Here is a 72,089-nt window from a genome sequence, read left to right as displayed (position 1 = left end):
GTACCTAGGTACTTAATTGTTCACAATGTTCACATATTAGCATTAGTATGTACGTATACGAATTTACGATTGTGTATAAATACGAAATACCTGTAGAAACTGATTTGTTACACTGCTGGATACAAAATTAAATATAACCTTAACAAATCTAACTTTTGAACTCATATCATGCATTTGCTTGCATATAATACTGTCTAATAAGGCACGCCGACTATATATTTTATTGCTATTTCAATTTTTACCATAGTACAAAGTCCCCCATCCAGTGATGTGAGCAGATAATCCTTCAAAATTTGAATCGTCCTCTGGAATGCAAACAGGTAAAATGTTCGGTTGGAATTTGACAGGTTCGTCAAATCGCAACAGTGCCAAGTCGTGTTCCATAGCATGAGTATTGTACTTTGGATGTATAATGACTGTTTGCAATTTCCTAATTTGGAAACCATAGGGTTCATCTTTTACTGAAAAATCGTTTTTACCGAGGAGGAGATGTATGTCATTCATTGAAATGCTAAAAAAAATTCAATACAATCATTATAATAAGTTATAGGTTAAGTGCAGAACAAGTGCTAATTTTTCTTTGCCATCCGCCCTGTCGGGGAGTATAAAAGGGCACTTTGCCACGGAGAGTGGGCACATCAGGTTACCTAGTATAGTAGTATGATTATAGGTCGCCTGAATATTAATTAATATAATTATTATGGGTCCCGTGCAACGCCAGGTAAGTAATGCAGCTAGTTAAATATAAATTAATTGAATGTTCAATAAGGTATGAATTGGAAAAAATGTATTTTTTTATGATAATAAAATAATCTTGGATCCTTATAAATTATATTGATTAAGTAACAATTATATTTAAATTTATCAAAATTGATATAACAAACTAAAACAATTATAAACTCAAATAAAATATCCTTATAAAAAGTCCTACCCGGAAGAAGTATCGCTCCCTAACGAATAAACAGGAATAAGTAGGTAGGTACACCAATTTAGTAGTATGAAATATAACCGATGAGGCGATAAAACTATATAATATATTTACTTTTTAACACAATGAGCAGTAGTTATAGCCCAGTTTTCATTGAATAATACCGCCCCACATTTGTGTATGTACTTCTTTTTATGTCTTAATGAAATCTTGTATAAAAAAAAAATTGTATTAGCTAGGTATAAATCTATAATATCGAAATAATTAAATTTCAAACTTGTAAATTGGTAAACTTACCTGCCACGGCCACTCCCCGAAAGAAACTTTATCGCCTCCTACTATTCTAGGGATTGGGATAAGTTGCCTTCCGCACACTATTTTTTTTTATGAAAACAAAGAATTCATTAATTAATAATATTCTTAAATATTAATACTTGAATAATAATACGTCTTAGGGCCGGTTGTACCGTCTATGGTTACACTTCGATTACGCTTGATCAGCTGATAACAGATTTTATAACCGGCCAAATTCGGCCGATTAAACTTTAATCGGAGATGGTAAAACTGGCCCTTAATTTTGACTGACCATCTTTGTAGTTGGACATATTAAACGCAGCATATTCTGTATTGGTGAAATCGGTTGTGGTCGTCAAAATAATCTCCGAATTGTATATATGAGTTAGATTTTCTGTAAACGATCCTCCTGAAGTATTGTTTATGTTTATAGTAACACTGTACAGAGAAGAAATATTCAAGCCATTGATGACCGATATGTTGTGCGTCACTAAAACTGAAAAAATAATTTTATACCAATGAAACGTGATGCGATTCCTATTACCTACACGCATATGCCTGCAGTTTTATAAAACGAGCACAATGTAGTTTATTTTTTATTGTTTTACGTCTTGTCTAATAAAATTAAAAAATAAATATGTCCAATAAGTTAAAAATTTAAGCTAACGATAGAATAACAATAGGCTTTTATAAATGTATTGAAAAACGTAAAAAGTTTGTTTACAATAATCTCATAAACATAAATTAAATAGGTAGGTATTCAAAAAATATTTTCACAAAGATTTAGTAAAATAGGGACACCAAACTTGCACAGGCTACGAACACCGTAGCCTTAAATAAAATACTGTAAAGTCGGTCTACAACATTATATATAGTGTATCGTTGTAAATAATATACATTTTATGTCATATTACGGTATGAAGTTTTACCTTCTATGTCTCTGGGCGCAACAAAGGTAATATTTTCAACGGCTTTGACGGGATCTAATATCGATATTGTCGTTGAAGAAGAATCTACATCAGTGCTATTCTGTTCTGATAGTGGGCTAGAAGCATTGTTGGATACGTGTATTTCGACCGGAAGTATGAACCATGAAGGAATAAGTGTCGAACCATCGACACCAGGTGGCTTGAGCGTAACTAAAACAGGAATAACATAATATATTAATATTATATAATATATCAGTCAATTATATTATTAAAACGTGAAGCAATTCTAGATCAAGGTTTTGACTTGCCTCCTTCGTTGTTTGACATATTATGAGGGCCATTTTCGATATCAATGGAGTCGGTTGTGGTCAACATCATCGTCGAAGGGCTTACATAAGTACTTTTTTCGTCCGGTGGTGCACCAGTAGGGTTAGATACGTGTGTTTTGACCGGAAGTGTAATCAAAGAAGGAGTAAGTGTCAAACCATCGACGCCTGGTGGATTGTGCGTCACTAAAACTGGAATAACATAATCATCTATATATTGAGCGATGGTAAACGATAATAATTTGAACAAATCTAGTTTTATATGCAATGAGTTATGAATATTTTCGTATAAGTGACAAATTGACTATGTGATTTCCCTACAATTTTACATGGCACATTTTGATTTTTTGTTTCCGTTAAACGTCTTGTGCTTATATTCTGTGGAAGAAATGAAAACAGAGCCAGAATATATAAACATGCCTTATTTGGTTCATTATTATCGGCCCTAATTGTCATTAATCGTCACTATTAAATCATTTAGAAAAGTATACGTGGGTTGTGGTCTTGTGGATATTGGCCCAGAGTCAAAAATTCGACGTCTGACTGCCGACTGGTATAGAACATCGCATAAGGATTGTACCTATTTATTTCTAAAACTTGTTTATGAATATTTAGATCGTTTTTCAAGTTACCTTTATTAAAACCATTAATAATTATAAACAATGAGTCACCGAGATAAGAAACAAAAATGAAGTCGAAGCACACAAATACTACCTATATATATATCGTCATTTAATAGGTTCATTAATCGTATTTATTTAATCATTTGGAATAGGTACTATTATACGAGGAACCCCATTAGAAATTCGTGGCTATGCGCCTGATACCTACTGCAGAAGAGTCAAAATGTATGGAGGGTATATGAGCAATGAGCATCTACTGTTATGCTTTTATACCATTTTTTGATGTGTTCGTATATTACAATAACTAATTCAAATATTTGACAAAGACTGAAGATATTCCAATATACCAAACAATTCAGTCGAACGTCTGAACCATAAAATATCTAGTATCTACAACACTGAACACACTACGGTTTACAATTTATCAAAGCCAACAGTCTCATCAAATGTTCTACATTTTTTAAAGTTTCTTTTTAAGTTTAAAATATCATAAGTTACCAATTAACTCCCACAATTTCCTACCAATGACTTTTAAAGTCAAGGTTAATTGAAAAAAAAAATAACATAACAAGTGCTACGTACGTTGTATAGTTGTATATACACAAGTAATATAGGTATAATTACCCATCGTCGTAAATTAAAAATGTAAATCGGAGGTGCGCAACAGTCGATTAGTATACTTATTGGTATTATTAAATCTGACTTTTTTAATCATCTCCAAAACTATAAAAAATGGTTACTACGGCCATGGCGAGTTTAAAATCCATTATACGAAATAATCAGGTTTTAATTGTTGTTTTCTATTATACGTCTGCCTAAATTTATGGTTTATACATTTCAGACCACCCATCGCGGGGGCAGTAGTGTGGAGAAATAGTTCCAAAATCCGAGGTAGGCAAATGGGCCATAGCCCTCCTCGGAATTTTTAACTGAGTGTACTTTCATCACACCATCTACTATTTCATAATATTATACTACGCAATAATGTGAGTTATATGTTATATGTGTGTTTTATTTTTTATCTACCTACCCGAAAACACATTAACGTGTCATACATCTTAACATTAATTGACATAGGTAGTACACCCGCACGTCTGTATACTTTTTTAACGAGTAATAGGTACTTTTATAACAATGATTAAACTCATGCATTAGTCAATGTTACAGGACTACAGTGTTCAGTTTAAGACAAAGTCAATCAAAATCAATTAACTATGTACAAAAAACAACTCATAAATCGTAGTAATAGTAAAAAAAAATTTAAATATAAATATGACCTCATCTATACATAATTCACAGTGTTATAAGTAATAACTAATAATATTTTCATTATAATATAATTAATATATTATATTTTTTTATAGGTACACTCCACTCCGTAATTATTAATTAGTAATTACTAATTAGGAGTAGAGTATACATGTGTTCACATTTATATTTAATATTTTTGGGGAGCTTTTTTCCGTGGTGTGTTTATTTTTTTGTGTTTTTTTCCGTTGGATTTTTTTTTCCGATTCATTGGTTTTACCATTTACAATGATGAATATTCATATTAAAGTTTTCAAACACAAAAATATGAAAAAAACATAATATGCACAACTTTTTTTACGGACATTCCAACGAAATATGCATATACAAACGATAAAATTCAATTTTAGTTATTTGTTGACTCCTTCTTACACACGTATGACATCGCGAATTTTCGTTTACTAGTTTCAATACTGTGCCTTTAAGTTTGATATTAGAGTGAATTGACCTAAATCAAACTTTTAGGTAAGAACTTTATCTGTGCTTAAACGTCTGCGATTTTTTCGATATTTTAATTTCCAAACAAGATATAAGTATGTATGCGGAATATCACAAAATATTGATGTTCATATCTTAAACAAAGATAATGTGTTTATCTAAAAGTTTAATTTGAGGTCTATTCACTCTAATAGCAAAACTAACAGTACAATACTAAAACTAGTGAACAACAATTTGTTATGTCTTATGTTTGTCCTTTTAACTTTAAACGTGAAAAACCAATTATCAAAAAAACAAATATTATACAGTGGTGTACTACATATCCAGTGATTTAATATAATATATCTGATGATGATCAATATTGAATATTCTAATGGGTAACAACTAACAGCTAGTGTTTAAATATTAATATTATATCAGATCAAGATTTTAGTTACCATCTTCGTAGTTTGACATATTGAGATGAGAATCTTTTTCAGCTTCAATGGGATTCATAGTTGTCAAAGAGTAAACATCAGTTCTTCTTTCTTTTGGTGGTAGAATAGAAGTGTTGAGCTCTTGTATTTCAACTGGAATAGTTTTAACATCGACGATAACTAAAACAGATATAACAAAATATTTATATTACAACACATTTTTAAATACGACTTTGTTAAACCTACTACTTAGTATGAAAAGTATCATCATGAGATATCCCATAGTAGCAGCTAAGGTCATTATAACTATCAAATATTTTTTGAATCAGACTTATGACATAAAAATACTGTAAGGAATTAGTGAACAGCTAGGAGCTATATAAAAAAAAACTGTGTATAAATATAAATGAACGGCGCCGAGAGTCTCGATCCTTGAGTGTCTCGAACGAAACAGAACGACCTTCTGAGTTCTGGTACTGTCGTGCTTAGCCCATTAGCCGTCTCACGGGTTTGAGTGTTCTGTGTTTCACCAGTGACCACCAGTGTAGCCACCATGAAGAGACTAATTTGTTACCTATAACTTATAAGCTTAGGTATACTTAACATTATGATATTAACATTTTAAGTACTTACCTAGTTTTGTAATATTATAACGACCCTGGGCCTAATTAACCATTTATTATACCTACACATATGTAAGAACACGCAGTGGTGCTAACCAATGAACAAAATATTAATAGCCGAGTCAATTTTGTAAAGGGACGTACCCAAGGAGGGGTCCACGGGGTCTAGATCTCCCCAAATATTAACCAGTGGTTAATAAACCTATATAAGAACCAAATCACATAATAATCGCGTTCGCGTAGGTAAACGAGAAATTACCCGATTAAATAAAATAATAATTACACCCCCCCCCCCCCCCCCCAAAAAAAAAAAAAAAAATCCTGGGTACGTGGGTACGTCCCTATCATTGGCCGCATCCGTGTGGGAAGAGATGCTCGTAATTGGATAAGTCATGAGCGATGACTAAAATGTTGTATTTCTGACGATCAAAGAGATCCCAAATTATTAATGTAATGTGTACCATAATATACATTTGGTAAAAAGTCTATTCGTAAAGAGTGGAGAAATCCAGGGATACTAGCTAATCTCTGATGGATTGAACAGTCCAGGCACATCTCTCCACGGACGTGAGAACATGCAATATATTAGACATGCATGACGCATGCCAAGCCTGATTGACTGAAAAATAGGCAACACCTACTGAATACAGCAATTATTCATTGTAATGATATACTTATGTGATTGTTCGTTCATTTGTTGCTTAAACCGTGTTGGTAGTAACGAAGCCAAAAATACATCCATGTAAGGCTGGATTACCCTTAAGGCCTTAACTATAATATAAGCCCTCCTACTTCCTAGTGGTTACAAGTTCCTAAAGAGTACTTACGAGTCACGAGTTACCACCAAAGACTGAAGCTATAATACTCGTAATAATGAAATTATTTAAGTTTTTTTTTATCACAAACAATTTTTTTATAAGATTTTTTCAATACGTGAGTAGGTTCCATACACTTACAATCTAATTGGCATTGTTACCGCTGAACCCTTTTATGCAATGACTTATGGTTATGAGCTATGATGGACTGATGTCTGACTGGACTATCGGATTATATTATAATTTATAGGTATCTATTATCTTATGTAGGTAATGTTTCTTTAAATTCATAACTTATAGGTACCTATACAAATTATTTCTGCAAACAATATTTAGCGACGGTATAATATAACTACGATTAGTATGATTATTATAAATTTATAAATATATGGTCGAGATATTGTTTACTGTTTTTAATTTAAGTATAAACTTAAATCGATAAAATTGTATTACACTTGCTTCCAGAAGATAATAATAATATGCTAATATGATTTTTATTAAATTTATAACTTACCTTATTAAATACATTTCAAACGCATAACTAGATCTTCGTGGCCGAGGACTATACCAATATAGAGCAATATTCGGTCCTGAAGAGGACAATATGAGTTCAGAAACGTACTCGAAATGGACTAGAATGCACCGCAACGGCGTTCCGGTTCGTAGTATTAGCTTTTTTGTCCATTCTAGTTGGTTAAAATTAGAATTGAAGAGTCCCGGATCGTACAAATATTAAGTAAATATTGGGAAAAAATAAAGAAAATCGTCAATAGGTAAGATGTTTCCGACAGTATCACAGTTAAGGGGCTTAACATGTTAACATTTCCATTTGACAAATAATATAATAGAAGCAGGACAGTAGTAAAAACCAATAGCTGCCTTAGAAAAAACTGACTTTACGCCCATAACATAGAATTTTTTCTACTACCATAAAATGCTTATTAAAAAAAAAAACTTTTCGTTGTTTGTAGTATAAGTTTATCTTTATTTTATTATGAAGTATGAAAAGCGGGTAAGTGGATGTTGCTCTGCTGCACAGTTCTTTACAAGTAGGTCACTGTAATGGAAGATGTTAAATTTGAATTCAATGATTCAAAATCATTGTATATAAAAAACGATTCTGAGCAAAGAAGACCATCTTACCAACCTATAATATTACTTAGTATATTTGAATTTGATGATGATATTATTCTGATTAAAGTAAATTATTTAACAATTAGGCATTAATACCACAATAGGTTAAATTTATTTTTGCCAAAAAAATTTTAATTAAATTCATTGTGACGTGTATAAAATATAATAATAATATACTCTTAAACTTATAATTACATATACAAATAATATTTTAAATTACAACAAAATAACTTAAATCATTATTCTTGAATATTTAATATGTAATTTTGTCCAAATTTGAACATAAAGTAACTATAAAAAAACTGTGTTCACATATTATTTCGACTTTTTGATTACAGAATAACTTACTTACATAGAACCTAATTTTAAATTTTCAATCCTTAACGATAAAAATTGAACATTTTGTACATTTTGATTCAATTTGATATATTTTGTCAAAATTTGAACTTTAAATTTCTATAAAAACATCTTACATAATGATTATTAATATTTTTTAAATGCTGTAGTAACAATATAACAGGAACTCTATATTAAATTTGCAAGCTTTTTAGCTCAACAATAAAATGTTATTGACATTTAAGGAAAAAAAAACTGAAAAAAATTCAAAATTCAAAATGTTTTCAAGTATAGGAAGCAATAAAACAAATATTTTGTGTAAAGTTTAAGAATTTATGGTAATTCGTTTTTTAATAACAACACAAAGGTTGGGTAGGTTAGGTAATAGGTAAACGTATACGAATAGAATTAACTATGACATATTAATCCATGTACTTACATATAAGTTGTCTTATAATAATATTAAATTTTTCACTTCTTCAGACCTCAATGAGTTTTGATTAACAAAACGAGGGCAAATGATAAAACTTTCATTTCGTAATTCTTAGATTAGTATAAGTAAAACATTATTACAGATACCTATCGTTTTCATTTTATTTTTGTATTCTCCTATTGTCCATGTGTTATCAACATGACAATATAATAAGGAGCATGTTAGTTCGGTAGATAATGATGAAAAAAAATATTAATGTATATTTGATTTTAAATATAAATATAAATCAGTAGATATTTTTGCTTATTCCTAGCTACGGCCCTGAATTGAAGTGCAAATGTGTAATAAACTTTGCCAGCCAACACGCAAAAATCAGAAAATATCTATAAATAGCTCAAAACATTAAAGTTATTTTGAAACTTTTATCTTGTACAAAATATTCATATATGCGCAATATAAACATTAAATCTAACTTTTAGTAAAAATGGCAAGTATCTTAAACATGATTTGTTTTAGTTACCACACTAAAATAACAAAATCAATTTTTTCAAATACTTTTTTTACATAAAAATTCTAGTGTTCCCATAATTTTTATTTGTATGACTCCCTAACGTACCAACTAGATCTAATTTACTACCATAAATCACTTCCAAAGTTGTTGGATGACAGAATAAAAATACACAACAAAGCAAAATCTATACAATTGTCGCTTGGAGCTAAATCTTAAACTGCCATATAAAAAATGAAGTGTGAAGTATATACCTAATGAAAATATAAATCTTATATATAATTAATATTGAAGTTCAGGGGTATAAGAATTACTCAAATGTTTGAAGACTTATAATACTGCTCTATATCATAAGCTTCATCCTGTTCCTCTTTTTTGAAGATCTTGAAAAAATCAAGATTTTAAAAATATAAATGTTTCTATTATTGAAACAAAAAATTTTTGATTATTTAGATTTCATTTATTTAGTATGGTGCTTACGAATTACAGAAAACAGTTACTACATTATTATAATGCAGTTCAATTTTAATCACTGGTCCATAAAAGAGTGAAAATTCTGCTCTATTAGGATAAAATATAAATTTTTTACCTAATGTTAAATGGATGTATTGGAAAAATGGTTAATGATCAAATTGTAAAACAAAAATTTTTTCAATGATTTATTCTGGTTATCCCAAACATAAATTCCATTAATAAATTAATATAATAAAAATATATATGACAAATATAACTCTCATTCCTAAAAATATTGCAACAGTTGCATAATATATGTTTATAATATGTTAAAATATATCTAAAATAACAATACATATTAAAATACAGTGTCAGACAACCAGCAAAAAATAATATGATAACGTTTCAATAATTTCAATCTAATAAATAATAAATATTTTTAACAATAATGAAAAATAGTTAAATGGCCATTTCAAATTTCGGAATATTTTATCCTCATAAATAATAATAACCAAGTGTTATTTTTTTGTTTACCGATGTCAAACATGTTCTTAACTAACATAATATTAATTTAAAATACTTAACTAAATCTTAAAAAATTTGTTATTCATAATGTCATACTAACACCCTGATAAGATATACAAAGTTAGTAATATTTGAAACAGATAACATAATTGATAATCAAAAAAAAATGATAACATAATGTTACACACAGTATTATGAAAGATAAAAATATACACTGACAACAATATGTGCAAAATGGGCAATATTATAAAATTATAAAATTATTGTTAGTTAAAAGGGACGGTAATTCTTATATAAAAAATAGCACATATAAAAATCACAACATTAGGTCACACTTAAATAATAGTAAAAAAAAAATATTTCACACAAAAGGCATCAAACTCTGTTTCCATTTTTTTTTTTTTAAATATACAATCAAAACAAATTTACTTTACGAGATAACAAAGAAAACAATTAAAAACTTTGTTGTTCTATGTTATATTTATGTTTTTTATTAAAATGGCATAAAAATATTTTTGAATAAATTAATATAACTAAAAAGGTCTTAAAATTGTTCCACAAATAATAACTATCAAATAACAAGTAGAGTAAAAAAAAATATATCTGCTGTTATACACCTACAATAATATGTATACATAAATAGTAATTTGTCTAATAAAAAATAACAAGAAAATTAAATCAAATAGGTAATCAAGCTAGGATAGAACAATAACATAATAACTGTGACACAATTTAAATGGCTACATCATTTTGACTTTTGACGCTGCAAACCCCAGAAACAACAAAATAATAAATATATGTAATTTAAAAAATATTAAAACTTTGGTATTTAGTAAGAAAGTATATATGTTAATTTAACGAGAAGTATAGACAATACTACTACTTGTAATGGTTGAAAAAATATTATATAGGTTTGCAATTTTAAATAATGCGGTTGTGTGGTACCACCACCTAGTTGGTGAGCCGAACACATCTTGTTTGTAATGAAAAATAATTATTACAATATTTTTTTTTTTAAACAATAGAAAAAAATACATTTTCGGTCCAGTCACCACTGTTAGGTAGAATAATATTACTATACTCTACGCTTGTAACAAATGTAAGGTGTTTGCAAGATTTTCGGTGATGTTTCCATGACACGCAGCAGCAACTTGTCCAAGTACTCTTCCAACTCAGTTCTCTGTTTGCTTTCATCACGCAAACTGCTTTGCAGCTGAATGACCATTTCGATCAAGTCCTGAAAACATATAACTTTATTACTAGAGCAACTTGTACAGATTATCAGGATGTGAAGTTTTTGTTTGAAGATGTTCATGTACATGAGGGCTTAGCACTTCCTGGGTCACGTCAAACTCTCTTTAAGATGTCTGTGCATTATTAATTTTCTCTCTCAGGCTCAAGTGCTACCACAATTTGAGATAGTATGGAATATACAAATAATAATCCATTATATAAATCAAGTCAAAAGTCACACAATCCAATGATCATCTGACTCATTTTAAGAGCCGTTTAATTCATAAACTGGCTTTTTGTATATCCAGAGGGATCAAAGACAAATATTGCTTATGTTATGTGACTTACGACTGCATAATAATAATTATCAATATATATTGTGTACGATTAAAGATAGTAAATAGAAGTATTTTTTGTCGTGATATTATGTTAATAAATATTTTATATGTAGTTTTGTCTTGTATTTAATAGTATTTTTATTATATGGTGCTATATATTATGATTAAAATGCTAAATATATAAATTATTATTATACATTCACACATGATAATAATGGGCTATACTTTATTCCAAAATTGGATTTACAGCAGATTCCAAGATTTTATTACAAAAGTAGGTTGTAGGTAATTATTTATAATAAACTATTATGTTAACTGTTAATGGTATGAAAAAAAAGTCTGGTTAGGTAGTTGTTATGTATAAAAATAATTTGCCATATCACAGAATTTGTGATAAAAACATTTTGCAAAGGACTATTTCAATGAAGTTGGGTGTTAACTGAAGAACATTGTGCCATTTTTATCCTAGAATAAATCAAGTAATGAACCATATGATAGGCAATTTATTTTATAGTTTGTTTTTAAAATAGCTAAATTTTAAATGGTTTTTTTTTTTTTTTAGTCAAGTTGGGTATAAGATACAATTTTCATATGGGAATAATAGTATACCATTAGAAATTAATTTTCAAAATTATAAACTTATAAAAACCACTGACATAGATAAATCAAATCAAACATTGCCATTAAAAATTATACAAATATCAGAGCGGATAAACAACATTTTTCTTAGAAGAAAGAGTCGGTCCTGAAAAATAGTATGTATTTCTGAAGTATTTTTTAGTAAATCCACAACTGTAAATATTGACTAAATGTTAAAAATGGTCGGGGAGCCTTAAGTCACTCCCAAACTAATAATTATCTATTTACCCTACTGATGGGAAAGCCTGGGTGTACACCCTTCAAAAGAGTGTATGTCATTGACAAACTACTTAATGAACAGTGTAAAATATTTGAGGTGATTTTTTCAAAATTATTGTCATATTTAATATACGCACGTCTCTGGTTTTTCCTTCGAACTTCTGAAGCACCTCTGACGAATGTTTCGAATGCGAATTTTGATGGTGACTGGAATCTTTTTCCTTGCCAATGATGATACGCTCATATGCTTTATTCCATGAGGATAATGCTGATTTGCTTTCTAAAAGATGGTTGCAAAACAGAATTATTAATTCATATATTATACAATTTACAAGGTAGAAACCATTTTCCACAGTTTACAAAAAAAACATTTTGATGATATGTTTATTTGAAATAATTTGACAGAATTTTTAAAATATTGATAAAAACAAATCAAATGTATGAACACCTAACATTGGTTTAACACATTGTTGGTATTGCTGTGTAATGTCCCACCATTGGTGCTGAGTGAGAATCACACTCACCTTGTAGTTAATTCATAATTAATTATTATATCATAACATACAGCATTGAATCAACACAAGATTAGTCACTTAGTTTGTATATTTGGAGACATGTTGATTGAAGGTACAAATAACATCAGAGGAATCAAATAATATACCTACAAGTGGTTATCATAATAATAACATGGTGAACACATAGCTCATATAGTGGCTTACTGAGTTAACCTGCTGACAGGTAAAATGTTCCACTTTCACAGATGGTTATCAATAAACAATATAAACAATTTAGTGAAATTGTACAAATGTAAAACAATCAAAACTATATTAAAGATTATTTTAAGGGTTGGGGAAAATTGTTTAAGAAAATTCTAGTTCATTGGCTATAAGACGGTTAAAAGGTAGTATTCATACACATGATTTGCTAGCCAAAACTATAATTATGAAAAAGTCATCTATTAATGACTTATAACGGTTCAAATATTTTCAAATGCTTTGAGTTATTATTTATTTATATTTTTACTTAACATATACCTATTATTCAGTCGCATATAAGTTATTTTGTTGTACTTTAAATATATTATTATATTTTATACATACAATAACTTTTCAACTGCAATTTTTTTGGCAAACATAAATTTAAACTACTGTGGTATTAATGCCTAATAGTAAAATAATTTACTTTTAACACAATAATATCATAAAATATACTAAGTAATATTATAAGCTAACAGACCATCTTCGATCAGAATCGTTTTTCATATATTTGTATCATTGAATTCAAATGTAACAACATACATTGCAGCGGCCCACTTGTAAACTACTGTACAGCAGAGCAACATCTACTTACCAGCTTTTTATTAATTGTATATTTAAAATAGAAAATGTAGTTTTGACAAAAACACAAGTTAGCACATATTAAGGTAATTAAATAGGTCTGTTATTTCAGTTGAACCTTGTATACCTACACACATACAAATACTGTTAAATTTATTAGTATTATAACTACACGAAAATACAGTAATAAATATTAATAACGGCAACATCAATTGTGAGTAAAATTTTTCATTATTAAGTTTTATGAAAAAAATAATTTACTCGCCAAACTTAATATTTAAATGAATCATCACAATATTACAATTTGGATTGATATAATTGTTAACTAATATTTATATAGGTATACTATATATTACAATTATCTGTTCACTCATAAATATTGAAATGAAAAAAAAAAAATGAATTAACACAATTTGAACTATTATTTTAGATAACAAAATCTTCTTATTTGGAATACTTTTTGTGAAGTATTCCAAATACGTAGAGAACAACTATCATTATAAACTATAAAGTATTAGGATATGTATTTCAAATACATTTTTAAGTACTCAATATCCTTTAAAAGTATTTTACCCAAGTTTGACCAGTACATAATTAAATTTGTTGATATTAATATATTTTATTTATTATCCGGAGTTGCTAAACATAAATTGAACACAGAATTATGTTTTATTACTTAATTGCGTAAATTGTTTATTTGAGCTTTATATTAAAATACGTTTAGAAACTGGGAATTTTGAACATTCGCAGGGTGAGCTATCTTGTTTTACAATATATTTGCTTATTATAATACATGTTTATTTTTTTCAACCTCGTTTATTATAGTTGTTATGATGATTGAGTGGATATATGAAATATTAAAAATACCTCTCAGAGTGTACCCGGAAAATAGTGCTAAAATGCATGCACTAATAAATGATTCTGTACATATAAGTAACTCTAATCCTAAATATAATTTGTACATTGATTTTCTTACTCGGTAATGGGTCATTTTCATTATTGGATTCCTTATTGTTAAAAGAGCGGTCATCGAGTGGTGAAATAGGATGTTTCTTTTGAACTTTGGGACTATTTTTGAGCGATGGCGTAGGACTTTTATCTCTAGTTCTATCGTGATTGATTGGCATGTCTACAGTGTCTTTCAATTTTGACTTCAAAGTGTCAGAAAGTTTCAAAGTATTATTATCTGGAAAAAGAATTTTTCAACAGTAATTTCCAAATTTTATTTTTAAATTAAATTAATTCTAAACTTAATGTATACCCTTGTTTTTGTAAAGTTTTCTTTGCCATTCGTCTTGCGTCTGAGAAACTGGTGAACGATTCATAACTGGAGATTTATTCATTGTATCTGAGTTACTAACACTTTCAACTGATCCATGAATATGTAATGTTAACCCGCTAATAGGTGAGCTATTCACACCTTTGCGATCAGATTGACCAGATGTCTCTAAAGAGCAAGCTGACCCCTTGTGCGATAAATCTTCGAGCTGAAAGAATAAAAAATAATAGATGTATTAATAAACAACCTATAACTTACGGAAAGACTTGTTAACAATTATATTTACGGCAAAATCATCATCGTCACTGATAACACCTGGATCGGCATCATATCCTGCTTGTGAAGATTTTATTTTGTTAGGATTTTCCACACTTAAATTAATACTCGAGGATGATATTTCTTGAATTTTTTTTTCTCGTTTAATTTTGCCCGCTAAAATAAAAAATATACTTTTTATTTATCACATTTGATAAAAACACATCACGACCACAATAATTAAATTTAAATAAGTAATTACTTATTGTTTTAGCTAGCTTCTTGAAAGATTTCTTATCAACACTACTAATACTCATCAAACTACCACCTAAAACATTCACAAAGTTACATAGTTTTAAAATTTAAATGTTTTACACTGATATGCACTCACTGATATTAGAAGCTGTGTGAGATAATTGCCCAACAGATAATCTGTGTTTTTCTTTCTTGCTAAGATCCCGTAAACTTCCAGATTTAACTGTGAATGCTATTTTGACCTGTAATTCACCGCGTTCTTTGTTTTCTTGTCCATTCTTGCTTTTTAGAGGGTACCATCTGAATTTGATATAGGGCAGAAATTGAGGTTAATGATTTTCTGGTTATTTTTAATCAGTTATTATTAACCAAAGTAAGTAACATTAAATGTATAAAATATTGTCTGATAATGTAAACAGATAAAATAGATTTTTTTATAATAAAAGAAGAAAAACTACATCTAATTTATAAACTTCTATGCACTATCATGTATGAATAATACATCAATTGTATCAGTCTACATTTTGTATGGGTTATAAATAAAGTAGAACCTTGATTATTAGAACTTCCATTAAACAAAACCTCTATTATCCAAATATCAATTATATGCATAGTAGAACTCGTCCATGTAATCATGTATTTATAATAAAATAATGTATATAATAATCCTATATTAATAATAATTATAACAATAAACATCATACAATATTATGTATGTTTTTTAGAGATATGTATGAACACATTAAATATATGCATAACCCAGTATCCAAACTAAGTGCGGTTTCAATTAGTTTTAACAATCGAGTTTCTACTGTATTCTAAGACAAAATCTTTACTATGCACATTTTCTTTTCATTAAAGCATAAACATACTTGCTTTTTGGACGTTCATAAACATCTATATCGGCCAAAGGTATTGTGGTCTGGCCCAAAAATTGATCTAATCCCAAAAAATTTTGGTGCAGTACACTTAGTACTAATTCTGCAGTATTTCCTTGTTTAGGAATTTGTCTGGAAAACACATATTGGTAAGTTTTTGTATTAAATTACTTGTATACTTTTAAAATAGCTTACAATTCACAAACTTCATGCCATTCTGTTAACTCGGTATCAATAGCTTTTTCTTTTGGCGATGTTTGATACTTTTCTTTACCCAAACCAATGGTGACAAATACATCATTTTTGGCTAAAGTAAAACACCATTCAAGATTAGACATACCAATTAATTATGCAAAAAATGTATATTTGTATGTGTTACATTATTATATACAAAGTATACTTATAAACTAAGGTTTAAGCATTATTGTGCAATAGGCACAAAGAAAATAAAAATAAAATATGTAGCTAAATTAATATATAACAATTTTATAACTATTGAAATTTTTTGATTTATTTGTTCCGATTTAAGACAATAAATTATTTACATAAATATATAGCTATACCTACATTTATTTATAAAAAATAATTAATTAATTGGCAACTAATGCCCAAAAGTCAAGTTAAATAATTAAGTCATTTATTTATATTAGACTATACATGAAATAATGTTTTTTTATATTATGATTAAAATACAAAATTATATTAACACATATAAATTGAAGCTATAGAAGAAACTTATTTTGAAAGAAAGTTGATTCTTAATACATAGGTACATAAAATAAATTTAAGAAATATCATATTATTATTAAAGCAATAAAATAAAATAATTTAAACGTTTATTACATAAATAAATTCACATTTTCTAGTATATTAGGTACTAAGGTACAATATTTACCAGTGAGCACATTTTTATAAAACTGTGGGACATAAATTTGCTTTTTATTATGAGCATTATGTTTATTCACTTTGAAGCGAATTTGATAAAGTAGAAATGAGTCATCGATGATATTATCAACTATTGGAGAAATTTTATTTGACTTTATTTAAAAATGACTGAATTTTTGTTTCTTTTAAGGAATTTAAATTTAAATATTTAAGGATATCATCATAACTAGTGAAATATGTTAGGTAATACAAATGTGTAGTATAATACTAAGAACTTTATTTTGGACATAAATAAGATAGATATAAATAGACTTAAATTTGGGCATAGTGTAGTACAGGGGTCGACAACCGGCGGCCCGTGCAACCCAATATAATTGAACGTTGCATTTTTTAAATAATTTTTAATACAACATTTTTATTTTTGTTAGGCCCACAAAATCTTTATAATTTGCGAATGTGGCGTCAAAAAAGGGTTGTCGACCACTTTTGTAATACATTATAAGATTCCTGTATGGTTAAAATTCGTTCTACTAAGGAAAATATAATTTATGTATAAAGACTTTTTTATTTGAATTTTGAATAGATCGTTTATATTAAAGCCATAACACTTTCCATGTAAAACAGCTTTTCTCCATTGGAAAAATAATTTATTTTTTATTATTTGTGAAAGATATATATTGACTTTTGTTAAGATTAAAAGACATACCATGTGAAAATAAAGATCAACGAGGAGAATACTGTTAACATCATTTTGCAGAAATTTGTCAACTTTTATATTTTAACACATAACAAAAATTTGCATTATCAGCAAATAATAGAACTTTCATGTTCTATTCACAAAATTTCAATGATTCATAGATAAAAGAGGTTATTACCAAGAAAAACACCTGAAATTACTGAAATTGAATTAAGATATTTGTGTTAAGAAAGAATCAAACCAAGATAATAAATGGACAGCATTCAATACATTTTTTATTTTTAAGTTGAAGGTTTTTCTAAGTCGGCAATATCAGATAAAGATAACATTTCAAAATGTATAATCATTTTAGTTTTAAATATTCTTATGGTCGCTTAAGCTTATAAGGAACAACATTTTTAATTGTGCTTCTTTAACTATTTTAGCTAACTACTAACCATTTAATTAAGACATGATCTAATTAAAATAATAAACTATTATCTTGAAACTTAATAGCAACCTCCAATTTCTAAATGACCTAATGATTGACCTTACATATATCCAAAAAGAAATAAATACTAAGTGGTCTGATAATGTTTCTCAGAATGTTTTACAAATAGCTAATAAGTAAACCACATTATTATGACTCACTACTATGTGTTTAGGGTGAAGGGAAACGTAAGAAATAACAAATATGTAGTATGAGTGGGTTTATTATTTTTGCCAGTCAATAACACAGTAATGATTTGACTAAAGCTGAGTGAGAGACAGAGATAAAGAGAGAGAGAGAGAGAGTGTGTGTGTGTGTATGTATAGGGAGAATACAATTGTTTTGCTTAATGTTTTGCACTATACAACGATACAATGAACAATTTATGAAGAGGATGGATGAATCGAGATAGCCATAAGTATTAATGAAATAATCGGAAAAATACTAACCGTTTTTATTCTTAAAGTTTAAGCCCCTGGTCCTCTGAACTGTAAATGAAACACAGTGGCATTAATATCATTGTTACTATAGGTAGCTACCAAGTAGATATTTTTCAATTTTCCAAAAACACATACCTGTGACTTGTACGTGCGTGGGACTCCACATAGCGTCGGTGGATTGGTTCGTCCGGTGGCTAGGAACAATGAGTGAGTGAAAAAAATGTTTAAAAAAAATAAAAAAAGCCCCGGAGACCGACGAAAGACGAAACAATAGCTGTAGGTGGTAGGCTACATGGACTTGAGATGAACTGCGAGAGTGCCAGTGGAGACGGTTTGCAATTGATAAGAAATGTTTACGACAGCGATAAGCCTTAGCGCCACGACGGATAAAAAAAATGCATACAAACTGCGTATGGTACGACTGCAGTTGGCCACGGTTCACGATTGAAGATAAGATTATCTTATCATTAATCGTGATTAGTGATAACTAAAAATCGCATTGAATTTCTCACGGTCTTATATTATTATTATTTAATATTTATTATGTATTTATGTGAGACCTTAGAATAGACTAACCTAACCTAACCTAGACCTTATAATAATTCATAATTAATGTTTGGATGTTATTATTAACTTGTTTGAGGTGTGGCCGTGTGAGAACTCCATACAAATTGAGTTCAAATGTAAATGAATAATTACTAATTTACTTTTAAAAAAAAAATTATCTCAAAAAAGTATTTATACAATAAATGAATTTAATAAGTCAAGGGATAGTATTATTTTATTATGTATGAAACAACGGACAACTCATGTAGGTATAGAGCAAACATCAGTATGTTTTTGTATGGTCGATCATAATTTAGATGTATCTGAATTGTTTTTAAGCTTTATTAATACAACAACTTAATTAATTTTCTGATGTTCTAACTCAACTTAAACCATCAATAACAACTGCTGTGGTAAGTTATGGAGGTAATGCACATGTAAGTGGCCATATTACTATTACTTAGGATGGATAGTTAAAATTTTTACACATTATTTTTAATAGAAAAGGGAGGCCTTGATAGAGCACTCTATGATTTTTTGAAATCTTAGAGCCTATGAATCAAGTGATGATGATAAATATAAATCATGAACTTGCGCATGGACTGAAACAAAAACTGCTTAAGTATAATCTAGTACCCCAGTACAATTAATAGGATTCAGATTTGAAGGAAATTTAAACAATAAAAAAACACTTAAAATGTAAGAGAAAAGCACTTTATCTATACAATGTATAAAATGCGCTACATTTTCACTAATAACCTAATTTGTGTTATAAAATTTACAGCCATGATATACATCACAAACTATCTTTAGTAAAGCAATGGATAGGATATTTTTATTCAATTAATACAACATGGGTGATAAGTCATAGGTACCCATTTGGGTACTTTCTAGTCATTACAAGTACTTCTCAAGCATACCATTGACGAGTTGACGACCCATCATTTTCACAAGCATTTATCGATATGTCCTGTAAATACAAATAATTTATGATCAATTGATAAATTATTTAACACAAAATATGTACATTTACATTAGTAAAAAAACAAAACTAATACTTATCAATAACATAAAAAAGCAATGAAACACATATTTTTGATATATTTATAATATTATGTTATTTAATGTGCACATGGCAGATAGCAAGCTAAACATCTACTATGCTTACAAAAAAATGTATTCCTACTATAAATTACATAGTAAATGGGACGTTGTTAATGGAAATAACATAAGTTTTGAAAGAAAAGTATTATATATAGTTGGTAAATGATGAATAAATATTATAAAATTAGATTATCTGATTTAGATACATAATATCATTGTTAAACCGGTAGATTTAAAAAGTTGGAAATAAAATGAAATTATAATTTATTTATAAGAAATATATTATACCAATATACAGAAGAGTAGTCGGGGGTACTAAGGGGACTATAATTCACTGTGTTTATTTTAGTTTATTTATAATATATTAAACAAATGATTTTACAAAAACATTGCCCCCCCTCCACACACACACACACACACACACACACACGTACCTAATACTTTGTCTCATATTTCACCAAATTCTTCAGTTTGTAACGTTTTTACTGTAAACATAATATTTAACAACGACGGCACAGCAACAATAGCATCAGCAATCGGCATCGTTTTTATTAATTTCGTATAGGGCATTTATAAATACGAGTTCTATCATAAGCCATTATAAATTATTAACATATAGCTCGAACTGACTATTCGTGTGACGCTTAAGTTTTTCTCTATCTTTTATAGAACTAGAATAGTAGAATGCTCTTCACCGGTTACTTAATGATATATTGATTTCAATATTCATAAAAAAAATTGAAGGGGGCCTTTCCAACAGTGCCCACCCTGGCTACGGAACAAGTACAAATAAACAGGTATCCGAGTCGGCGAGTCATAGGTAGTACTATAGTAGTAATACAAATATATAATCCGTACAGTGGTTGATCGATTTTATGTAAAACATTCTACTGCGTGGAAATACAATAACTCTGGTTATTGACTGTCGTCATCTACCCTATATTAATATTTTAAATGCAATTTTTTTGTCAATGACTGAGTTTCATCACTTCGACGATATTTAGATAAAAGAATATTTTCAGCGGAATAAATTCCATGTGCAATAGCCAATAGGACCTAACAAAGAATAACCAAGCACACTATTTCGTGAATCCAAAATTTTGGCAAATCAAAAATCTAACATTTTAATTTGGTAAATCCAAAAACCAAAATGCCATGTAGTCGAAGCCCACAACAATCTCAAATAAACAATAGGGAATAAACCAAGAGCGAATTTTCAACAATCTAAATTTTGAAATTCTCAAAATTCCGATTTTGAAAATACCAAAATGTTCAAAGATCTTTAAAACATTTTACCCTAACATTTGTAATTGATATGTGGGCCGTTCCCGGTGGTATTGCAATACCGGGTCAACCCGCGGTGAAAATTGTTTTTATCAACGCCGGGGCCCGTTCTCCTACTATCAAAAAGATCGCTACTACGTCATTTTTATATAATATGTTACTTGTTGAACGACTTTTCAACAGACGCACTGACAGGTTATACTTACGTCCGAAATAATTATCAGTAGGTAAGCTGGGGGGCGAATGTAAGTTCCTACACGAGAGTAGCAGGTACACAAAATACATACGTTAGTTCCTACACGACGGAAAAAGGTACATATATAAGTTCCTACACAGTACACGGTAAAAACCAGGTACGTATGTTAGTACCTACATGGCGGAAAAGGGTACGTATGTAAGTTCCTACACGGTTAAAATCAGGTACGTATGTTAGTTACAGCGGAAAGGGTTAAATATGTATATTACACACAATTAAATATGTATATACGAATTTAAAAAACCAAATATATTATGATGATTAAAAAATATAATACAAATCGTGCATTTTCACAAATAAATATTGTATAATATGGTGATTAAAAAATATAATATTTCCCATATATTATCGTATTATCCCGTAATTTTGTATACGTTTTGCTTTAAATGAAGTATATTAATTGAATGTATATTAGTAAGCTACGGCTGGACATATTATTATTAAAACGATACGTCTGTGTATAATATACATATTTAACCCTTTCCGCAGTGAAGGAACTAACATACGTACCTGGTTTTTACCGTGTAGGAACTTACATAAGTACCTTCTTCCGTCGTGTAGGAACTAACATACGTACCTGTTTTTTACCGTATAGGAACTTACATATGCCCGTGTAGGAACTAGGTAACGTATGTAATTGTTTACCTGCTACTCTCGTGTAGGAACTTACTATTCCCCAAGTTGGGTCCCTCAAAAAAGGTTCAAAAAAGGCCATAGCTATATAAAATCGTGAATTGTCAATTAAAACTATAATCAAATCATTATATGCATTTTTAACTACAACATAATACATAAAAAGATAAACCCATGTTGTAGAGTATACGATATACGTATATACTCGTACGTATGTTCTAAAATAAAGCCTTAAATTGTGTACGCATAAGTTGATTAATTACTGAATTAAAATGTTGGTTAAATTATTGTACTATGATTTTATAACATTTGTTTTAGTGTGTATATGCTGATAAATGATAATATTTTATTGTTAGTCGCAGACATAACATAGACAATTTACATTCCTCGTAATATGAACCATATTACTGTAACTCATAACATATAATGGTCACTACTCGGTCACGACATTGATAGCAGATAAGAAATAATATTGTTGTGTTGCGCCCCTCAAACGAACGCAAGTTACCTGCTAAATTTACTACCTGTAAAATTTATGTTTTGGAGGACGCAAGTAGTATGCAGCCGCACCAACGAATATCTATCTCAATGCACGACCGTTATTAAAGCTATCAAATAACTTATTAACACAGGTGCAAGCAATAATATTCTAAATTCACTTATCTTCAGACTTCAAGGACTCTTGCCTCTGAGTGTAACACGAAATATTAATTGGTATTTAACCAAAATTGGGTTATTCAATCCAAGTGCAATAGGTAATAATGTAATATATTACTTTGGAAAAATCAAAAAGTTTCGGAAACTAGGGATTTAATTTATTAAAAGATGAAATCCAAAATCCTAAATTTCGAAAATACGTGAACCATATCATTGACGGACGCATCAGAAATTCACTATTTTAAATTTAGGAAAAACCAAAACCAAAATTTTTTTTCGAAAAATTCAAAATCAAAATTTTTGAAAATCGAAAAACTTCAAGTTTCAAAATCGAAAACTTTTAGTTTTTGAAAAAAAAATGTATTTACTTATAGTACTACGATCAATTGATATGTGGGCCGTTCCCGGCGGTACTGCAATACCGGGTCAACCCGCGGTGGAGCAGGAGCAAGCCCCAAAATCTCCACCAATTGTGAAAAAATTAGTTTAACATTTGAACCTTTCAATGAAAGGTGTATCAGATGTTAAGCTGATAAGAACAGATTTTAATTAAAAATTTTTATGGGGATACAAATTATGGGAGAATACAATATCATGGGGGGGGAAACATCAAACAAAGAGGAATATCAGCATAAATAAAAATCACTGAGAAGAATCACAAGTGACAAACAACAATAAATCGATAAAAATTACAAAAATTACAAAAAATTACAAAATATAAAAAAGACATGGAACTCACAGGCAAGTTCAGCATGGTATTAACTAGATAAATTAGAATAAAGTATAAAAATATGAGACATGTGTATATATACAAAAAAGAAAAGAAAAAAGTTAAGGTTATTCGCGGACCTGCCGAACACCGGTCAGGTGCTCAATATACACGTCCCGTGAAGCCGCTATCGTATCGCTCACACACAGCTTGCGCATTAGTGTGGCGTACGAGCGACTACACAGGACCTTCATAAAAATATCATTACCTGGGTCCCATGACCCCAGGGCGCCTACAATGAACGGCATTACCAGCACCTCGCATCCGTGCTGGGCGGCTAACTCTGTTCGAAGATGCTCATATTTGGATTTTTTCTCCGCGGCGGCCGCCTCGAATGCCGCCAGGCGGTTGTCAAAAGGTACGGTGACGTCCACTATATAAATGTTTGGGCCCTTCTTCAGAACTAAATCCGGTCTCAAGCCCTGGTTGCCCACGACTTGATTCTCGGAGAGAACCTCAAACTTAGTGGACGCCGCCTTCTTGATTCTGGTGACAATCGCGTTATGCCTCGCCAAGTAGAGCGCGGTGTATCGCATACAGTGGTCGACGACGTGGGCTAGGCTTTCATTTATATACCCACACCGTCTACACCTACGATCACCGGCCCTCCAGGACGAGGAGCCATTTAACGGCACGAGGTTCAGTCTGGCGCGATGTACAAAACGCCAGTCCGCGAACCTCGTGAAGTCACCTTCCCTCAAGAAGTGGGCAGAAGCAGAGTGGGCGGCCACACATTCAACGGCTCTACCTTGATCGGGTTTAGCGATCAAGGCGTCGCTTCGTTTGAGCCGCAATGTGTCTCGGACCGTCCTCATGACCGCCCGCCTCTGCTTCTTACCCATTACCGTACCTTCGTGTGCAATCTCGGGAGCGCCCTCCAGCGACCACTTGACACCAAGCCGCTTGGAGGCGTTCCGCGCCCTTGACCACACACCGCTGACGCCCGTGCCCCGGGCCTCCCGGAACACACCCTCATCTACGCCGGACAAGTAGGAGGCGACCTCGTGGATGGACGGGTCCTTGGAGATCCTCCGCCTTGTGACATCCTCCACGTGTGCAGCTGCATCCTCAGCGACCCTCATGTCCGGTGACGTCAGCAACTTGAACCCACTGTCCACAGCGGCGATGTCTGCATCCTCCGCCAGGATCCTGACACCGCAGCATCCTCGCCTCGTGGACCCGTAAAGGTACTCCCCGGATGCCTCTTGGGGAAGGTACAGGGTCGCTTTTATCTCCGGTCGCATGATTCTGTCAACCCGTGCCCAATCTGATTTGTTGAAAACCCCCAACCGTTGCAGATGGACGGTCGAGGGATAGAAGAATGTCTTCAGTGCGTCAATCCGCTGCCACGGAGCGAGCTTGCTCCGCACGATCTTCAGGCCGATTTCGATTGTTTCGGCTAGCGTGGAGAGGGGCGGGATGACATTGAACCCGACCTGGGCGCCGAGGAAAGTTGCGGCTTCACCCTCCGCGAGTGGGCGTAGGGGGGAACCACTCAACATGAACTGCGTGTTCCGGGCCCCCACGGGCCGTCGACCGGAGAGGTGCAACGAAGCGCACTTCGCGGCGTTCAGCCGGAGCCCAAGCATACCCAGGCCGCTGTGGGCCGCGTCGATGGATGCTTGGAGCTCCCCCGGGCTGTCGGCGATCAGGCAGAGGTCGTCGGCGAACGCTAACACCCGGTGATCGGCAGAAGTGCCCTGCAAGCGGGCTACGACCGGGTCGATGGCCATAATGAATAATAACCCGCTCATTGGGCACCCCTGTTTAATGCCGGACCTCACTGGGATATTGCCGGTCATACCTCCGGCCACGCTGACCGAAGATGACGCTCCTGCGTAAACGTCCCGCACTATGTTGAAAATCGAAAAACTTCAAGTTTCAAAATCGAAAACTTTTAGTTTTTGAAAAAAAAATGTATTTACTTATAGTACTACGATCAATTGATATGTGGGCCGTTCCCGGCGGTACTGCAATACCGGGTCAACCCGCGGTGGAGCAGGAGCAAGCCCCAAAATCTCCACCAATTTTGAAAAAATTAGTTTAACATTTGAACCTTTCAATGAAAGGTGTATCAGATGTTAAGCTGATAAGAACAGATACTACACTTTGATCTTAGCCGATAGGCCGAGAAGCGATACACTCTCAACATCACTGAGGTATCTTAAAGATAATTGCAATTCTAAGACGATTGCAGTTTCAAATTTGAGCGTGTTCGGTAGAGCGAAAATATCGATTTTCGAAAAATCGCATTTTGGGAAACGGTCATACACGTCAATATTTGATGTGCTGCCCCTCACAAGTTGAAGATAATTGCCTTTAAATATATTATTTTATAGATTAATTGTCGACGATTCGATCAGACATATAATAAAGCTCAATAGCGCTATCTAGTGTCAGTGGAAAACGGGCGCTTTGACGAAATACTATTTTACAAAAACGCGTATTTCATTGTCTATTTCTACTCAAATGTGTTTTTTCTTTTGAGTAATGGTTGTAAAATATATACGAGTTTGCAAATAACAGTTTACATGCAACACGATCAGTATCGTTGCAATGGAATTACAACAAACGAAGTTTCGACATACGAAAATTTGACGGCCGTGACCGCCGATAGCCGCCACCGTCGATGGGAATGTCACACTACACGTACAAGCCACAAGGGAATCGAGTCAGTTGTCGACGGCGACGATCATGTACCAATACCGCCCTCTCGTTGTCATAATAAATGATCGTACCACGTCTGTAAAATATTCTTGCTGGTACTTTATGAGGTACTTTATATCATTGTATCATACGATTTGAGAAATTTAAATGACATCGTTGTGCTTTTAATTATAATTTCTACATTATACAAATAAAATATTTTTTGTATATAAATTTTTGGTAGTAATAACTGATTCAATATTACACACCTCATTGTACACTGACATACAGCTAGAATCGACAGACGTATTATTTACGTTTTCAGTCATTATTTGTGTAGCTTTATTCTGGCACTTATAATATTACAGGTAATAAAGAAGTACCGGTGGAATATTCAAAAAAGGCTCAATGAGGTTCCAAAGCATAACCGTTTGAATACAACACTATCAGTAACGATAGTTACATAGCAAACGACGTTTCGAAGTAAGAAGATTCAGCGGCTATAATATTATTAGCTACTTGTAATGACCAGGCGCGTCCCCAAGGGGGGGGGGGGGCGAAGGGGCGTCCGCCCCTGCCATAACAGTTTGTAATATATATAATTACTATTATGTCAACAAAATTAAAATGATCAAAATTATTAATACATATTATTCTTTATTATTATTAATATGTATAATATAATATTTCGTTGTATAATAGTATTTATTTATTATTATTCTTACTATTAATACGTATAATATATAGATTTAAAAAATAGATTCACTCCCCCCCCCCCTTGAAAACTGTCTACTGATAATGACGATGTGGGACGAAATTTAGTTATACCGCGTTTGTCGTAACTATCGTGTACATAATACATATTATAGTGCCCTCTTGTCATACTTTTTATCTGTACAATATTCGTGATGAAATTTTACTTCGTAAAATGCGAGAAATATCGTGTATTATAAAATACTAGGTAACGATTCGTAGATATCGAATGTATGTAACTGTTTTTCCTCATAGCAATGTAAATTTGACCAACCAATAATAAACGCACTGTCGACTTTTTTTGTCGTAAATAGTCGTAGATATAAAATACATCATACAGTGTCGTAGCCGGGAATTTTGTATGGGGGAGCTATATTCCCTTTAGCCCCCTCCTGGCTACACCTCTGAGTCACCAAGTAAAGTATACGAATCTAGTTTTACCTATCGTACACGAAAAACAAACACAGCTAAACATATATTTTACATTTATTTGCCTACATGTTATATTTTAAAATAATTAATAATTGACTGTCAACAAAAATAACCTTTTTTATAAATTATTTTATTTATAATTTAATGTGATATACATTCATCATGTGAGCACGTAACTTTTACTTTTACGACTACCCAAATTACCAACTGAGTTCACTTTCCTACCAAAAAAGATGATTGAATAGAAAATCAAAACATATTCACTGCCTCAAAAAATAATGACAGTCATAAAATATTGTTTTAAAAAAAAAACACCCATCATAAAAAAATCAAAATACTAAAACAAATAGTATAAGTACACTTGTTGAGAGTTTAAAATGAAATCAGTTAAATATTATCAAATAATCTGTAATCAAGTACATCGGTCCAGAGCTTCAAACTAAAAGTCGAACCACTGGAAACTTTACCTGTATCCCCGTGGCCCGTGGGCCAATCCTCCACTGCATATATTAACTGCATATAAGTATTTACCAAAATAAATTGAATCGAAATCTTAATATAATCTAAAATAATACCTAAATAATATATGACATTTACCAGTTATAAGTTATAACTGATTCAATGTTTAATGTTTTCTAGCCCAATATAGGTACTTCACCGTATACGAGTATACAGCGTTAATCTATAATTATTAAATTATAATACACGTATTTTATATTTTTAGTCATAATCAATAGTATAGGTTTAAATGTATACGTAACATTATACTAGGCGTCTAATGTTTAGGTATGACTTATTAGTTATTACCTACTTATTCGTCGATTTAGACTATATATATTGATATTTTGTAATTCAATATTACCTCTAAACCCACATTATCTATACGTTTGATGACGACGACCAAACAGTTCATGACGAGTTTTACTTTTTAGTTTTCATACGAAATTCAGTATTTCAGACTTCATTTAACGTCTATTTGCACACTGTATTATACTATTACCTATGAGTAATAGTCAATCATATTAAGCATACTTTTCAAATGCATTCAGAAATAAAAGTACTTACGTATTTACTATTCCAATACTTAGTTAAGTTAGTATTTGAAACACTTATTGAAATACTCAACAAGATTGGTATTAAATATTAATTACTATATTTTATGAATACTTACATGAACTAACTAACTACTATCTAGCTAAAAAATCTGTAAGAAACAATGGTATAGTAGTGTTAACATTTAGATACTAAGCACATCATAGTATATTACACGTTTAGATGGCTTGATAACAGAATTAGTTGATTAAATAACTGTATTTTGTTTACAAATGTTTAATGTTTAGATCACAATAAAACAAAATATGATTTCATAATAGTATGTATACCATTTGTATGTTTATTTTGATTAATAACTAATTTTCCGCTCAACTTTCTTAATTTTTTAGAAGAACTTGGTATTTTTTTTTTTTTTGGTTGCAATCGGGCAGATCAGGTATAAGAATGCATGCATAAAATTGAATTTTAGCACATTGTCTAACAAGGTGGCTGTCGGCAGACTTACATTTATAGCCGCTCATCGGCATGTACACAATCAAAATAATTAACCATACAAATTATAATTATAACTAAAGAATCATTTTTTTAATAATAATATGTGGATAGAATTATTTGTAAATATTATTATTATTTTATTTTTGACAGAATTATTTGTAAATATTATTATTTTTTTTTTTTTGAAAGGAATTTTCAAAATTAGATCTCTAAGGGGGTAAAAGAGGGTATATTATATAGGTATATAATACACGTACAACGCTGTGACGAGACAGCTAGTATATTATAAAACATTCAATTAAAAAAATAATTCGATTTATCCTCATAATAATATCGTAAATGTTTTCGTCTTTGAATACAAATAACGGTGTGGTACACGGGCTAAAGAGAGATATATGATATTAGTACAAGAATAAATATACACCGATTGATTCGAAAATTAGTCGAAATGAGAATTATCTATTTCACGAGACCAATAACAAACACTTATTGTCGACAACGATCTATTGTTTGGACGTTTTTGCCGATCACGGCACCTCACAGTCGGAGAACAATAAGCGACGCACCCGTTCGATTATGTCGTCGTGCTTTTATCAACGTATAATAATGGTACATCGGGAAGCCGGCGGCGGTGGAGATCGGAAACTCGCCGAAGCTCTGGTGTTTCAAAAAACAGCCGATAGATGGCGTTCGAGAGCAAAATCGTTAGTCTACGCGGTTATGACGCGGACGGCCCAGCATTTCGTGCTCGCCGCGATCGCGAGTTTTCGCGGTCGACCGTCGAACCGGCGTCGAAAGTTTGCACCGGACCCGAGCGGACCGCACTGCGACATGGTAACCGGGACACGGGTGTTGTGTGAACACTGAACACCGTCCAGCCGACTGCACGGCGCCGTCAGATCTTCGATTGCATATAGGTGACCGAACGCCGACCCAACGATAACTCCGGTAGTCCGGTTCCCTTTCAAATCGAAAAAATCTTTCGCCTTTTACTAAAGATTTCCGTGGAGGGGAGCAATTAAAGGAGTCTAGAAATATAATTTTTTCAACTGCCTGACCTCTTCTGGTCGGGCTTCTAATGCACCACGACAACGATATTTTCAAACGAATTTAGTATTGACTAATCCATAGTTACCTGTGGTCGATCCACTCTTTTTTTTTTTTTTTTAACAAAATTTTATTTATTACGCTATCTGTTACAATATTGAACAATAAGCTTAATTGATAATAACATAAACAAAAAAATAGACAGAAGAGACTGAATGAAGAGACTCTTAGACGACGATTACGCATTGCCGGTACTCTAATTTACGATGACGACAGAACAGTAAATAAAATATTATATACTGTATATTACCTTAATTAAAAATCCCTCATAATAATCAATTGTTAAAGAACGTTATAAGAAAAACTAGAATTTGAAACTAGTTGAGAATTTGACGATAAAATAATATATTAAAGTAATAATCGTTGGTACCTTCTATACTTTAGAGTGATAACAACTCGTCCATATTCATTTGTTTTATTAGAATTATTGACGATTCGAAATTTTTTGTTCCTCATAAATTTTCTTACCTTTAATAAGAAAAAAATTAACTCATATTTAATGAGTGTTTAACATAGTTTCAATTTTTTTGACCATAGTATATATCAATTTAATGTATTTCGTAAAATTATAAACTGTTATCTCAATCTAGAAGTATACCTAAGTACCTAACATACTCGAATGCCTTTATTAATTACCTATGATGCGATTTCCAATGAACAGCTTTTAATTTAAATTTATATTATAAATATATTATAATTTACATATTAAGTTTGTACAGATTGTTTTTTAACATAAATGGTTTTTGGACTGGGTACAGATACTTTGTTTTTGTAACCGATTTGGAAAATTTTTTTTTTTTGTTGGAGGTACACGAACTTATTATTTGAATATCATATTACACTTTCAAATCATAGATATAAAAAAAAATTATGAAGTCCCAATGCAAAATAATTTTTAAATGTTTGTGTTTATATATTTTAAACAGTAACCTGCTACTAGGGAGATTCTATTATTTAATGTAGATAGGTATATAATTTATAAATTACAAAATATATTACTGGACGAACACGTGACTCGTATCTTGGTAAATTGTAAAAAAGTATAAAAGTATAATTAATTAGATTGTAGTTGGTAATAGATAAAAAGGTGGAACCTTATAAGTAATAGATGGTTTTGATGTGTACAACTACTGTATCATTTTTAAAAAATAAACAAAAATGTCATAGGTATACAAATTACACGCGGTATACATATGTAGGACACATACAAAATCAAATGGAATACATTAAAAAATTAAAATTAAGAAAAAGATAAATATTTTTGAGGTAATGTTAATATTAAGATAGGAATAATTATTAGTTTAGACTTAAGACTTTAAAGGACGCAATAACATCAATTTTGTTGTGTAAAAATATCCTTATGACTTACATACGGAGAAGAGTGATAACTTCGTTCCATAGCTGTCCACAGCAAAATCGTTTATAACAATAAATTATTAAAGTATAAGTATATAGCACCTACTATAAAGTAAATATACTATAAGCAATATCAATATACTAGAGAAAACCTTATATCCGTTTTTCAAGATAATGCATAAAAGTTACAGTTATTTTAAAAAAGTAAAATAAATGGAGTTTTGTACATTTAATTAAACAAGAAATAATTTAAGTTTAAAAACGGATATAAGATTACCTTCAAAATATTATTATTATTTTTTTTATTATAGGTAATTACCAATTTTACTCTAAAACCACTCTGAGTAGAGTAATAAATTGCAATTATCTGAACGTACCTGTTTTACGACTTTTTAAGTCGTATTTTTGAATTTATTTAGCCGTCCTGCATAGCTTTTAGCCGAAAAACAATCAATTAGTTTTACATGTAGTCGGCGGCGGGACTTCAAAATTGTCATCTACTATCTTGTATACATTTATGATGGCATTTTTAATTAAAATATTTAGACTGGTTAAAAACTAGGGTAGGTGATATTTTGCGCATAATATGCCAATAAATCGTATACCTACTATGTATTTGAAATATTTTTGAATAAAATTGCTAAAGAACAATTAAACGTGGGATCTTGTATTTACTCAAGTCAGCACACAAGTGTTCAATGTTGGTTAGATATACACTCCAATATTCAATTAAACCGTAGCCACTTTGAAGGCTATCAAAAAATGTAAATGGTATAAAAACTGATTGTAGTTTTGATAAACGAAATACAAATATACTAAGTATTTACTTAATGGGTATTCTACATATAAAAAGGCAGCAAAGTAACTATCTTACTTAATAAGTCTTAAACATAGGTTAAAAGTAATATAAATAAGCCATGTGAAAATTGTAAAGCATTGATTATACTAGACTAAAATATGGAATTTTAGGTTAACCTTACTAAATAATCGAATACCACATAGGTGGTTAGAAGAATACTGCATACATAAAAGAATAAATAAATATAATACATAAGTGCATATCAGAATATGTATACATCATATGCAAGTACATAATACATCTAATTTTGCAAAACTTAAATTTATTTTTTAAATTTCAAAACTACTCATGAGTAAGATTAAAAAGTTTTTAAAAGCATTCACGTCTCCCTGTCTTAGAACAAAAACTAAGACATTATTATACACCAATTTTAAATCCCATATTCCCATGGTTATTACAAAATCACCTTCAGAATTTTTTAGTATAATGTTCAATTTAAATCGGTTATAACATGAGTGTAAATTGAAAAAAAATACACAAGTAATTCTTTGGTTTAAATTCTTATGTTTATTCAAATATTTGCACATGAAACCTAAAAATAAATTTTAAAAATTATTTTATAAGAATATTGAGAATAAATAAATTACAACATGTAACGAACACAGAGATTGTTCGGTTCAAAATGGCAAACAAATTAACAAATAGTAAAAGTTGACCATTATTGTTTTAATTTATCAATCATCTCACGATTTGTTCAAATATACGAAAATGTAGTTTTTGAGTTTCATATTATGCAATTCCTTACACAATTATAATTAACACTATTAGGCATAGTAAATATATTTTAATAGTTAATCAAAATCTGTTTTTGGGCTTGATGTCAGCAATTTTCCTGATTATATCAAAGACTGGTATAGTTTGCAAAATTTCTTTTAACATTTTACTCGATACAAGTTTTAAAATAACCAAACTACTTAGAACCTTGTAAAATATTTTGAACTTCAATTCAATTCTGGCTTATCATAATTTATTTAATTCAAACCCAGTAGTTTTTAAAAGCTGATTTCAATACAATTTATTATTTGTTGATTTAATACCATAAAATACAATAAATGAGTTTAATTTAAAATTTATATGCTCTCATTTATTAAAAACACAATTTTAACATTTGAAAGAAAAATAAGATAATTTTTAGTTTAAAATTCGGATTTAAATAGTTAAGTCATCATAAGTCAACTATGAAATCATGTTTTTATAACATAGGCATTAATGTTAAAAAATGGTAGTTTGGAAACAAATAATTCAATAAAAACATGTTCTGTGAAACCTCTAATCTTTAAAACAATAATAACCATTTGTTAATTAATATTTGTTCATAATAATAAAATAAATTAAGAAAATGTAACATTTACATATTATGATACGTTTTGTCAATATTTATTTTATCAGTTCAAAATGTACAAAACCGCCCACTTAAATAATAGAATGGAATGTATAAATTTATATTATAATTTAAAGCCATTAATGGTTTACAGGCATGGTAAACTGATCACCCAAGAATATCATTTATATTATAATTTATATTTTACAGAAATCTGATGAACAATGAATATGGCAACAAAATTGATTTTCAAAAATGTTCACAAATAAAAACCAAACATTTATTTCTAGGCTGAAAAGAAAGATTGACTATTGATTAGTTCCAAATAACATATATACTATTCAGTATAATTTAAAATGTACTTAAGCAATACATACATTTGTGTAAATTAACGTGATTTGATTATATCATAAATTATTTGAAACGGGAGCGCAAGAGTTATTTGTATGTATTAAACTTTTATAGACACAATCCTAAAACTTCAAATACATTGTTTGTGTTTATTCAGAAATATTGAGACTTGGTTTGCCATCCAAGACATACTAGGAGCGAGGAAATTATTATTATGTTTTTATGTTTACTAACGATATAATCACTAAAGCATTTAATAAAACAATGGTAAGTATTGACTTTATATAAAAAAAAAAAACAGGATATATCTTGATTAAAAAAGAAATCATTTTTTGGGTAATTAATTGTTAGACAATACTTATGCAGGATATGGGTTTTCAAACAATAAATAGTTATCAATAATTTGTAATAATTCAGCAGGTTGAGGAATCCTTCCAGTTTCCAATTTCGACCAAACGGGAATATCTGTAAAATAATAAATCAATAACATATAGTATTCCAACAAGATAATATGCTTTACATGCTTACCATTAAAATACAACTCAAATGCACCGGTTGAAATAAGCATTCCTTCAAACATATTTGAGCCAAAAAATACCACAAGACAAGCATAGATTTTATTAGATGTACACCAGATCCACCAGTTTGGTTGTTGCTTGCCAATATATTCGAATAAGTTGATTCCAGATCCAATGGCAATTATAATCACCATTTTTGCTAGGCTCTAGAGTAAAATGATAATTATTTAATCAAAATTATTCTTGTTTTATAAAAATATACATACCAATACTTTGGCTGCTAGTAAGTGTGCCATGGAAGGGTCATAATTTGCTCCTTCGATGTGTAGATGAGGGTATTTTTCACTAAGAATACTTGAGTATTGATCAAATGCTTTTTGATATCCACAAGAATAACTAAAAAATAATAATAGTAAAATAATACAATACTATAAGATACTAAAATAATATAGGTATAACATTATATTGTTTTAAATATTTAAAAATAAATTATAGAAACTTGAAGTTTGAAAAAACTGCTATAGGTACATTAAAAATCAATATTTACTTATAAGTTATAACTCTAATAATCTAATATGTAAGAATGAAACAGTTTAGCCAAGGTATATCAATGTACAGCAACAAACCCCATGACATTAATTTTTTAAATTAAACAGATATCAGACTAAAGTGTGGAAAACAATAGGAACAACCAACTTTTCAAATGAACATAAATTAAATACGTAATTTAAAGGATAAACATCACAATGAACTAAGGAAGGACCTACCTACAAAATAAGTGAACATTTACAAAATAATAACTGTTTTCCCATGTTTTGTTTTGCTTAAACTTGGCTAAGTATATTTTTAATCAATATCTCAAGTTTGGCATTACAAACCAGTGGCGCAGCCAGAAGGGTTGGACTCCAGGTCCGGACCGCCCCCCCCCCAATGGATAATGATACTTTTGGTTTTAATGGAATTTTTAGATTCTGAGGGTAGAAAATTAATGAAATATATTTACAATGATGTGAGTTTTTTTTCTGTTTGTAGACAACATTTGGGGTAAAAATATGATACGATTTTTGACATCAGCATATTTTCTGATAGGAATGTACATCTAGTTAATACTTTTGGTAGGTCTAAATTCCAAGTAATTTTAGAAAGCGTCAGGAAAAACAAAAACTGAGGTTAAATTTAGTGTAAACCAATTTTTGAAAATATTGATTTTATTTTTTTGGTGTAACTCAAAAACTAATAATCGTAGACACTTGAAATTTTTTACCAAATCATTTTTATTAGCCTTTTTTTTACACGGAAAAAATTTTAAAATTTATTTTGATGAGCACTTCTCTACAAGGTAAAAAAGCTTGGAAATGTAATGCAATAATTTAGTTTCAATAATTGAAGTTCCAAAATATTAAAGATAGATACATAGGCATGGCCATTTTTATGTATGCATTTAGAGTTAAAAATGTTGACAAAGTTTATCAAAATCCCGAAAAATGTTCAAATAATTTTTCAGTTATAAATTCTTAAAAGTTTTTATGTTTATAGCAAACATTAGAAATTTGAATAGAAGATTCCCCACAAATTTTTCTACTTTTAACAAAAAAAAGTTTACTGGAAGGTCACGCTATTTATAGCCAAGAGATATTTTCAATTTGTATTCATTTTTTTTTAATTATTAGATTTGATGATTCAACAATTATGCTAGGATAACATAACGTCTCCTCTAAGAATCGTTTTTTGTATGTAATGGTTTATTGTTGAATTCAAATATAACACATCCATTACAGCAGTATTTCTCAAACTGGGAGCCACGACTATATGACTGGTGGGCCTTGAAATATTTATTTCACTTAAAATATTTTTGGCTATTTAGTTATTAAATATCCGATCATATGTTATATAATTGTTATTACATTAGGAACATTTATCTCATATCTCAATTATGAATGACATAGTATCAATAGAACATTTTGGGAAAAATCGGGTTCTTAATTCGCGATTTTTTAAGATTATATGTGAAGAGTTCCAACTATACTACACTACTATTCCATACTGATGTTTCATGGCTATGCCTTGGTAAAGTTTTGAAAAGGGTTATAGAACTACGTGGTGAACTCCGTATATTTCTCTGTGATATTTTTCAAATTTAAATTAAAATAATGAACACAATTGGACTAAAATACCATTTTCTATTTCTTTGAAATATGATCATGTTCCATGGGCTGCTAAAGAGCAATTAATTGAAATTAGAGAAGATTTAACTCTTGAAACCGAATTTTGGTTAAGACGACAGCAAGAGTATTTCAAAAGTGGCTTTACTTATTTTAATCCTTTGGCGCTGCATATCTTTGTGAAACTGCATTTTCACAAATGTTTGGAAGCAAACTTGAGTATTTCAGTTACAAATATCACACCGGACACAAATATGTTATGCAAAATTAATGAAACCCCCTCGTCACATAAATAATCATTAACATTATTACCAGGCACCTATACAGGGGGGAGGGGTGTTCAACCCCCCCGAAAATTAATAATTGTGTTATTAATTTATATCAATCATAGATAACTACAAAAACTGGTCGGTGACAATTTGCTTATGGACCTCCCCGAAATTTTTTTTGTGTACGTGCCTGATTATTACTGAATATTTTTGAATTGTTTTATGGTTATTAGTTAATATAATAATAACTTATTACCAATTCATACTTAAATTTTTTTTCATACATTTTTTTGTTTGCATATTTCTCGAGATATATTTAAAGTTTAATACTATTATAAGATTGTTTCAAAAATATATTAAAAAACATTCATTTACCATAAACTTTAATAATTTATCTGTGTGAAATAATGCATGTAATTTTAGTATTTAATTAAGAAAAAACAGTTAATGATTTTGATTTAGAGGGCCTTGACAATTTTACATTAAATGTATGGGGGCCCAAGACAAAAGTTTGAGAAGCACTGCATTACAGTGACAAACTCAACAAGTACTGTACAACAGAATTGTACAGAAAAGCAGTAGTTAAACAAATTTTTTTAGACCCCCCCCCCACCCTTGAATAAATTCTGGTTGCACCACTGTTATAAATACTTAAAATACGATGTTGTTAAATAATTATAAGTGTACTTAAGCGTGGCGCGTGTACAGTACTACTCACACAATGATTAGGTTAGACATCTAAAAGGCATCATAACGAGAGAAGAAATGCAAAAGAGGTCCCTAAACCCAAGTTCACGATAAACCAAGATAAAATAAAGAAATGAAAGAAAATGTAAAGCCAAGGGAAAATCATTCAACTTAGATAAAAGGCGAAACGGTTTCCACACTCACCAGTACAGGAACTTGAGCGTCTGTTGGCCTTCGATCGGTCCTTTGCCACTGCCGAGGTGAACGCTTTTGGATGGATTTCCGGCGCCACTGTCGGACGACACGGACGTCGAACCGAACAACGCGAAACAGCAGACGGCTACCGCGAATGCGGTACTGAAAGCGGCCATGCTGGTCGGCTAGAACACGGGACGAACAGTGGAACCACGGGACGTCGACTTGCTAGGAAGTAATAACGGGACGGACTGCCGAGCGCGGAGGGGTACGCCACTCCCGCGAGGTAGACGACTGAGAGCGGTCGAGCGCGCGCGCGCCAGTCGGTTCAGGGTTTTCGGCGAGCCTGATCCAAAACCGCTGTTGTTATTGATACCGTTCGACGAGATCGCGAGAATGGAAGGCGCACTGTCACTGCAGCTGTATGACTAGACTAAATTATTATACGAAGCGATTTGACAGCGTAACGGACTACAACGTCGCATCAGGGTCTCGAACGACGGCCGACGACTATTACGACAGAAGAATACTGTTATTGAGTATTATGCAATAATAAATAGTATTAAATAATAGTAATAATAAATAATCTTTCTGAACATTATCGTGTGTCTGCGGCGACTTTGTGATACTGGCGGTAGACTGCCCACTCATACCGACGCCGCGCCCAATGAAAGTGCGTCGTTAAGCAACATAGATAATATGTATGATACCAAGTACGCGGTATATTGTATACCTGTAAATTATCACGACTGGGTATCCGTATTTTATCATATTACGGCAACTAAGGACTGATAGCACGACTGTTGCTAACAGATATTAAAACCGGCGCCCGGCACGACTGATTTCGAATTTTCGACACTCGAATACTCGATAGTCAGTCGTCATGACGGAATTATTTTATTAAACGATCGAATTTCGAATTGTTATTAATTACTGCATGGGTATCTACGTTAAGTATTGAGTTATAATAATAGTCAATGCAGTTTCTATTTACCTTAACGGCTTAACAACATTTTTTCATGCATGTTCCAAAATATCGAAGTACTCTACTATACACCGCTCGGCAAACCGCAGATCATAATCTATTGAGTTATACATGATTGTATTATTTTTCATTTTGTCGACTAGTTCACTTTTAATCATAAATCTGTGATCTCAGTACAATTTTCCTAATAGCTATTTTCATTTTAATGATGTACGTAAAGTTTATGATCTAATCACAGACTTATACATAAGAATTATGATGCACCTAAGTACGTTTATAAGTCTATCAATCTACAATATGCAGTATTTAGGATTTTGTTGCTCCGGGTACATGTTTTTTTAATGCCCCTTCCCTCACCATTTTTTTTTTATACAGTGGAATATATCTCAACCATAAAAAAACGTGCAAGACATACACACTATTAGTTGCCCCCAAAAATGTGCTTCCCAGGTTTATAGGTAGTCATATAATAATGTTCTGAGCATGAATTTTAAATCTTATTTAATAACCTTTTGACTTACGTAGTGGGTTTGAAAGTACAAGTTCACCATTAAATTCATCCTGCAATTGTTTTCTTCAAACCTGATCAAAAATTTGTAATTTAATCGTGTCGTATTATTGCCCATTATTCTTTTAGTTTTTGGTCAAATAATGTTGAGGCACCATTAACTTTAATATAATTTTTGTTCTAGACTTATTTCTACAATGACTTTATGTTTGACTGTAAGAACCAGCATTGGTTTCACAAAGATTTATAGTTTACATAAAAAATGTATGACCTAACAAGTATACAATATTGAATATATTATAGTGTGAATACAAATAAACAAACATAAAAATTATCAATTTCCTTAATTTTTTAAATATTATGTTTAATTACATATGGATAATATCATATGTAGAATTTAGCAAAGCAGAATTTAGTACAAAAATGTTAACCTGTCAAAACTGCCTTGTTTAAATTTAATAGTATGTATAATTTTTCAAATATGAATAGGTACAAAAAATACAAATAACTTTTCACAACATATTAAACATGAAAAATATATTTAATTTACATTAAACTTATATTGAATATTTAAAATACAGATATTTTATGAAACAAAAATTGTTTTTGCCCATGTTTTTTCAAAACCTATAGCAAATGGAACGATTAAACTTTGTAAATCTGTTATTATACAACTCTCCCAGTTGCCATAAGTAGCTTGATGTGTCCAATTCATGGAACCTTGAATCAACCATGTAGAGTCAATGATAGCAAATTTATTATGCATGTAACTAGAATTAAAGTCTTTTTGGTATTTTAGTTTGATACCAGTTTTTTTAAGGACTTTAATTTCTTTTGATTCAAATAAAATGCAATTACTAACTATAATCCTAACCAATACTCCTCGTTTATGGGCATCAATAATCTCCTTCGCAATGGGCTTATTCGATATTGCAAACATACAAATATCCATTGTTTTTCTTGCTTTTTGTAAACACAAAATAATTTCTCTGGTTTTAAAGCTTGAACAATTCGGAGATACACAATGTATATCAAACGAGTATAGACAATTGCAATTTGGTTTGGTATTAGGATTATAGAAGAGTACTTTGGTACAGTTCTTAGTTCTTTTCTTTCCATAATGTAGCCATATTAATGTTAATGCAGAACTAATACTTGATATACATAACCATTCGATCAACGTATTTGACATGTAACTAAAAAAAAATCAAATAAATGTTTATAGTAAGAATGTTCCCATCACAGATTAATGTATTAAAAACTCTATCTTATAATATAAGAGTAACCTAAGGTGGCGACTGATATTTTTATATTACAAATAGACTACACCTCAATAAATTAGTTTTTGTGAACTTTCGTCCTCACTTTTCATTTCTGAACATTGGTCATAACCATATAGTTGCTGTACCTTGTAAATCTTTGAAAAATAGTCAGCTATTGGAATATTAAAGCAAAGCTTTCCATAGCATGGCACTAGGAACTTGTAAGTCACCACCGTGCACAGAAGCTATCAGTTCGAAGTTAATCTTATGTAGTTATATAGTACAGAGTTTATAGTATATAAATTAAAAAAGTATGTACATGGTATGGCAAACTATTGATTTATAAATTACCCTAGTAATACCATAAGACATGTGGTTACTATTTTATAAAGAGGGTATTTTACTTTTGGTCATGCACCAAAGATCTTAACATACTAGAACAGAACTGCACATAACAACAGCATTACGAGCGGTGTAAAAACATCTGCGATGTGGGCGGTTTTGACAAATAAATACAGTAGTGTAACTTTTTTTGACGTCAAAACACAAAACTGTGTATACCTGTTTATCTTAATCTACTACCATACATATTGAGTAAACAAAAAGCGCCCTCTTTGTTATTAGTTGTTACTAATGTTACTCTTTCCATAAAAACTCATTGCTTGTCTAGTAGTATAAGGTTTATGTCAAAATATAATTATCAGTCTTCTCACAACCTACCTAATAAAATATAATAATATATACATCTGAATACACAATATTGGTTTTTTACAATTTTAAATGTATTACATTAATAATTAAATGTATAATGTTTATTTTCTTCCTTATTCATATTATAGTAAAATTATCTAAAAATGCAAGTTTCTAATGTCTAAAATCCATGAAAAAAATCTAGGATTATCGTTACATGCATTAGTCTTAAATACTATTTTCAAATTTAACAAATAATTAATTATTTATTTTATCTAAATTTAGTTTTCCTAAAAATCCTGACATACATCAAGAATACCTGAACAATGTTGTGTCCAATAAAAAAATATGACCCTACATTTCAGCCTACATGTTATTGTTGCTGATGGATCAAACAGGAATTAGTGATTCTATAGAATTACCATGTCTATCAGTTATATCTGTCACAATTAAAATGGAAACACAGTTACCAAAATCAAGTAGAGCAAACTTTTTTATTAGTGAAATCATAGTCAGTCTATGAAGTATTAACATATTTTAATTTTTAAAAGGTATTAAATAAAAATTGTGATAAATAGTTTGTAAATGAGCTACTTATGTGGTAAAAGTAAATTTATTTTTAATTTGAAAACTGTGTTTATAATACAGGGTGCAGCATAAGTCGGTTCCCGCTGTTTTGTTATCGCAAAACTGCTTATTATTGTTATTAATTTATAATTAATTAATTTTTTTATAAATCTATATAAAATATACATATTTAATTTGCTGTGTTAATTGGGGAACCGACTTATGCCGCACCCTGTATAATAGTTATGTTTTTGCTATTTTCGTTACACCAATGAATAGTTATTAATTTTATAAAGAGTACACATTACATTGTGGATATGTCATCCCTCAATTTCAGCATATCTAAAAAGGTCAAAATTCATTTTTGTAAGGCAAAACTAAAAATAAATCATAATTTTAATTGTCCAACTTAAACTGTTTTGTTTCAATCATATATAACTATGAATTTTATTGATGTTTTAGATTCTATAAGCTCATGATTATATTTTGGTACTTTATACTTATATTAGATAATGTTTTAAAGTTGTTGGAACATACATTTAACATTAATTGTATTGATCAATAATTGTTTATTACCTAACCTATTTATTAATACTTTTAGAACAATACTTCTGAATATGAATAGACTCTTAATCATAGTTTGAAATCAAAACAATTTAAATACACACCAACAATTTGATTGTTTGGCATTGACTCAGCAATTTTATTCACCGAAGGCCTACAATTTTGTGACAAAATAATATTCAAAATATTGCACCATAATTGCACCCAGTCACACTTAGAAAATGGTTTTCAGTGGTTGATGGTGAATCTGGGTTTATATTTAAAGCTTTTGAAGCTATTAGAAGGAAAGTTAACGAAATACAAAAACCAATAATTTGTAATATTACTATTGATGAAATGACTATAAGAAACTAAAGCAAACAATTTTCTTCAATGGCAAATTCTATGGAGGTGTAGATTTGGGCACAAGTCAGAATCAAAATGATTCAAACAATGTACAACAAGCAATCAATGTATTTCTTGAGGTTTTTATGAATATTCACTGGAAAGTTTCTTTGGATTATTTTGTAGTAGTGGAATAGTATAGTTTAACTTGAAATGATAAAGCAAATTTACTCATTTAATGTTTTGAATTAATTGCTGATACAGGAGCCAAATTTTTTTTCAATAACATTTCATGGGACATGTAAAATCCCTGGAGTTAATTTTGATTATTTTTTCGAAAATGTTAAGCCTTGATTTTACAACTTAGCTTATACAGAAGTCAAAAAAGAAAAAATTTTTATGGGATGCATGTCACATGTTAAAATGACTAGAAAGTATAATAAAAAAATCTAAATGGAATTATTTAGTATGTATACAAAACATTCAAGGATTGCATATAGCTAATACATTTAGAAAACCATAATTATTATTATAAAAATTCAATGAATGTTAGACTACACAAACTAAGTCAGCGGTTCCCAACCTCAGGTAACAGAGGTTTTTAAGGTAAGTTGCAAAAGCATTACTTACATATAATTATATTACATTAATTTAATTTTCAAGAAAAAAATTCCCAAAATACTCTGATAACAAAATGTTTGAGAAAGAAAATAATTTTAAATAGGTTATATAAACGCCACGGGCTTTGAAGCATACTTATCATAGTTTTGATATAGTTACGTATATAAGTAAAAATGTAATTATTTAGGTATATGAGGACAACTAAATATGTATACATTTAAAAATTGTTGTTAATAAATGGAAGTTTTGTTTAAAATCATGTTTTTTTTCAGTTTAAATCCACAAATAATTGTTTTTCTACTGGTAAGTACAACTCAAAAAAGTAAGAAACCAAATATCCGTGGATTTAAAACCATTTTAATACAAATAATATATAATAAACAAAGAAATTAAAAATGAGTAAAAATGTTTTAGTTATATCTTTTAAAAATAAATTGGTTTGATGTTAAATAAAATTAATTGTAATATTTGTTATTATCATAATTCAATTGTACCTACCCCATTTTGTGGAACAAATCTAGAGATATGTAGAGCTGTCAGACATAGTTTAGAACATGCTCTCCGAAGACTGTAGCTTACGATATCAAAAAGAAAATCATGAAAGAAAAATCCTGAAGAAAAAAATGTTAATTACTCAGTTTATTTTATAAGATTTAAAATAAAGTAATAACAATGTAAGTACTGGTAATGCCTGTGAGGATTTAAAGCAGCATTTTCAGTAAACAGTAAACCATGAATCAGGAATTCGACATCTTAGACATATACTATTTTAAATTAAAGAACACTGTTGTAACCCAAGTAATATTATTCAAAATTAAATGTCACAGACGACCGGGCACGGTAAAAAACGGTTGATATCACAAAAACCGTGGCTTAGATATCGGTTTTTATCACAGATATAACAATATCTTTTATTTTATTATCTACAATAAATGTATTTATGTATTTATAAATGTAGTTCATGACAAAAACAGATAAACGAAAGAAAAGACACAGACAGTATGACAGTAGTGTATACGTTCGATTACGATATATTATGTCTATGGATATACGTACACGATGTTCATGAAGAAAAATTCGATACGTACCTTCTCGTATCAAAATCTGAGTCTGATATGGGTCGGTACGTATCGCCTGTAATGTCTTGAACGCTCCAAATTGTCCTGTCTATATACTCTAATTTCTTCCTTGAAAATTTTGAATCCATCAATACATCATCACTGGCCGCTACATTTCGATTTATTTGAATAACAACACTTTTGTTTTGTATAGCAATTTATATTATGATATATAATGTACAGTGTTGAATAATATTTCTATTTCAGGCTTATTTATCCTATTATTCTGTTCTATCTAAGCATTTGCCTAACTGTCTTCCTATATATTATATATATACATAAATATAGCCGTTGGTAGGTTACTCGAGGTTGTAGGTAAATGGCTTATCCATATCCAATATATTATTCTGAATACCCGAATAAATTTTTTTAACATAGGTTGGTTTAGTTGGTTTTTAACACTATGGTTCAGTTGTCATTGTAAATTGTAATATACCTTTATACCTTATTCCACTTTGTTACATTCATATCAGGTACTTATCTCAGATAAAGTATCTGACTAATGAAGCCTAGTGTCAAATATTAAATTAATACATTGCATAAACAATATGCAGGAGCGCAGACACACAGTATGTAACGGGAATAGCTGATAAATTAAAAAACTTGTTCTAATCAATATTTTTATTTATTTTATTGATTTATTGACTCTTGCTCTACAACAACCTACACATATATATATATTTCATAGTCTAATAAAAACAAGCCATGCAATATAACATTTTTTATTTTTATTTTTTAATAATGAAAAAACTTATAAATTTGATTTAATTAGCAAATTCAGTAAATTTGTAAATCTGGTTTTAAGAAAAATGTAAATTGCAGGAACATTTATTCAGTATGTCTGTGAATGGATTTATTTTTTATGACTTTGGATATTTAGGTACACTTAAAATAACCTAAATAACGATATTTCTCTTTAAATTTCATATAACTAAATAACTTTTAGTTAAAAATCATTTAATTTTTTTTAAACAAAGGTTTGAAATTTGAATACAGGTTTCCTCACAGATCATAAAATGTTCACTAGTTCATATGCAAAATATAAAACTTTGAAAAAACAGTCATAATATTTTTATAATATAGGTACCAGTTTGAAGTTAAAATTCATAATACATATTTTGAATATTTAACTATACCTACAATTTGAAAATTTAATTCAAGGTTCCCCCAATAAGTTGTCATTATTGAAATTAAAAATGAAGTTGAGTGTAATTTCACAAATATTATATTTTATTAGCTCCAGCTTCTGAATTTTAAAATTTAATCAAATTGGCTAATTACTTGTAAAATAACAATCTTTAAAAAAAAAACTTTAACCAACAGTTGTGGAGGATCGTGCGTACATTACTATTACACTATTCTATTGTTGATAGAAAATATTACAAATATTGATAAACATATAAATTTAAATTATTGATAATGTTAACAAACACAAGTAATAATAGGTATTTCATCAAACTTTCTTCTTATTTTGTTGTAATTCAAAAGCTATGTAACAGTATAGATACTTGCAAATGAACGTATGGTATACATTTCAAATTATTTTGACTCTGATTTATTTTTTAGACATTTAGCTTTTATTTTTTCTATAAATAAAATTAAAAAACATTTACCCTCAATTCAAAATCTTGAAAATATAAATCCAGGCTGGCAAGTTTCTCATAAGTTCTTATTATAGCCATTTAAAAGTAATAAAATTAAATAGGAACTATAAGCATTTGAAGTTTAAATGTTGACAAAATTCATTACAATTACAAAAATATTAAAATTGTTTTGAAGTTAAAAATGTATTGTGTTTTTCTTTTGATTCCAACTGTTAAAATTGTTGTTAAGGAAGTGGAGATGTATAAGTTTGAACATTATTTTTTCTCAAACTTTGAACAATTTGATTTCTATAAGTTAATATATCCTTAATTGTAAAAATAAAAACACAATTACAATGGTAAAATTAACTATGAAGATTAAAATTTAAAGAGTCATTGTTATTAATCATCAGTGTATCGGGTTCATTTCAATAGGGCTAGTTCAATTTTGTGGTCATTAGTTATTCATTATGACTTGTAGGGTTGGAGTAAAATTGTATAAATATATATGTATCTATAAATTCAATACTGGTAATTGACAATTGTATTGGATTTCCCCTCCTAGGTTACACAAAGTAATTTTTTTTAACAAGTTATATTTTGCACAGAACCAAACATAATAATAGTAATTGCTTGTTTTTCATTGCAGTATTATATAAATAACATGACACACAATAAACAAAAATGTGATAATCCAATTTTAATAAATTAAATACTGTGTTAAACATTTATATATGGTTTGCTTAAAATTTTAAATTTAATGAAGATATAATTAACAACAATATAGAATTGGTTGAGGGTAGTAAAGAAAATATCTATTGATTTGGTTTTGTAAAAATAAATATACAAGCACTTTTTCTTTCATTTACTCTCGATATTATAAAAATAATTTCAATTAATATTCTAAATTTTCAACAAATTTTTTTTTATAGAATATATTTACTTAACATAGTAAAAAAAAATATATATATAATATTAATAATAATAATAATAATGATAATGTGTTAAACGCGTATTCCTGAGGGTCCATAATTAATACTATTCATTCGAGTTGCCCTCACAAAATTTAACACTAATACCCTACAAAACATTTTAGGATCTGAATTAAACAAATTTATGACACATCAATCATACAACAGTTCAAATAATAAACAAAAAAAAAATAATAATAATAATAATAATAATAACTAGTATTTAAAAACTCACGGTATAACACATAAATGAAAAAAGAAAATTAAACAAAATTGATAATAATAATCATAAAAAAAACTAATTAGAAAGATGAACTTTTGTTTATTGTCTGATCAAACTGATTGGCTAGGACGTTTATGAGAATACTATAACGAAATAATAACGTGAAAAAAAATATGTTCAGCCGTAATCAATGTTTGTCCCTGTAAAATATATAAACATTTTCAAAAGTATTTACAAAATAAATAAATAGTTGAATTTATAATGAAACACTACCTAATCATATGATCTAGCATGTTGGATATCCTCTGTTCTGATAGTGATGGTAATAGTTTATGTATCATTTCCCGGAGAAACTGATCACTTATGCCCGGGCTTGCGCGTTCAGCCAACTCGAAAGAGTTTTTCAACTCTTCAATAGCATCAATCTTATAGGACACATCATTTTTATACCGATATCTCTTTTGTAACTGTAAGTCAAATGAAATAAAATTATGAACACACAAAAGACAAAACTAAAGTAAGAAATATGAAAAATTGTTAGGTTTGGTAAAGAAAATGTTTTTTAAGCATATTTTATGCAACGTCAGTACGTCACTTTAAATGTTAATCCGTATAATGCAATTTACATACACTTGTAACTTACCTCAGATATTAAAGGGAATATTAAAAGGGAAAGACACGGTGACCAGCATGAGTTGTTATGGTTTTGGCTTGTTTTTGGATGGACAGGTTGTTTCTTATTATCTGTATGTTCCGACATGCGAGTAACACTGCGTTTTGTTTCGATTTCTTTGGAACTACGTTTGTCTGAATTTTTGGATCCATGAATATGAGTGACAATCAACTATTTTCACAAACAATCCAGAATTACATGTCCAATTAATCATTTTTGTAAAAAGAGTAACCAAAAATGCTTAAATTGTGAAATAATAAATTTGAAAGGCATTTGAAACAGTTGAGTAAATGAAAAAGTTAACGGTGTAAAACAATTATTAATTACATTTGATTCAACAACATTAGATTTGTTATTGGATGATTTTTTAGATGGTTGTAATGATCCATTCTGTTGGGTTTTCTTGGACAGCAATTGAGATGGCAAAGAAGAACTTGATTCAGGAGTGGAGTTTAGTAAAGGCTTTAAAGAATTGGGTCCTCTAACAGTCATAATCCATGGTTCATCTAAATCACTGTCATTTTTACCAGAATCTTCCCTAAAATCAAAAGAAGGAAAATGTATTAATATTTTATTATTTATATAGCTGTAAATTAATCCATTAGCAATATTAAAAATATTTTTTATAATTACACATCTGAACTTTCTGATTCTGTCTCGCTCTCTTCATTACGCTGAGATTTCCATTTTTTGTAACGATCAATGAGATCCACCAAGTATGAACTTTTTTTAGCTTTTCTGATGAATGGAAATTTCAAAAGTTCTTTAGCAGTTGGTCTCTAAAATACATACAATCATTTTGTATAAAAAATACTAAAGTAAATCATAGCAGTGATAAAAGTACTTACGTTTTCGGGATCTTTATTTAAACATGCCTCCACAAATTCTTTAAACTGTTTAGTATAGTTTCCTGTCAATTGAGGAGGATTATTTTTTGGAATCAAAAATAATACCCTCATCGGATGTAGTTCAGAATTGGGTGGTTCACCTTTGGCCAACTCTATAGCTGTTATTCCTAATGACCAAATGTCTGCCTATAAAATCAATATCATATTTAGTCTTTTGTCTCGAAATGTAACACTTTAAAAAAACTAATAAACCTTAGAATCATAAGCAGATTGTTTAATAACTTCAGGAGCCATCCAAAATGGTGTACCAACAAATGTATTCCGTTTACTAGTTGTATTTGTCAATTGACCGGCAACCCCAAAATCAGCTAATTTTACATCACCAATTTCACTTAACAGAACATTTGCCGCTGTACAACAGAATAATAAATAGTAAAAAAATAATTTTTTTTCTGATGTTAATAAATTATAGTTACCTTTAATATCTCTGTGTAATTTCCGTTCACAATGTAAATAATCAAGTCCTTTCAAAACTTCTCTAAGTATAATGGCAATATGCATTTCTTCAAAATTACCAGCTTTCATTAAATCAAGAGCTGACCCACCACCAAGATATTCCATAATAATCCATAGCTTAGTGCCCTAAAGTATTGTAACAAAATTTTTTTAGTTTTTACTACTTTTTTTTTACTATTTTTACTTTTTACTATTTAAAGGTGTTCAAAATTACTTTTAAATAGGAACCAAAATATTTGGTGACAAATGGACTGTCACACTGTGATAAAACCATAATTTCTTGTTGGATGTCTTCAATTTCATCTTCAGCCTCTTCCAGATCAATTATTTTAATGGCCACAATTTGTTGTGTTCGGTTGTCTATCCCTTTGAAAACTTCACCAAATGAGCCTTTACCAATACGTTCTTGCTTGGTAAATATGAGCTCTGGATCGACTTTCTGTAAGTAGAACATTAAATAACATTAAAAATACAATTATTAAAATATTATGAATTCATAAGGTCAAATAATGTCTACAGTCATACAACTGATGATTTTTATTTTTGATAACACTCAAATAGTATTAGGTAGTAACAAAGCTGAGTTAAATTCAAAGATCAGCCTTGGAAATTGACGTTACATTTTAATGTTTTTAAACCTTACATTTCCTTTCTCTACCAATATTTTTTTTAGTTTATCTTAAAAATTGTATTCTGCTTACTAATGCATAAAAAACTTTATATAATAAAGTTATATAATAACTTTACTGATAAAAAAAAATATTAATAATAACAGATGAGAAATTAATTAAATTTAATAGACCTAAAAAAATATGAATATTTTGAAAAATAAAGAATGAATCAGAAATAATCAGTACTTAATCATGAAAAACTAAATACTACAACTGAAAGTCATAATGATGTGTACTGTTATTACATTGTGTACCTTACTAAACATAGGTAAATATACATTTGTACTTATCATTATATTTTAACAAGGTTAATTTAGTTTTTAATGCTTAGCTAATAATAACTGGGTCAGTTTGATTTTAAAGGATAAAAAATAAATAGATAAACTTTTATAGAATTTTTAATTCCAAATTTTAAACCCATATAAATATGCTTTTTTAGAATCTATAAATAAACAATACCAACAGACATAACTTCAAAACATATCATAAAATACATTAGTTGGAAATGTTGAAACTTAATTTTTATAAGTATTTTTAAATACTTAATTTAAGTCATCTTAATTATAAGAAACCAAGTTGCAATTTTTTACTATTTTTTACTAATTTAGGTAATATATGTGTAAGAGATACACTAGATACTAACACTATTTTTTAAGAATAGGTAGCTAAGTAAACAAAATGGTTGATCAATTATTATGTAAAAACTATTTTTTTTCCCATAAATTATTGAAAATTTGATTGAATTGTTTTTTATATCGTCAGTTATAACTTGTTTGACCTTTTAAGGACAAGGATAAAAATACGTAAGCAAAAGAACCTATACAAAAGGAAAATCAATGAGTTTTATTAATATTGTATCAATAAGAAAAAACTAAAATAAACCTATAAATAACCTTGGAAGTTACCCTCCCATTACCCTTATGGCCTTACCAATCATTCAATGTGTTGATATTTCATTACCAGCTAAAAAATCAATAAAAAATACCTACAAATTTATGTAACATAGATATAAACATCTACTCTTTTTAGAAATAAAATATACCTATACTGACAAAACAAATAAAACTGCAATTGATACTATACCTATTAGAAAAATTGTAAAATGATCTTAATTAGAGTTTAATACGTTTCAAATATTTGTCATTTATTTTCATGAATAGCATAATTAAATAATTAGATTTGATTCATTTGAATGAGATCTATAAATTGTATAACTCAACTTCAAGGCAGATTTTTGATTAGATAATGTTAAAGTAATGTTATGTAATGTATGTACGATACACTACAAAAAACGGATGTTGATTTAAGCATAATAGAAGATAAAAATATCTATAAAATACCTATGTATATCAAATTTTTTGTAGATAAAACAGAATTATTTAAGTACTAAATTAACCTATCATTTACTTTTTTGTTAATTGTTTTATAATTATGGAAGTACTTATCAAAATTAAATGTATTATCCATCCAAATAAAATATGCAAAATAAGATAACATTTTCAATTCTTGATTACTTTAATTCTTGAGGTACTGACAAAAAATTATAATAAAAGGTTAAGTAGGCGCCTTAGGAATGTACTCAATATTTTAAACTTTTATATTTGATGTAAAACAATAAATTGATAGTAAGAGCTTAACATTATAGTGATAGTATTTTGTAATAGATACAATTTTTAACGCTCAAATGTTAAAGTTGTTATTAGGTACCTACCTATTTATTAGTTCAAAGCTATACAACTATCCAATAAATAAGTTGATAGTATAAAATCAAATAACTATGCATAGTCTTGGACAACCTTAAAAAGGCATTATCGTAACTTGATAAAAAAGTAACTATCTAGGTACCTACTAAGGTACGATTTAAAGGTGAAATAACCTAAGTATAATATCCAAACCTAATGATTGAGTATTGTTTGAACAGGGTTGTGTGAGAGTACCACCAGACTGTGGCAGATGAGAACGCGTCAAGTAGGGTAAAGCAGACAAATAATATAGATACAGATTAGTAGACATAGTACGGAACACTCACTTCGTTGAAAGCCATATCGTTGGTCATTTATGCAGGTCTTGTGCGTATATCAGCAACCAGACGATTATTGTGGTGCACACCGACGGTGGCTAGCGTACCGCGATGATGGTCTGGTAGTGGACACCGTGGTCGTCGTTGTTTGGTAGTCCAATTGCCACCTTCGACTCGACCACATTATTCTAGGCAAAACGGACCCGCGGCGGTGGCGGCGTCTGCTCTCGGCTGTCCGCTGTCTCGGGGACGAGCGCGTCGCATTTGTCGCGCTTGGGGCGCCGTCTCACCGCGGCGGCGTATTTCGCCCGCGACGCGACCGCTCTCCACCGAAACTCACGTATTTCGCGCACGGAAAATATCGAGCGACAATTATAATAATAACGATCGGAATTTTCCGATATCGCGATTTCGTTAGTCGTACGCACGTAAGACACGACGACGATAAATCGATGACGAATAGGACGCGTGTACAATAACTACTATAATGGGTATTGTAATCGTCATGTACTGTGCAATAATAATTAATACCACGACCGGGTGGTACGGGTTTTATTGAATATGATTTTTTTAATTTTTTCACCTCACTTTTGATAGTGACGATTATAATAATAATAATAATAATAATAATTTGTTACCGTACGTACACAGTCTGTTGTTGTGTACATGACAGTGGCGGCGGCGACGGCAATTATTACCTACATTCCAAACCTCACCGGAATGCAAAGAGGTTGTATGCTACGGCGGCGGCGGCGGCGAGGGGAGAGCGCGTCGACTGTCGCGTTCGGCGTTAACCGGCCTACGACGATATTACACCTGTCGCCGTAGTGCCGTACACCGTCACTGGCCACACGGCACACACGGCACACACGGCACACACGCACACACGGCAGGAGGCGCGAACGCGCTCACACACACCGTGACACACAGTGCACACGCACACACGCGCGATCATATTATTATTATTATAATATTATTAATTATTATATGACAGTAGAACCTCAATAATTATTTATTGTCCGGTGAACGCGGTAGACTGGAACTGCACCCATTTATTAATCCATTATTAATTCGGACAAAGTCCCGGAACTTATGAAGTTATCAGAAATATGCAACAAAATAATAATGTACAATATCGTATACTATAATGCAAATTCGTTATTTGGGAATGGGGATCTTTTTACCGAGAATAATATTAAATCTTTTTTTCAAACAGTTTTTACAATTATTGATGATGGTGCCTGCTACTCGAAAAATTAATTTCTGATTTTATCACTAATAGGCAATAGCTAATCAAATTAAATCATTTTAACTTGACCTTTTTTGAGCACATCATTCTATAGGTACCCCTAATAAATTAATTTTTTTTTAAATTTATTATCAGAAATAATTCAGTACTAATAAATGATAAAATATAAAATCGATGGAACAACATTTCTTGGTCATCACTCATCATATTCACTCACCGAGTACCAGTGACGGATTCAAGTTTTATAGTATTGTACTATTGTGGGTCTCTAGGTAAAATTATTTTTTCAAGGCTGGGTTGATAGAATTCTAGATAGTTCCTAATGTAGACTTTCTAAAGTCTAGACAATTTTTAAACATTAAAAAAAAGATCCCACTCATTCCCCCGTTTGACCGACATTGGCCTCTGAGCAGTTAGAATTTCTGCCCCCTAGAAAATTATTACTTAATATTGCTAAATGATTAAAAATAGCAATTTTAATAATAACCAACTAATTGTAATATATAAAACTATATTTATTCCATGAATGGATCATATAATTAAATCCATGATTAATTTCTAATTACAGAAAAAATGAATTCATATTCTTATTTTTTATTTTAATAAAAAAAAAATGATTTTTAACAACCATAAATAAGAAATAAACTTATAGTAAAATGTAATGTTTAGTTTAAAAAATTTGAACTTTAAATATTTACTGCGGTCGATGAAAGCTGTCAACTTACGACGATAATGTTCGTCACCGCCTGATAAATGATAATGTACAATAAATAGTATGTTAATGTACATATAAAGTAATTTGTCTATGGTATTACCAAGTACTTATAATTCGACAAAATCCAAAACATCTTTACTGCATATAGTATACAATATGTCAGTATGATTTTCGTATTGATTTTTGTTCCATTATATCGTAAATGAAATGGATAATTTAAAAAAATATGGTTTTCCGTTTAATGGGGCCCTTATTACTTTGCCCAATGGATAATCCTGCATCAGAGGAATGTTCACGGAAGGGGGATTAGGGTGTCATATCCCCCTCCCCTTTGACATGTTTTTGTCCCCTAATATTAAGGTATGATAAAACAATGAATGTATACTACGAGTATATAACGTGGTCAACAATGCATATCGCCTCTTTTAAAAAACCCGAGCATGCCACTGTTCGGCACAATCGAGAAAACATTATACACTCAAAAAAGCTCCAATAATCCGGACGACACCAACTCGATCTGAATTCGTTCGTAATATTGAGGTTCTAAACTGCATTTCCGTCAACAAAAATTATATTGCTATACAAATAATCGTTGATCGAACTCGGTCTTCATCATTTCGTGTCGGAATTCCGCCCAAAGCCATTAATAATCCGTTTGTGTTTGGGCACGGGTTTATGGGGTCAAGTTTTTCCGTAACGAAACATTCGGCCGCCGCACGGGCACGGCTCGGCAATAACGGTCAGTAATAAATAATGACAATAATAGGTTTATAAAACTCGCGTTTTTATCCGCCGACATCAAATCATATTACGTACTCGAAAAGTCGTATAAATTATTATTGTCTGTTAATTGACGGTTATTTTTTCGTCGCCGCAATAATGGCTCTTACGACCGTATATTTTATACGTTGGCGTAGATTTTAATTAATGGTTGCGCAATCGAAAAGCGTAATAAATAATTGTATGCATTACAATATTAAATACCTATCTATTTGTATATATGACGGGTACAGCTTCAATATCGATACCCAATAATGTTTAGAAATGTATTTTATTATTTTTCAATGCACTGAGTTCGTTATGTCACTTATGTTACGATTAAATCGTGCCTCGTGACATAATAATATATTATATGATCTCATGTGACACCAAAATATATAGTATATGGTTTGGGTAGGTATTTGACATTATGACGTTATATTAAAATAGCCAATAGGCATATACCACTCTGGCTAAGGTCAATGCATGAACACCAACGAAACAAATACAGTTTTGTATTATATATTTTTAGAAATGAAATATTTTTATAGCTTAAGAGGACGTTACATCCGCATGGTTGTTTCCGTCTTACAAGAGTGTAACATATCAAATTTTACGTTCAGCAGATCTGTTAGCTTAAAAGTTAGAGTGAATTGACCTCGTATTAAAATTAAAGGTAAGATTATTACGGAGGGCTTCTCGTGGGCTTTTTATTATATTTTAATTTTAAAGAGAGTTATGAGTATTTTAAAACTGTAAATTGTTTGTACAACTTAAAATACTTATAACTCTCGGACCATATTCATAAAAAAAAAAACATTTTATACACATTTTTAATTATATTTATTATACTTACAATACTTGTTCAATTACAGTTTATCAGAAGATAAGACAGAAAAGTAACATAATGTACACCTCTCACTAACATAGTTGTGACACGAAAGGAAAATCGTATAGTTTGTTTTTTCAATTAATTGTTCATAATAGTTGCTTTCCATTGGCATTAAAAAAATGAGCCGGAGGCCGCTTGTTTGACATGCCTGTCCTAAAAGTAGTACATTTTTTGATTTCAACTAATTTAATATTTATTTATATAAATTACCAATGTTGTTAAAAATACTTTTCAAAAGTATTTCAAATAGGCATTTAAATACTTCAATTAAAAAGTATTAAACTATTTATTAAAATATCTTTGCTAATAAATATTAAAATGCAAATACATATGAGCTAGTATGTTGCCAATGAGCCTAGGTATTTCTGAGTAATAACTAATATAGTAATGAATCCCAGAAATGTCTAATATTTCCGTTTATTAGCTTTAGGTACCTAATATAATGCACAAAGTCACGAAAGGACAACTAAAGAACTGCTCAGTTTAGCTACAGCTGCAGGGAGTATATAATAGCAAGTAGTTGATAGAAAACCAATTGGTGGATATTATATCAAAAGATTTAATTAAACTTTGTAAGGTTTCCATTTCACGTGTATTCTGTACTTCTGCTTGCAATGATGTTTATTATTCAGCTAATCATTGATCTAAATTTAAAGACACCCACTTCATCAGCTCGTGTACCAGAATTGTTTGTTCACATTCGCGGTGTAGGTGGCCGGGAATTGGTGTTTTTTTTCGGGGGGGGGGGGGGGGCTCACTCATTGAAATACATCTTACAGTTGGAAAATTTACATATTGATTATTGACGAAATAATAAAAAAAAGTTGAGTTAATAAATTAAATATAATTTTACTTGAACGAATATATGAAATAGGCGTATTGTCGTACTGAGGAAGTGCTAAACGTTCAAAAATTATTAATTATATAGGCCAAACATTCTCCGGAATACCTAGATCTAGACCTTGGTTTTAAATAATATAGTTTTATCTATAACTATTGGGTTATATATTTTTTTTATGTACACTGATTGTAATTGGTAGGATTTAAATAAATCGTACTTACAGCTTTGTTACAAAATAATGTATCGTTTTAATTTTGTTTATGAATTGCTCTTTAGATATAAATTACAGATATTATAATTTTAAACTAGATGGTTATATTTTGTTGACTATCAATTATAACTATGTTCAATGGATGTATAAAAAAACGTACACGTATTACAAGTAATAAATAATAATAAATTTGTTGTAATATGAATAATGAAATTAAGATATATTTAACAAAACTAAATCGTGGACATCAAATAGCTTTGTATAATTCTTTAAGTTAAACTGTGAAATATTCTAATAAAAAAATCCCTGATTATTAACCTGATATTTTATACTAACATGCGAGCAAGGTAAATCAATTGAATTAAATTATTATTATTATTATTTATTTAATTATAACTATTTACTTTATTTATAGCATAGATGTATCAGACTGATAAGCAAACAATAAAATAGGGAAATTTTTTTTATTTATGTATAATTAACGGGTTATAAACCATTTACCAAAATATAATAATTGTGAGTGCAGTTTCAGTTTATCCAATAATATATATAATAATTAAAAAATTAAGAATAAGAAAGTGTGACAATAGTAAACAGCGAAATAAAGAATAAATTATGTAACAAAAGTATAAATTATTAAAACAACAATAAATAGTTATAATAGAACCTGCGAGAGATGCATAATAATTAAGCAACAATAATTTAAACAAGAAAATTTAAGGCCATACAAACATTCTGCTTAAATACATAAGGTGACATAGCAAATGAAGGAAACCCTCGAAATGAAGGTTGGGTTTGAATTTTGGTTAGATAGAAGTCATATAATACACTAATAAATTTTAATAGTAATTATAAATATCAAAAATTAAAACGTTCATTATAATGATGGATGGATAAAATAAAAAGTAAATATCGTACTAGATTACACTGTAGGTTTATTGGTACCCATATTATTACATTTCACTCATTATCGAGATACATAAGTGATGGCATATTCAATATAATACGGTTCCTAAACTGTTTTATAGTTGTATGTCTAAGTACTGTAAATACAGTGTAAATTATATTCTGTTGTTGAAAATTTAATGAATTTTTATTTAAGTACTTAATTTGTTGTTTACAAATTTGCTCAACGACCTGGTCAATTTTTTTCGGGTTTTCCGCTCAAAAATTAGCTCAAAATATAGGTCTTAATATTATATTTATATATAATATACATATTACATAATGATTACATTTTTTATTGAATTAACATACATTCATAATAACAAAATAGAGCCAAGTACTATTTGTACTTGAGTTAATCTGGGACTAATGAAAGTTTTTTTTGGTTTATTAACTTATTCGAGGTCGTTCAGATCCTATTGCTGCTTAAATTATGCTACACATATCTATCCAACGCTGTTCTTTTTCTACCCCTGGATAATAGGTTAGGATACAGAATTATGCTGGTATCAAGCGTTCTTAAATCAGAATATATGGAAGAAAATATGCAGTCATATAGTAATACCTATAATAATATTCTGAAACTTTTAAATGTCCTAAAATAGAAAAATATAATGTAAAATAGAACTTCGTACAATACCTACCTGTGATGTACCTTGGTACTTGTAGTAAAATAAAACATATTTTGATCAGATCTAATTCATATAATAAATCATATTTTAGTATTTCACCATAATTATTCCAATTAGGTACCTATAAAAACTATCGATCCTCAGAACTCTATTTTTGTTGTTCATATATTTTTGAAATGTAGATAATTGTAAATTTTTAATTACATTTTTGATCTATAATATAATACTTTTACTCGTATATACACAGAGTGTCAAGTAGTAAGGGACATTAAAAAATAAAAAATAAAGTACTATTGTCAAATAACAGCTTTGACTTCTGATAAATCCAAGGAATAAAAGCTTTCGGAAACTAAAATAAATGAATCAGCTCCCAGAGGTTTACCTTGTATAGTAGGTATTAGGTTTAGTAATATTTATATAATATTTCTTAAATTCCAAAATATTTGCTCACACTTATATTATGACTAACTCAGAATAACGTTAGTTTGACAACAAGAGGCACGACTTTATGTAATGTACGTTTTGCCGGGTATTGTCGGGGCACACCTATATTGAGCACACAACACATTTTGAAAAAATTAATTTAAAAAAGGCGTACCTACCGGACGTTTCTCCCGTCGCTATGGGTCGCCGGGACAGGTAGGCGAGAAGGATAGGTAATAACAATATTATTGAACTTGTCTTATAATATCGAAGTTTAAGTCTGTGGTTAATTTAACCGCAGTTGACAATATAATATTTATATACATATAATAGGCTATAGATGGACCTGAACTATTATAGTTTTCTAATAAGTTCTCTAAAAATAATATTCAAACTGTTTTAAAATACTCAAAGTATTTAAATATTTTGGAACCTGCAGAGGCTGCTACATCAAATGTATAAGCCCCCATATAACGTAATGAAAAATTTAATGTAGGATTTAATAGTTATTCAACGAATGAGAATTGTACAGTTATTGAATCTGTCTATAACGTCATATTAAAGTTAATAATTATAATATGTTATGAATTTATGATCATCGGTCAAGAGGACGTTATAGTCGCATGTGTTGTCTCGGTCTTACAAGAGCGTAATATATCAAATTTTACGTTCAGCAGATCACGCTTAGCTCTGCTATAGCTTAAAAATTAATTAGAGTGAATTGATTTCTTATACTAAAATAAGAAGCCCTCCGTAATGATCTTACATTTAATTTTAATAAGAGGTCAATTCACTCTAACTTTTAAGCTAACAGAGCTAAGTGTGATCTGCTGAACGTAAAATTTTTTTATGTTACTCTTTTGTAAGACGGAGACAACACATGCGGATATAACGTCCTCTTAAGAGAATTACAGGACGTCTCACCAGTCACCTGCATGTGTTTCATTGTCTTACAAGTTCGCGTAACGTAGGAAGATGTGCATTCAGCAGTTCTCATTTTGCTTCGTTAGTGTTAATTTACCTAATACTAAACTTATAAGTAACAAGATATTCTTTGACTTGTTGGAAGTGATATTTAAGTCATAGTTGGATATTTTAAATTTGAAGCGATCTGTGAACAGTTTTAAATTGTGATATTTTGCGTGCGTGCTTATAATACTCACCTCATTGTTAAATTTGTATTTTAATAAACAACTGTTAGTGTTTTTATTTTTTAATAATGGAACATACCATTTATAATGGCACCATATACAGTAGAAGATATATTACAAGATTCAAACAAGAATTGTGAACGAGTAGTTAATTAGTTGTGATTATTCAAAGTACTTATCCTACCTATGTTTAGATGAATAGAAAATTAATTAACATTTCAAGTGGTACTCTTTTGCCACTCCACTCCACTTATCTATAAAATTAAAATTCTTATAAAGTTAAAGCTACTCGTTTTTTAAAATTAGTTTTTATGCATTGGTATTCTCAGAAAAATATTTTTTCATCGGAATACGAAATTAGAATTAAATGTCAATATTCTAAAATGGGGGAAAAAACTATAGACAAATTATAGCATAAAAAGTATAAAAAATACAATTTTTTTTCAAAAATATTGTTTTGTTATTATTGCTTTGTTTTATGTAAATTAATATTTTCAAAAATATTAATACTTTTTTAGAAAATAAATGTTTACCTTTAAAATAATAACCTTGTTTAATGTACTAAGTACTTATATTAGTTTATAATATATAATAATATATTCATACCCATAAAATAATTATGTGAAAATCAGTACCTATTATATAGATAATATTTATGGTGTAAACAGCATACCTTTAAAGTATTTTTCAGAATTCTTCTTATTAATATACCTACTTCTATTGTTTATCATTCGTCGTTTCGGCGAATGCTGATAACTGTATGATACTTGTTTTATATAGCATGTTTATTTATAGCACTCCTAACTCTTCTCTATAAATATTTTTAAGTATCTTTAATGATAAAATATAATATAATTTTACATATTAATATATTATTACTATAATTTAGTTACTGGCCGTTCATTCCTTAAGACTCACTTTGTCGTTTAAACTACTGGTAAGCAATACAAGTAAAATTGAGTAAAAACAACCTATTCTATACTATTTCCATCGATTTTACAAACGGCAATTGCCATAGGTATATATTATAATTAAGGTAAGAGTTCTAGAGTTTTCCAATCATAATTATAAGAAAAGTATTAAACTATAGATAATATTATATTTGAAAGTTTAAATATTATTTTAATTATTTGAAAAAGTACACATAAAATTACCAGTGAAATAAAATAATGTAAGCTTCTAACCTACTTAGTACTTATAATATATATATACTATAAAGTTGATTTAACTAATGATTATAAGGAATTAAGGTATACGAATAAGGTATTATTTTTGGTAGGGTTAGTATGAAAATAAAAATCATAGACACATAAATTCTTGTCGATTACCAATAATTTTTCGATAAAAGATTACACATGGGCGTTCAAATATATAGTAACAATTCAATATTTTTCTGTGACGAAGTAATAATCAGCGATAGAATACGAGCACCGATACAGGTAACATTGTCAACAGTAGCAACGTGTGTAGAGTTGTTTTACATATTTAGATAAAGCGTTGTACGGCACCGTGTGTAGGCAAAATAGGTACATTAATGTATACTTTTTTACTTTTTAGTAAACAATAAATTAACATTTTATTCACTAAACTACCTATATTATTTAAATTCTTATAATATTATAAAATATAAAAATTAAAAATAGAAAAACTAATATTTCGCAGTCTACTAGTAATCTATTAGTATCTATTAATAAGATTATTATTTTACAACAATATTACAACATTATATTATTATTGTATTATCCATTACATAACAACATAATTGTATACAATTGCAATAGATTTTTCTGCTGTAGTTTCTGCGTTTGATATAATATATGACGTATTCTATATGCGATTGTTTGAAACATAATTGTTGTTCTTAACGAAATTCATTTAATGTCTGTTGAAATAATATATTTTATTATTATAGGTATATTATTAGGATTTTTATTACTATTAATATTGTACGGTTTATAATTTCAAACAATTGTTGTATTTTATTTTATCTGACATAATAAATATAGCAATGATGTATAGTAATCCAGACTGTATACTTTACGATGTACAAATATGTTTTAAAATATAAATCAAATTTGTACAGCTTTCAAACCGCAATGTCTGTTCTGCAATAATTCCTTACATTTGATTTTAATTGCTCAATTTAATCGAGGTAATTTACACATAACTATTGTGTTGGTATAAAATTGTCTTAATACACTTTCAAATAACATTGTAGTCCTAAATTATATTATATGTCATATACCTAATAAAATAAAAAATAAATAATTAGAAATAGTCAAATAGAAATTAATTTACAAACACTTAAAAAAGAGCTAAAAATATGCAGTACGTGGATTGGACCAGGGCCGGATTTAGAGGAGTGGAGGCCTCGGGGCATCAAAGGAGTGGGGGCCCCCAAATTATTTTACAAATAAAAAGAACAATTTTTTTTTCAAAGTAGATTATATTTCTTTTATTAGTATTTAACAAACATACGTATATACTATATACAATATTATATAATTATAATNAAGCTTAGTAAATTTATTGTTGCATATTGATTAACAAGGAAAATTGAAAAAAGGGGAAAAAATCCTACCTCCGCCTAAGGTTAGGTTAAGGTTAGGTTAGGAAAACTTATTGACATTAATAAGAACTATTTCAAATCAATAAATGAATATTTGGTAACTTTGCTGCAAGAAAACAAAATAAAAATAAAAAACATAAATTGTCTTATCTTTTGTTCTAATGATTGATAGTGTTTCAATTAATAGTGCAATATATTTCTTAAGGTAATAACTAAGAACGTATAAAAAAAAATACAAGTATGGAGAATAAAATATTTTTTGATTGTAAAATAACTAAGGAAAATACAGACTTTACAGCGAAAAGAACTGAGAAGTACAAGAAAACAAAATCAAATTTGCAATTAAGTATATTTAAACCAGTTAAATCAAATAACATAATAAATTAATACAATTGTATTTTAAGAAAAATCGAAAAAAAAAATATGTTAAATTATTGTAATTGTACTTACAGGTAAAATTAATACCTACAGTAAATAAATATAAATAGGTATATCCGGATGAGAATATTGTTTTATTATAGGCATAATAGATTAACTTTTAGTTTACATTATAAGTATAAAATAATATAACATTTTATGAAATATATAATATTAGAAATATCTAAATAATAATTTTTTATTTGAGTTTTGGATTCTGGGCGGAGTGATAAATGTATTGATTTTACAATGATGTGTTTTTTAATTTAATTTTTTTTTTTAGTGCCTTTCATCACAGTTTGGGGCAGTAAAAGTGCTTTGATTTTCTTCAACAGCAACTTTTCTGGAAGGAAAGTGAATCTAATTTTTACACTCGGGAGGTCAAAATTTGAAATTCACAATAGTTTTCAAAAGTGACAGGAAAAACGAAAAAAAAAATTAAGGAAAACGGGAGGTTTTACTCAATACAAGTTTTCTAAAAAATCGATTTTTGTTTTTAGTGTAACTCTAAAAAAAATCATAGATACATGAACTTTTCCCCGAATGTTTGTGTTAGAATTTTCTATACACCATACAATATTCAAAATATTTTGGCTTATGTTGAACTATAAACATAGACATATGTTATTTTTAATTATTATAAGTTTAAACAAATGTCGACATAAAATTTTTCGCTTGGTCAAAAAACTTGAAAATGTAATACAAATGTAATACAAATTCAAATTTTTGTTAGTGAAAATCAAAAAAAAGTTTAAAAATAATTTTTTCTGAGCGTTTGAATTTAGAATTTTGAGAAAATTTTTAAAAATCAAGAAAATTTGAAATTTCATAAAAATTTTTTTTTTTTGTATCTAAAATTTTAAAATATAATACAAGATCCCTTATAAGTTTGTCAACCTTTAGCGATTTTCTTATTTTGTTGTAATTTGAAAACGAATAATTACAGATACTTGAAGTTACACCATATGCTTATATTATCAATTCATATACTTGGTAAAAATATTTTGACGGGCATTTTCAATTTTCAATTTGTTTAGTTTTTTTCTATAATTGTCAATAAAATTGTATTTGTTGGGTCAAAAAGCTTGAAAATTTAATACAAGGCTCTTCACATATATTACATACATTTACAATATCAGTTGAAAAATATTAAAAATATATGTGCACGATTTTTTTTTATAAGCATTTAAAATTCAAATTTTTACAAAATTCATATCTTTTAAAATGTACAATTAATAATTGTATAGTAAAATATTTTTATATTTTCAGCTTTTATAGGTAAGTGTTGAAAATTTAAAACAAAGTTACACGCAAGTATAGGTTATTTTGTAACCAAAAAACTCAAAAATATATAAACACAGTTTTTTTTTTATGTTCGAATGTTGATGAAATTACATATTGAATAACCAAGCATAAAAATTTATGTTATTTTGTTGTAAATTAAAAATATTATTTGTGGGTACTTGAAATTTTTAAAGTATATTATTATATTTTATACACACAATGACTTTTCAAGTGTATTTTTTCTTTTTGTCAAAAATTAATTTAAGCTACTGATTAGTACTTATGATAACTAACAAAATAAATTACTTTAATCATAATTATATCATCAAATATACTAAATTACTAAGTTATATTATAGACTGACAGGCCGTCGTCGCTCAGAATCGTTTTTCGTATACAATGGTTTTATATCATTAAATTTAAATTTAACACCATCCATTACAACAGTGGCCCACTTATAACCTACCGTAAAGCAGAGTGACATCCACTTACCAGTTTTAATTAAATTTGCAATATTTTATTATTATCAAAGATTTTTTTTAGTTTAAGGATACAAGTAATTTAAAATGTTTTCAATTGACAAATAAATACTGAACGTCGATGCACCCATTACAAATTCTTATAAAATCTTCTTATATAACAATAAAGTTATGAAAATAATATATTATGTTTGACAAGTCTTTACCGTCAACAACAGTGTTGTATTATAATATGGTGAAAATAATAGCTCTGGGTAGGGGTAAGGTAGGTTGTTATTTATAATTGTATCATAAATGCATTGTCGTTGACGATACACCGTATTCTGGGAACAGAACATTAAAGTTTGCTATAAGCAGTCGAAAACACGAACCAGTATTATGTCAACTACGGCACTTGATGTGTTAATCAATATTCTTGTTTAAATAAAAAAAATACATTTTTCTTATAATATTTGTATACATTAATATAAATGTATTATTAAATTACAAGCTATAATTTATTATACAAGTTAATAAATTAAATTCATAAATAATAGTATGTAGCATTTATAAACAATTTAAAATATGTATAAACCGTGGATAGAGAAAGAGAAAGAGAGAGAGAGAGAGAGAGAGAGAGAGAGAGAGAGAGAGAGAGATATCAGATGCAAAGAAAGTCATTTAAAGCAAATCTAATTTTTGTATTTAATTTAATTTAGAAGTATTCATAATGACATAATGTATTATATATAATAGAAACTTTGATCTTGACCGGAATTTAAATTGTACTGCTACGGTAAACCGTGAAGGAACTAGTTGCTAACATTTGAGAAACTGTAGGTATTCTTCTGATCGAAAAAGTTCTAGGTGGTTAAGTAGTAGGGTAGTTTATATTAGAAAATTATGTTTTAATTTCAATGGATAAATATATAGAGGAATACATAGGAGTATTTAGGGAGGCTTAGGCCTACCGATAATTAATGTTGGCTATTTCATTTCCATTATTATTTTGTGGCCTTTTGATATTTTTGGGCGTTATAGTCATATTTATTATTCACGCAGTAGCTATAATTGGTCTCTACTTTGTTTTTTTTGCAAAATTATAATTCTTGTTATGAGAAAAAATTACGAGTTACCAAAAAGAAAAAACCCAATCATAGGTACCTAATTGTTGTTAGTTTGCAACTGGCTATACTCGTAGAGTTCGGTAGCGCACTCAGCGGTCCCGTCAACTAGTTAGTACGCTGCCACCTGCCAATCAGGAATTTCCTGATTTCCCGATGATCCAATCTTTCTTTGTATATAGAATGATGTTGCATAATTATTTTAAGAGTAATATTGTGTTTTGTTTGAATGTAAAGGACAATAAAACATAAATTAATTAAATTGGTGTTAAAACAAATGACCAAATTTCATCAATTTTTATTATCAAATTTCCAAGCATTAAGGAATATTAATGAACACAATATGCATATTACACATTCTCTTTAGGTGACAATATTTTAAGCGATATTTGTGTATATGGTCATCTGTTATGTGAGTGGCCACATCTTCCACTTCAAATCTTCCATATTTGAATCTAAATTCCTCATAAAATATTTGTGTGGCTTTACCCTAAAATTTTTTTCTTAATTTCCAGTAGTCATTGAAAACTTATATTGTATATGTTACGGGCAATGTGGAATACCGGTCAATGTGGGTNCACAAAAACAACTTAAATAATTAATGGTGTGTTGAATTTAATCATTTTAAAATATTTAAAAATAATATAATATAGATAATAATACAAACAGTTTAAAAAAAAAAAAATTATATTAATGTGTTAGATATTTTTGAAGTGGCATTTTTTAGAAAATTTTACAACCTTAAGTGTTCATTAACTGGTGTCGTTAAAAAACAATCATTATTAATTTTGTTCGTGTATCATAGAATCATAAAATTATTATTATAGTTTATAATTTATAATAATAATTATTATTATTCATACAATAAACTTTGAATTTTTTGAAACACTGTGTATAAACTTATTTGTGTTACTTATCAGACTACTTATTTAAGAATTAAGTGTAGAAAAGCAGACAGACTATGTAACCTAAACCTTGTGCAAATAAATAGGTAATAATACAATTATAATTTATTATGAAAATATAATGATGATACTTGTTAATTTTTTTTGTTATTCCTTCAAAATATTCGTAATATTATGATATATGAATAAAATTAATAATAATTGTTTAAAAAAAAATTAATACTATAAATAGGTAATAATTATAATTGTATTATATTTTAAAGGTGTATTACTCACAAACGAAAATTTGACTATAAGTACATCGAAAAAAACTAAAATATTACTAATACATCTATAAAAAGCATAATAAAAGAGAAAATATTTTGAAAATAGTGTCATGTCTAGTGAATACTAGTTTGAATATGTGAAGACTATTCTTAAAGGTCACTATTTGATTTTGAATGACGACAAAACAACAAATTCGATTTTGAAGAATACTGGTTTTGTTATAAAATTCCCGTTTTGCTGATTATTTTTTTGACTTACCGATTATTTTGAGAAGTAGTGACAATTTTCACATTTGTCCTGCCTATAGAACAATCTTGTTCAAGAAACTATCTCCTACGTTAAAGGTCAAGCATTTCTTTTAGAATAAAACTTGTATACACTTATACAGACACTAAAATTATTTGAATCGGTGTGCATAAAATTATATTACCTATAATATCCTGTATAGGTATTCCTGTCCAATGTGGTAAATATGAACATAACAATAGACATTTCAAAAATATATTTCCATAGATTTTGTTTGTACATTGGTTTTAAAACTATCATATAATTTCATAAGTAATTTCGTGCCATTTTTGTTTCATAACACTGCTGCAGTTTATGGAATATTATTCTTTAGCTGCACGATTCGTAATGATATAATACATAAACTGTTGAAAGAGTCGTAAACAATTATACGAGTATACATAGAACATTATAATATGACCTTTGATGCGGAAATGTTTTGTGTGTGTATTTATTTGATTCAGAAGTAAAGAGTATGGGACAATATTATAGATAGGCACTGAACGTCTGAACAAACAGCTGCAGCTTGTAATGTAATGTGTTTTTTACACAACAAGTTGAGTCGATGAATTATATCAAACGCGACCTCTGTACTGCCAGGACAATACTTTTTCAAGGTGTTGGTACTCATTAGTTGTTATGTATATTTATGTACAAGTTCAATTGTTGTGTATTGGTATTTATAATATTGTATACATTTACTGCAGTACAGTTTGTTAGGTAAGTGCTTATTTATAATCAGCGACGACTCCAAAACTTTAAATCCTAAAAGAGATTATTAATTATTGATTTAAAAATTATTCCTGTCAATCTTTATTATTAAGCTATCAATTACAAAATCGAACTAACCTCAAAAATAAATTAATAATGTTTGGCTTTCGAGCTAATTTTGATGTTTTTTTCAGTTTCGGTTAGCTCAGGAGTTATGAAATAAATTACAATTCGGGTAAGTATGTATGGGTTCCTGGTGTTGCATTTTTTAAGGATTTTTAGAGGTGTTGAGGGTTTCAATTAATTTAGGTACAAGACCTTGCTATAATATAATGTAATATAGTTATGTATAAAAGTATTGACATTATAAATGACGTGAGCAACAGTGAATTAATACATTTCGTTATTTTCCATATAGTTCGTAAGATTCAACTCTTTCTGAAATTGAGCAACTTTGACATAAAATACCAGTCTAGATTGGTGCATATTCGTATTAGGTTGTAACTAGTAGGTAACTAAAATTAATTGGTACATACGAATATAAGATATATAGAAGAATATAATTACATAACAATTAAAGTTTTCGGGTGCACTGAGAGAAGAGTTGTGCTAAGTTAGTAAAAATAAAGAAAGACTATAGTTTCAAATTGCGATAAGTTAAGATTAAATTCATTATCGTCTTATTTTGTTGATTTTGATATTTAATTGACATCTCCTATAACTTATAAACATTGATAAATATTATATAATTATTGACCTATACGATTTTTTTCTGGTTATGGTAACAGCAACTACGTAACTATATATTATGTGCTTCAATAAATTAATTGTATTGTTGATTAACGAATCCGAATGCATGTCTGTCGGTCTCATTGTTTTTTAGTTATTATTTTTAAGTATACAGGTCGACGTATATAACACGTATACATTGTACTCTAAATTTATCCGAACGATGAATATTTAATTACTTAGGTATTTCTAACCTAACCTAATCTATAGGCGGAGCCCTTAACCGTCGGACGTGTCTCGAAACGTACTCCACTGTTTTCTGTGAATATTATTTATTAATCACTTTTTGGAAGGAAAAAATCGAAGCATTTTTATTGCATATTATAGTTATAACCTATGCCATAATTATTATATATATATATAAACATAATGTATATCGTGCTTGGTGTTATACCACCCTTCACGTCATTGTAATCTGCTGAAATATTTAGGTAAGTACGAGCTTTGAAACATGTCAGGTGTTTAAATATATTATTTTTACATATCGCACTGTTTATCTAACCTCGACATTTCATATAGTTTGTACATTCATGTATGTGAAATTTTGAGTAATAGGTGCAACATTAAAATATATTTCACAGACAATTTTACCCTTGAATTCGGTTTTTTAAATTTTACTTTAGGAATTTAAATTAAACATTACCTACCAACGTTTTGTTCGTCAAATAAAATTTAGATTTACGTCCTTAGTTCCGTATAAACGGGTACGAAGTTTTAAAATGCAACAAAGTAAAGTTGTTGTTTGTGATTGAAGGTTTAAATAAGTAAATGGCAGCTAGATATAGCAAATAGTCCACTATACAAAAAGTTTCACCAAAGAAAATGTTTACCGAAATACAAGACTTGTTAGTGGTATACTTAAGTTTTATAATAAAATGCTACATTTTTTTTTATAAGTTTCTTTAATATTGATTTAAAACTGCTAATTCAAGTATTTTAAATTTAAAACTAAACAATAATAAACAAAATACTCGTATTTGACTATTTTAGGATAACGAGACATTTAAACTAGTGGAATTTATATAATCGACATAATATAGTGGACCAATATGAGGTTAGTTGACATTAATATACCTATATACTGTATAATAGTTAGTAGAAATTAAGTTCATGGAACCTACCAGTTATTATTTTCCTTATAGTAGACGATTTAAAATATACGACTCTCTGTCAGTGTTTATATGTAGTTTTAGCTTTAAAATTTAATTTTCAAGTTTGCATAAATACGCATTTAATGCATAAGGCTAAGGACGTATGGGAATTTACATATTTTTCGATAATAGTTTAAAACTTAAAAATGTAGGTCAAATTCAAATAGAAATGTATTTCATAACACCGGGAGTTGTAACATTTAAAAATATAGCTTACCTAACTTTAAGAGCATATTAATTGATGGAATATATTTTTAAATTAATACTTAAATGTTAAAAATAACTTATGATTACGTGTTTTGATTGGCGGTAAAATTATAATTTAAGTAATTTTATGGCTTACCTAAGATTATTACTAACTGATTATATTTCTGAGTATTATAATGTTTAAATTGTCAATCTTGATTGTGATCTCGCCGTTTCTATTACACGGTGCGTTGAGAATTATTAAGTCAATTATTATAGCTCATATTTTTCCAGTGTAATACTCTAGCCAGTCGTTTAAATATATTAGTTGAGCACTTTTGCATATTATTATGCTTAGAGAAATTTAGTGATTTTTTTAGGACATAAATGCATGAATACATTTTAAAGTTCAATTAATACCTAGAATCTAGAAATACTCATGAGGCATTTTCTTGGTCTTATAATTGTTTTTGAACCTCAACTTCCGTCAAAGTTCCTCAGATAATTAATGCACATCTTTATACAAAATACACTAGTGGTGTAACAGCAATACATTATTTTGTAACATAATGAGATAAAAATAATTTCAAGATCTACACAAACTCTCAGCCCTCAGGACAGCAGTATAACAATAAACACTAATTTTTCTTGGGTCCTGAAATTTTTAACGTTTTTGGAAATATTCTTCTTACATAATTTCAAGTCATTATTAATCCTCAATAATTTTTACTTTATCTCATTTTTATCATATTTTTATTTTTTAATCTAGTTATTAATTTTTAAAAAGACAGCATATATTTTTATTTTACAAGTAATAATAATTTTCTGAGAATTTGAACATACTTATAAAATTTGGATTTTGGAAGTGTAGTAATTTGTTTTAAGTGTACCAAAGATTTCTATGTAAAAACATTTTTTTTTGTATTTATGCATCTACAGAGGTAAGATATGTTCATGATTAATAGTAACTACTATAAGAATTTGAAAAAAAAAATGTTAAGAGAATAAATTCATATACAATTGCATATTCTAACAATTAAAAATATTTAAATTAAAATATTCCCATCAATTAGAAAAAAAACTATTCATATTTCAGGCACAAGGGATAAGTTTTTATTTTATAATTTATGACGCAAGGGAGTTTTCAATTCCAGATGCTGAATGATTTTATAATAAAGTATGAAAACTATTATAACTTTACAATTATCGTAGTACAAATTATGAATAGGTAATTGATAATATTTTGTTATCACACTAAAACCACCACAACAACCTAGTGTTTTGGTTATTATTAGTTACATAACTCGCAATATTTTTCTTCTAATAAAGACCACCTATCATTTTATAACTGAAAATAAAACATCAGTCTAGAGTCGATAACTTCAAGTCGATCTTTAGTCCACAAGTATGTAGATTGTAGGTAGTTTAATTTATTTTGCAGATTAATCAAATGCATAGTATTACAGTTTTGCAAATCGTTTCTAAAATTATTATTCTTACATTACATTTTATTGA

At 29.2% G+C, this 72,089-nt stretch overlaps 6 protein-coding genes across 7 annotated transcripts in view; all 6 read right to left on the bottom strand.

Annotated features, from left to right (window-relative positions):
- LOC111031278 (serine proteinase stubble-like) overlaps positions 1-5,710 on the bottom strand; it is a 7,411-nt gene extending 1,701 nt beyond the window's left edge. Inside the window, exons 1-8 of the mRNA XM_022311155.1 lie at positions 5,509-5,710; positions 5,284-5,442; positions 2,460-2,669; positions 2,152-2,361; positions 1,515-1,718; positions 1,226-1,302; positions 1,043-1,137; positions 243-511 (exon numbers count right to left, since the gene is read on the bottom strand). Coding sequence (XP_022166847.1) covers positions 243-511; positions 1,043-1,137; positions 1,226-1,302; positions 1,515-1,718; positions 2,152-2,361; positions 2,460-2,669; positions 5,284-5,442; positions 5,509-5,563 — 1,279 coding nt within the window. The 5' untranslated portion in view covers positions 5,564-5,710. The remainder of the gene's footprint in view (positions 1-242; positions 512-1,042; positions 1,138-1,225; positions 1,303-1,514; positions 1,719-2,151; positions 2,362-2,459; positions 2,670-5,283; positions 5,443-5,508) is intronic.
- Positions 5,711-10,772: 5,062 nt separating this feature from the next.
- Positions 10,773-19,445, bottom strand: LOC111031270 (rab11 family-interacting protein 5). Its single transcript, XM_022311147.1, has 11 exons — positions 19,149-19,445; positions 19,023-19,061; positions 16,718-16,829; positions 16,517-16,654; positions 15,781-15,944; positions 15,652-15,717; positions 15,421-15,566; positions 15,117-15,342; positions 14,832-15,041; positions 12,656-12,798; positions 10,773-11,326 (listed from the first exon to the last, which is right to left on the bottom strand). The coding sequence occupies exons 1-11, from the start codon at positions 19,177-19,179 to the stop codon at positions 11,165-11,167; spliced, it is 1,437 nt and encodes a 478-aa protein (XP_022166839.1). The 5' UTR covers positions 19,180-19,445; the 3' UTR covers positions 10,773-11,164.
- A 4,885-nt stretch (positions 19,446-24,330) lies between these two features.
- LOC111031251 lies at positions 24,331-25,995 on the bottom strand. Its single transcript, XM_022311122.1, has one exon. It carries the CDS (start codon positions 25,993-25,995, stop codon positions 24,331-24,333), a length of 1,665 nt encoding a protein of 554 aa, XP_022166814.1.
- A 7,452-nt stretch (positions 25,996-33,447) lies between these two features.
- On the bottom strand, positions 33,448-39,056 carry LOC111031269 (selT-like protein). The gene is made up of 4 exons (XM_022311145.1): positions 38,476-39,056; positions 35,420-35,549; positions 35,164-35,359; positions 33,448-35,100 (listed from the first exon to the last, which is right to left on the bottom strand). The coding sequence occupies exons 1-4, from the start codon at positions 38,640-38,642 to the stop codon at positions 34,994-34,996; spliced, it is 600 nt and encodes a 199-aa protein (XP_022166837.1). The 5' UTR covers positions 38,643-39,056; the 3' UTR covers positions 33,448-34,993.
- A 1,423-nt stretch (positions 39,057-40,479) lies between these two features.
- LOC111031274 (mitochondrial cardiolipin hydrolase-like) lies at positions 40,480-45,478 on the bottom strand. Of its 2 annotated transcripts, XM_022311152.1 has the most exons (3): positions 44,670-44,881; positions 44,486-44,598; positions 40,480-41,155 (listed from the first exon to the last, which is right to left on the bottom strand). In XM_022311152.1, exons 2-3 carry the CDS (start codon positions 44,488-44,490, stop codon positions 40,546-40,548), a joined length of 615 nt encoding a protein of 204 aa, XP_022166844.1. In that variant the 5' UTR covers positions 44,491-44,598; positions 44,670-44,881; the 3' UTR covers positions 40,480-40,545. The 2 variants fall into 2 exon arrangements, with proteins under 2 accessions (XP_022166844.1, XP_022166843.1); XM_022311151.1 differs by lacking the exons at positions 44,486-44,598; positions 44,670-44,881 and adding an exon at positions 45,044-45,478.
- Positions 45,479-47,609: 2,131 nt separating this feature from the next.
- Positions 47,610-53,219, bottom strand: LOC111031264 (serine/threonine-protein kinase 26). The gene is made up of 10 exons (XM_022311138.1): positions 52,620-53,219; positions 50,134-50,358; positions 49,880-50,045; positions 49,656-49,813; positions 49,404-49,589; positions 49,189-49,334; positions 48,883-49,093; positions 48,526-48,726; positions 48,156-48,349; positions 47,610-48,082 (listed from the first exon to the last, which is right to left on the bottom strand). The coding sequence occupies exons 1-10, from the start codon at positions 52,644-52,646 to the stop codon at positions 48,070-48,072; spliced, it is 1,527 nt and encodes a 508-aa protein (XP_022166830.1). The 5' UTR covers positions 52,647-53,219; the 3' UTR covers positions 47,610-48,069.
- Between the last annotated feature and the right edge of the window lie 18,870 nt (positions 53,220-72,089).

The sequence above is a fragment of the Myzus persicae genome, unplaced genomic scaffold, assembly GCF_001856785.1.
Source record: "Myzus persicae strain clone G006 unplaced genomic scaffold, MPER_G0061.0, whole genome shotgun sequence".
In the NCBI taxonomy this organism is placed as follows: Eukaryota; Metazoa; Arthropoda; class Insecta; order Hemiptera; family Aphididae; genus Myzus; species Myzus persicae.
This window is presented reverse-complemented; position numbering and strand designations above follow the sequence as displayed.

What these genes read in the sequence shown, in the direction of transcription:
- LOC111031270 (XM_022311147.1), bottom strand. Translation starts at nt 19,179, where the DNA reads ATGTGGAGTCCCACGCACGTACAAGTCACAG. An exon ending in CACGCACGTACAAGTCACAG is followed by an intron (nt 19,062 to 19,148) that starts GTATGTGTTTTT and finishes TTTCATTTACAG; the next exon opens with TTCAGAGGACCAGGGGCTTA. An exon ending in GTGACGATGATGATTTTGCC is followed by an intron (nt 15,343 to 15,420) that starts GTAAATATAATT and finishes TTATTCTTTCAG; the next exon opens with CTCGAAGATTTATCGCACAA.
- LOC111031251 (XM_022311122.1), bottom strand. Translation starts at nt 25,995, where the DNA reads ATGGCCATCGACCCGGTCGTAGCCCGCTTGCAGGGCACTTCTGCCGAT.
- LOC111031269 (XM_022311145.1), bottom strand. Translation starts at nt 38,642, where the DNA reads ATGGCCGCTTTCAGTACCGCATTCGCGGTAGCCGTCTGCTGTTTCGCG. An exon ending in TACTAGCAGCCAAAGTATTG is followed by an intron (nt 35,360 to 35,419) that starts GTATGTATATTT and finishes ATTTTACTCTAG; the next exon opens with AGCCTAGCAAAAATGGTGAT. An exon ending in ATTTGAGTTGTATTTTAATG is followed by an intron (nt 35,101 to 35,163) that starts GTAAGCATGTAA and finishes ATTATTTTACAG; the next exon opens with ATATTCCCGTTTGGTCGAAA.
- LOC111031264 (XM_022311138.1), bottom strand. Translation starts at nt 52,646, where the DNA reads ATGACCAACGATATGGCTTTCAACGAA. An exon ending in AATCTGCTTATGATTCTAAG is followed by an intron (nt 49,590 to 49,655) that starts GTTTATTAGTTT and finishes TTGATTTTATAG; the next exon opens with GCAGACATTTGGTCATTAGG. An exon ending in CTAATGTTGTTGAATCAAAT is followed by an intron (nt 48,727 to 48,882) that starts GTAATTAATAAT and finishes TTGTGAAAATAG; the next exon opens with TTGATTGTCACTCATATTCA.